Below are 71,280 nucleotides of genomic sequence, written 5' to 3'. Positions count from 1 at the left end.
AATTAACGACCTTTCGAATAGTGAAGGGGATGATTTTACCCGGCGCCTCTTTGGACTCCAGCGGTGTCCGCGCCCTTAAAGCGATAAAAGTAAAGTAAAAGTATGCTAACCGCTTCCTTTTAAAATGTCCGAATATCGAAAAGAGACATAAAATACAAAGCGGATCGAAAAAGGCGATAACACCATAAAATAACTTATTCATATAAAAGATAGTATCCTGATATCTCTATTGCCCGTGTGATTCAATTCTACCGAAACCTTTGACAATTTCACGATAACATGTAAATTAAGATACTTACCTAGTAAGACGGTGTGATATTAGAAACAATATATATAATCGCTCAGTTATTCAAATGAGAAAGGGACCGACCGAACTCGAATGGAAACGAAATTCTACTCGACCACCTCCATCGGCCATTTCCAACAAGTCCCGATAAATCGCCTTTGCTCACGTAACGAAATGTCAAGCTGACTATTTCTTTTTAACGAGTAGCTACTCCATGGCCGCCAGTCCTCGATTTTAAGAAGATCATACAACCTGACTATAAGCGATATAATAGCGCGATAAGCGAATACGACAGATCTCGAAGCAATGAAGAATATATATATTTATATTGATATATATACATATAATGAAGGCATTTATTATTATTATTTTATTTTTTGTGCTTTGTTCCTTATCATCACGCATCTCACTCAAACGCAACAAAAGAGATGCGGTTCTGAAGCTTGTCTGTCAAGATATGTCAAAGGGAAGACTCGTCCTCGAAAACTTCACTGACTGAGTAACATACCAAAAATCGAGATGATTTCGAGTTGTCCGATATTCACGCGCTAAAAATCAGCAATCCTATCGCGGTGCCTCGCGAATTCCATACTCGGAGTGAAAAAGCCTCGCTAATAATTCACAGACCGAGCTATGAAGATATCACTTGGCAGCTGAGCGGAATATTTTAAACGTGTCGAGAGTTGGCCGCCTCGGCCTAAAGACGAAAGACGTAAAAGCCAGGATAGTCTATGGAGTGAGGAGAAATAGAGAGAGAGAGAGAGAGAGAGAGAGAGAAAGAGAAAGAGAGAGTATACGAGAGTAATAAGAAGCGAAAGAAGGTCTATGGAGTGAGGAGAAATAGGAGCGGAATATTTTAAACGTGTCGAGAGTTGGCCGCCTCGGCCTAAAGACGAAAGACGTAAAAGCCAGGATAGTCTATGGAGTGAGGAGAAATAGAGAGAGAGAGAGAGAGAGAGAGAGAGAAAGAGAAAGAGAGAGTATACGAGAGTAATAAGAAGCGAAAGAAGGACAAGGCGGATACACGAGAGGAGAAACAGAAAGAGAAAGAGAGACACGAAGAGAAACGTGTCATTCGACAGCATGGAGGCAGTAATGTCGCCCGCAGAGCTATTCCAAAGCGATTCGTATGTACAAACGCGCAACGTATTTACAATTACTAATTACCGGCAATTCACCGCTAATTTGTAACTAAACCGACGAATGAATCATAACACGTAACACTGCACGGAAATTACAGCAGTAAACATTATAATATACCGCAAGAAACTGCAGCTGTCTCATTTCTTGGACACAAGAATCGAAGAAAATTACTGCTACGCCACTTCCGTGCGGAGAACTCTACACTCCACTCATTCTGCACGAGAAATAACGTGCAAATAAATAAAGTGCATCCTCAATAGTTTGTAATTCGCCATACGATAACACTAACGACCAAACAGTAGAGAAACGTCAAAAAGATGTACAAGGGTGTCAAAAATGTGAGTGAGAAATTTTCGATAGTTGCACGATTACTTCCTTATTCAAAGTATAATAAGGATATTGTGAATTAATGTAATAAAGCCTTGGAATATTTTTTGCCATTTGGGCGCAATTATTTATAAAATAAGAAAGGACACGTGTACGTATACGTGCCCTACACTGATTCGACTGAATTAAATTCATTATGTGTGCGCATCTACTGTACAGTAGACTCGACAAGAGATTCATTGACAGATGAAAAAAGATTCTCAGACCATAAACAAAAAAACTGGCAAAATTTCCACGCTTTTGAAAACAGCAACTATCGTACGAGCAATGTCGAAAATAATGCACGTACAATAATTCCCCGAGACTCACTATCGATGTTTGGCTTCGACTGATTTATGCTTGACCAAAGCTTGAGCAGGTTCGAGTCGCCCGTTAAATCCTACGAGATTACGGAATGATCTATAAGCTCATGACGGTGAACTTTTTCGAGCAAAAACTCAGGACTCTCGGGATCACGTTTACGTCCCCTTTTATTTTCTTTCTACAATTCCCTTCTGCGTCCTTCTCCATCTCACGAAGCGTCACGACCATTCCCGAGACGCTTGTGTATCTTTCGTGTATCCCCGTGAAGCTTTGTAGAATAATTTGTGATTTTTTATTCATGAAAAATTAATTTTTTAAAACGGCTAACACAGGCGAGGGCACGCTAAATCGCTTGTACTGTACAGTGGTACACGTGAGTTTGGTAGCGTGTTGCGCGCCAAGCGACGTTCCTGGCAAATATGGCTGACGTTCCAGACTAAGAGAGCAAGGGAGCGGGAGAGCGTTCATTACTCTCTGATTGATGTCGACATTTGGAAAACATTGCGATATATGCTGGTTCCGCCATGTGCTTTCGCCGAGCCGCGTCGCGTCGCGACGCACCTCCATCTCGTAATGTTTTGTATTTCGAATTTTAGGGCAACCGTACCTCTGCGCGTCGCAAGATCCATTTCTTATAGAGATAAACAGTGCGGAGCATAAATTTATAAATGATAGATAAACGCGGGAACTCGTACGTATCCAAATCAAATATTATATCACGTTGCTAAACGAGACTTGCATGAATGAAATAGAGTGAATTATTAAAAAAAAGACAGAAGCGATATGCTCGTCACATTCTAACGCCACGATGTGACTACGTTTTTTTTTTTCTTTTAAAACATATGTAATGTACATTTTTCATAAAGATATATAACGTTTTAATAATTCACACAAGTCGCTAACAACCAGTCCCCGGTGCTGATAGTATGCCAAAGCATTACACATGTAGCGAAATGATTTGTCAGTCAAATTATTCATAACGCTGACCACTGACACTAACATTTAGTGATACAATCAAATATTTAGTACAAAAAAGTATATATATAATTTAAAAAAAAATTGTTTCCAATATCAATGCGAATGTTAAACGCGGAGCGTGGAATACATTGGAATACTGGAACGTTTATGAGCATCCGAATCGACAGGCGACGGGAGACAAGAAATCTTCTCGAAGACGAGAGAGTCGTTTATCTCTGGAATAGTAGAGAAGATCGAAAGTGATTCCGCGAAATGGTCGATTGACGAGTAACGGACTGTCAATCCCGGCAGGACGGACATTTAAAGAAGCTAATGGACGATTTCATGAAATTCAAGAGAGATCATGACTTTTGGCCGACGCACGGTGCACTACTTACGATACAGGAGAGACACGCAACTGCTACAGTCTTTTCTATGAATAAATTCTAATTTGTATCTAATACCATCTACGTATAGTATCAACTAACGAACACTGTCAACGTACGCGACCCTTTCGCGGAGCACTTTGTAGCCTTCCGAACGACCATTGCCATTCCGCAATGTAAATATTCCCGCGCGGAATCTTATCCGGAGATGCGTAGTTACTGCGAAAATAACGTTTCACTGAGAGAACACGGAAGATCGTGTGAGAACGCGACGGCGAGTGACTAACGATTAGGATTTTCTAATGACACGGTACGTCCGTAGTAAACATCTAATAAAAAATTGTTTTCCTCGTGGGATTTAAAACTGCCAGTAATATTTAGATACGTTCTACGCCCTATTCTACGCTCTACTATATAAATATAAAGTCCTGCTCTCCATTCCAAATTTCTGACACACGCATTTGCGCACTATTCAATATTTTTCATTGCCCGTTACAGTTAATGCTATTTGTCACGGCAAAAATTCTACGCTGCCCCGAAATGTTTTACTCGCTGTTCACCAGTGCCGAACGCCGTTCAATAAGTCCGTAAACAGAAGACACTCGCACGACGTCACAAATCCAGTTTTACTTGGAAGAAGACAGAGCTCGTGCTCTGCACCAAGTAAATCCTAATCACAGTACGAACCTGACAATGGGCAACTAATAATAAAAACGTACCCTTGGCTGCGCCATGAACGCCCTGGCCGCGCCGGGGAACTCTGCGTGCTGAGCCACCGTAGCGGCTGTTTTTCCCCAGAGTAGCGACGAAGCCTCACTTCACTTTTTCCACAATATTCAAACCTTTCTAATGTGACTCACTGTGTTTCTTCAAATGGCAATAGTAGTCCGATTAAGCACTGTTACGTCTTACACAAAAAAACGGTCGAAAACTCAACCCGCGGTCCGCGTGTTTTATTTCCAAGCACTGTTGTAGACACCTTATGAGCACAGTATTCGCGTGGACGTTGGTCGTGGTCGTCGTCGTCGTCGACCTACGACCTTCGTGTCACTCCAAGTCCGAGCAGAGCGAGCACGTATCGTCCTTAAAATTAAAATCGTGATGGGGTAGGGTGTGACGTCAGCAGAGCGCGGTCCGCGAAGGGATGCTCTCGTGTTTCCTCATCTTTGCACCTTTTGCAATTCGATTACGACTATTCCTTGTGTCAGTCTTGCAGCATCACAACAGGAGTCGAACTCGCGCGAGCACGTGGTTCCACAGGGGTGTCAGACACTTCCTCTCGTAGCTGCTTCAGTAATAAAGATGACTCTGGCTGTTTGCAATGCCAGTATAACAGATCTTGATCTATATTAAGATCCCAAGTGGAGAGAGAGAGTACACTGCAGGAAACAACCCCCGGGAGGCTCGATGATAAAACACGCACCGATACGCGAAAAATGCCTATAAGCGGAAAACGTAGGAAAATCGCGACGAGGGATAAAGGTGGGTATCACACGCGATAAAAGAGATAAACGGAAAACATTACACGGGGTGGGTGAACGCGAAGATAAACGGACGGACGACGCGATGGGTGGCTGTCCGCACTGTCACTCTAGCTGTCAACCGTATTAAGAGCGTATTAAATAGAACGCGATTAGTTGGAATAAGAACGACGAGAATCTCACTCATTAACACTGAGAATGGGGGTAGTATACGTTGATACAAGGGATGTCACTGTGCACGATACATCCTCCAATGAAATACATTAAGCACCGGAGGTATTTTCACCACGCGATCATTTACGGCGACGGCGACCAAACGCTCCAGCTCCACGTATATTAAAATCCCGCGCGTTTCTAGACCGACGTTGTCCACCTCGTGTTGCCTGCCTGCCTTACTCTATCCGCGCCGGTTATCCAAGCGCGATGATCAATGACGAGTGTCCCGTGCTCGCACGTCTGCAGGTAAACTTCCCAGATCCCCTAGTACTTGGGATATTACATGTGGCGAATGGCAGGACACAGAGCCTCAGAGGGCTACTCGCGCTCTTCTCGATCGAGAAACAGACGGCGCGCTGCGTTTCACGACCGGACGATCCGCGCGACACGCCGTATCGTCACACGCGGGACGTTCGAAAGTAGATCCGGCCACGAACGTCTCTGGAATATTCAGCCGAGATAAGTGAGTAAACCACGAGGATACGCAACCCAGGCGGCGGTAGCTTTGCGTATACTGTGTTGAATGTGTGATGTGGCGCGCCCTGGCTGCCAGGCACGATGCGTTGGTTCTTCGAAAGCACACGGAGCGAGCGAGCGACCGAGCGCCGAGCAACCGAAGGAGCGAGCGAGCGTGAAGCGCCTAGCGTTTAGATCCTGCGCCGTCCGCAGTCGTTCGCCAACTGTCAATCACCGCGGTGCAACGTCGTGGAGTGGGAGGCGCGAGACCACGCCCCCTGAACGCGACCAATGCGTCGAGGCCCCACCTATCGACGCTGGCGCCACGGCGGCGAGCCCACGAATCACAACGCTCCGCCATCGCTACACCAATACCAACGCGACGTGGCCCGGGCCTACACACGATACACTCTCGCTTCTGCCGGCGACCGTCGCGGCGACTCACTCGCTCGCTTCGACGCTTTCCCGCAAGAGCGGGACGCCTTGTCGACGCTGACGACAGCGACGCCACCGTCGTCGTCTACCCTGGCTGCTACGCTATACGCACTTTACGCTGCTCTCTATACCCCCTGTCTCTTTTGCACAGCCTTTTACATACTCTTCTCGAGGAAGACCCTTTTGCAATTATGCAAGTTACGGATTATGATTACTGTCGGGAAACGTGCTACAGTTAACAACAACGTTCTCTCAACTACGGAACTACTGTCACTTGAACATGGGATCTGTGAAGTGGATGAAAAGTAACAAAAATGAGGAAACAGTGAGAGTTGACATTATTTGTACTACAGTTACAGTGACGAATATGCTTCCACATTATATTCCTCTCTCGTGCTGAATTTATGCTTTACGATCCTTATACAACCAAACATTTACGTTTTATATATGCGGCAACAGTGCGAATTACCAATTATCAGCTGATTGTTGTCGAGTCCAATGCTTAGTCAAAACAAAGGGTATACGTCGCCGTCCCGTGAGCAGTGTTATTCAATGTAAAATAAGACATTATACATGTACTAGAACTAATTAATTTTGCCGAATATCCATTGGCCGCTCGATCGACGTTTCAATGGACCAACAGCTGACTATGCAGAGGAATTGGGTCGAGAACGTGTGGTGGTTTCGAACTTTGAATGGTATTCGCTGCTCAGTGAGTAATAGCGCGAGGGGGTCGAACGAAGCGGCTGTCACCGGCATCACTCGGTGTCTCCCTCCTGCGCTACGCTCCGTTCGATTTTATGACTGTCCGTCTATCCGGTTCCGCGTAACATCACAAATTGGGACATGTTTAAGAGTAGTAAAAGGGAAAAGGGTTGACCGGCAAGAACGGTCGGGCAGACGGGCTAGACGGATAGACTAGAGTGAAAGACTGACCGTCAGGGCACCCGTTTCTAAACACTACTTACCCGGTTAATTTGTAGGTGTCTCCGGCCATTGTCGTCCACTTAGCGGAACCTTACCTGTCCTGACTCAACGAACCTGTTATTTTCTAATAAATCACATCGCCAGATATATACGCACAGCGTCGTATATACGTCAATCATGATGCCGGTGTCCTTCGCGCGATTTGGACGTTCCGACGCGCAAACAACTTTTCCCCATTAACGTCGCCACCTTCCCCAATACACGTATTTCATCCAGTATACGTGACTCTTGCATCGGCGGCGTTTACTAATTTTTTAATATAGCTAACCCCTTTCGTTTCGCTATTTTATTTACCATCCGTATACGGTACGGTAGCGTACGTACAGTTCGTTTAAAAAATATTTTTTTCCTGTAAACGTGGAAGCTTGATCAGTATTTTACGAAATTTTCTGAACTTTCTTCACTTTGTATATTTGCTTGTAAACTTCTCGTATCCGATTCATTGATTTATATTATCTATATGACAAGCGATAGAAATACGTTAATCCATTTTAGATTTTTTATATTTTTTTATATATATACATATCCTATAGCGTTTTTTCAATCTATCAGTGAATAATCGTATAAAATGGGATATATGCACGGATAGTAGGAAATTTTTTTAATATTTTTTTTAAATATCAGACAAACCAAATAGACACGTTACACTGTTCTTTCAGGATCGTCCGACCTCAATATTCCTGGCGGTTGAAATTATGCGGCTACGTATAACAGGGCTACGATTCGATCCTGATACATCCCGCACTGCTATCACGATCCTTGGCCTCTCGAAACGCAACCCCGATCCGATTAGGGGCGTCGAGTTACCGATTCCCAGATCCTTTTTTCCATAGCGTCGAGCATCGGCATAGCATCCAAGCCCTTTAAAACTTTCGTGTCCCACTCAAGCACTGTTTATAGATTTGTTGATCGATAACCAAACAGAGTATCTCAAGATAATACATCTCTTCTGGATCTCGTGAGAAAAAATAATTTATAATAACCATTATCTGCATATATCTCAAAATGAATTTTTTTTTTACGCTATACTGTTAATATTTCGCAGCACCAATCATTGTGTGATCACAAAGAATAATTATATCACAAAATTTATGATAAATATTATCTTTAATATTTTCCTCGTAAAAGAATAACTTTACGTAGACCTAATTCGTAAATTTCATATTTGCACTATACCATTGGTATTTCATACATCGAGATGGGATTCCTGCACCAGTTTCAAACTTCAATGTCTTCAAGATCGACCTTGATGTCAATGGCGTCTATAATACACCAAGTGGAAAGTACATGGGGGTGCTGGAGTCACGGAGTTACGAGTACGGCAGGCAGGTTATGTATATGGGTATATGGGGTGGCGTATTATAACAGACTAAGGGTGGATACCCCGTGATCGATCACCCTGCTGAATGCGACACCCCCACGTGCACACATCCGCGCCCCATTAAACGGGCCGGACGGTTCGGCATATCTAACGTAAAATGGAGGCCGGCCGTTAAAATCAGCTGAGACCGCCGTATGGATTATTATAACCTCCCTTTTGGAATTTCCATGCAACTTGCCGACGGTGGAACTATAGTATACCCAGTACACGCCTGGAAGCTTTCTGGCATCCGTCGGCCTGTTCATATGAGTACCGACGTCGCGACGCGTATCACCTTATGCCTGGTTCACCAAAATATTTCCCCGTGGCACATGAAAATCTGACCTGAACTCCTCGTGCGCCCTAGAAATTCCCAAAAGTGCTTTCACGTTGGCAGCACGTTCCAGATGTTCTCGGGTTTTGGTCGGACGGACATATTGCACAGGAAAATTCAGTTGGTCTATGCCGACGTTTCGGCACAAGCAGAGCGTCTACTATTTCTGACGCAGGCTGGCACCACTGTTACGTGTGTATATTATTGGCACTCGAAAGAATGAATAATATTTAAATGTCGTGTAGTGAATTCCTACCGCATCAGAAGGAATCCATGTGGCCTAGGAATGCACCCCGATCGAAAATCCTTAAAGAAATTCCGGTGTGACTAAACCGTGGATGACTGGCAGGCCGGTTGCATACGGTATGGAGTGAGGGTTAGGGTCGCGAGGGTATCGCCATCGGAAGATCTCTCTTCTCTCTGCACTCCTTCTTACCCATCAGAACCACCGCCACAACCACCGCCATCTCCTCCTCTCTTACGAAGAGATACCGAAGTAGAGATGATGCATCGTGGCTGCCTTTCCTATGTACCAACCATCAAGGTCCCGCAGCGGCTATGGTCCTTATGCACGCCTGTGTGTATATAGGTATACAGAGACACGGACATTCTTAAAACATGACTATAGAGACGGTAGAAACCGAAATTCTATATCCAAGAAGTTACTTTGCATTTCTTTAGTTTCGTGCTGCTTGACAACTCTGTTATCGCGCCGTTGTCTTTCCCAAGGCCTTAGTCGAGGATCAAGAAGAGAGGCTAGAAGAATAAGAGGCGCGCTCCATCCTAGGTCGTTAGGCTTGGTGAAACGTCCTTGTAGGAAGGGAGAGTGGCACGGCTAGAAAAGTCCAGGCTACTCTCAGTTTCTTGTGACGGTAATGTTCCCATAGAGGTCTACTTTATCTCGCGAAGCCAAGTCTCAAACCAGTTGGGTGCATTCCGTGTGAGGCCCATATGTTTCCTAAAAAGGCCGAATTACCTGGCGGGTTGTCGGGTCCTGTAACGTTTCGTTACTTAACTTCCTTTTTCTCACTTTGAAACGAGCCAGTTTAGACTCCTGTACTTTAAAAGCGTCTCTGCCGTCTCGTTTCGTCATATCTCGTGTCACGGTCTTCAAGGGGGAACTATCTCGTTGGAGTATAGATTTCGCGAATGGACCCTCTCTATCCATTCGACCGCTCATCCGGTCACGTGTAACTTGGACTTTTCCGTCTTCGGGCTTTCGTACGCACACGCACCGCACCTTTCGAAGATATATAGTTTTCAATTTGGAAATGCTCAACCTGTGTTCGCCTACCACTTAGCGCTCCCTTCAAAGCTCCAAGTAGTTTAAACGTGCAGAGTCATCGAACAGGCCGCGCTGCGCCTCCCCGATGCTTACCGGGCAAAATCATCTCGAGACACCCGACGCGGCCTGTCCAAATTCATGGGTTATAGGTCCTCTGCATAGTCCGACTAGACTATTCCACCTCCTGTAGGAGCTCTCGATCCTTGGAACGATTCTATCTTCGGTGATTCCTCGTTACGAGAGTTATTAATTATCCTTGCCATGTGGCCGGGCCGTTCCCGTTCACTGATCTCGAGGTTGTTTACTAACCAACCGAGTCCAACGCGTGTCCGAGGTATAGACAGTCAATAGGTTCTACACTCCTCAAGTAATTCAAACTTCACTCCTAAGGGTTGAAAAAGCCCCATGGAGTGTTGGATGACGTTTGGCAGTAGCCCGGGGAACGTTTCCACCCTTATGGCTAACCTACGAGGTAGTCGAGGCTGATGGCCACTACTGAACGCCAGTCATCGCCGAGGTCAGCCTATCCTATCGCTGGCTTGAGATGTTATTTCAGTTATTTACGAGATGTCTTGAGACAGGTGACAAGCACCCTCCTCGGTGGTAGATAGACTCTCGGGATAAACGCCCGGAACATGGGGAGTCGAGGCAGGGAAAGGGCTAGAGACAGCGATATAGGTACCCCATAATTATATGAGGGTGAATTATGGCAGATTGCGCAATTCACCTTCAAGATAGGTACATACACGCAGCACGCGTATTTCTAAACTCGAGAGTCAGAGAGAGAGAGAGAGAGAAGACGGTCCGCGCTCGAGTACCCGTCTTCTGCTGTATGTGATCTTTGAGGATTCTACAGACGGCAGGATTTCCTGTTTGCCATCTAGAAAGTGGTATCACCAACCAAGTACCCAACCGAACCTACAAGACAGTCCCTACCTACGTTTTACAGGGCTCGGAGCGATGCTTTGTTTTGACACGGAGTGACGGGTGAGTTATCTGCGGCGAAAGGCCGATCGTTCTTCCCGGACACCGACACGTTGAGGAAGTCCTCTCGAAAAAGATCCTCGGACGGTGTAAACAGCCTCGATAAAACAACGAGTCCTCTTAAACCGGCGAAGAATGATGCCCCCCTGAAAACCATTCTTTAAAAGCGTCGTCCTTTTCTACGCGGGCACCTCGACGCCGTAAAAACATACGGAGGATTCCCCCGTATGCCTTCCGTAACCTGGGGATCACATCAGGGTCAGGACACGTCTACTACCTATACATATATAGCTACCTACCGAGTCTCTCCTGTCCTGTGAATCGCTCTGGATCGAATGGTTCCCGTCCGTTTTCGGAAGGACTCGCGGAAGTGATGTCAGATCATGACTCTTGTGGGGATGATGTTTTGTGTCGGCGAGCTATGGGGTGTCAGGGTCGACATCAGTCAGTCAGTCGGTCAGGTTGGTACGGTTTCTTTTGGCTGGCGGTTCAGTCACACAAGGCGAGACATTATCGCATTAAATATCGACAGCCGCTTTCAACACAAACTACGGGAAAATCGAGAGAAAAATGCTTGAATCCGTTCACTGGCAGCATGGTCCACCCACACCCGCTGCGTCCATAATAGGCTCTTCTCGGCTAAGCCTCTCTAATTCCTCTCTTCTCTTGGGCCCTCCGCAGTCCTCCAGTTCCATAGTGCCTTTGAGCGGGGTTCCCATAGATTATTATTAGAATGCGCCTTGCCTGGTCGCGGGCAGGTAGATGGACAGTGCTCCGCCCCAAAACCTATGCAGCCTGCACTCGTCCCCCTCCGACCTATCTCTACCTGAAGGATTCCACCCTGGACAGGCTGTCCAGCCTTGATTTCGTCTATCTCTAAGAATAAGGACGTATCTCGTATCGGGGAGAGTGGATTGCTCCGAGCTGAGCGAATACACATTTTCTAGTTATCTGCACCCTTCATCAGCCTACCGAGAAGAACGCGTGTCTCTTCGCAAAACCAGCGATAGTAGTTTGACTAGATGTCATAAGGATGAGAGACAGTCCCTGCACGTACAGAGTTGTGTTTACTGGGTGCCAGGATACGTAAGGATTTTCCTAGGTAGGAACTTTCGACCTTTCGCAGTCGAGGATCGAGTCCGGCGGGTCGAGTTCGTGGAAGGGAGCGATCCGTTCCGCGTGGTCCGGCAATTAGCATTACGTCGGATTAGCGTCCGTTCGTAATTCCTTGGAGAAGTTTACCGCGAGGATAGCACGACGCGAATACCATCATGAAGAACGAGTCAGAAGGAGAGAGAGAGAGAGAGAGAGAGAGAGATGGAAGTGAAAAAAGATATAAAAAAAGGAAAAGTAAAAAAGAAAACGAAAGGTCGAGGACTCGACTGGATACGAAGCAACGTGCCCGTTGGTCACGAGAATTGCCGCCAGCTGGCAGCACTGCGCGGCTCGGGTTCTTCCACCCTTTGCGGCTGACAGCCAGCAATATTTTTCGGTACACTTTTCTTTCTCGCCCGTGCCCGCTGCCAATTCAGCCACTGGCGCAGAAAAGATAAATCGTTTGTTTTGAGCCGACCCGAGTCATTACTACAACCGGCTCACGCTCTGCCAAGGTGATGTTGCTAAGAAAAATGTATTCGAGCAATCGGGAAAAATCACCCTCTCGTAAACGCAGCCCCCACGATTACCCGCGAGTCCAGGAAATATTTTCGACGACTCGTCGTCTCGATGGTAATAGAGCGTGAGAAATATTCCCTGGGCTTTACTTCGAAAGTCAAGGTACCGTCGAACACTTTATAGCTACCTAACTACCCCTTTTTGTTGATCCTTTTTCATTCCCTGCTTTTCCTTTTTTTTTTCTTTTTTTTTTGAAAAATGTCAATCCTGCACGTCGCCGTGGCAGGCTTTGTTCATAGGGCTTAGCGCGAGCGACTGTATATTTGCGTTTATAATCCGTAGCATTTGACAGACAGGCGATTCAACAGCAGATCCGGCCAATAGCTGATCGTACAGAAAATTTAATTAAATGTATTTGGTACAGACCGACTATAGAGCGCGACACCAGTTCGTGTGTGAAGCGTGGCAAACGATAAGAGAGCGCGTATTTAATTGCGCGTACACCCGCCTTGCTATTGTTTCACGTAATCCGTAAGCTATATCGATATTTATTTCCTCTTCTTTTTTCGTCTCACACGCTGAATTTTGATTTCGTCCCGAACAAATTAATTTCCAATGAGCCAAGTTTAACACGACGTGCGTCCTCCGCGGTTCTGCTTTATTATACAAAATCAATAACGTGGCTGTTTGCTGGAATTCGGAATCAGTTTTCATTTTTACTTGTTTCACGTTATTTTTGCTAACATTTAAAATAATACTTATACGATAAACGAGCAGTGAACATCGTGTCAATGTTAAACGTTACGACAGCCACTTTGCTTACCATTTCGTAATATTTAACGAGAGAGATTCATAAATCATCCGACTACCTTGATCGTTAGCATTTTTTCTCATACCCGTAAGAATGCCGTCCACTAAATTTGCTATGGGCAAACGAGAACGCAGTCGCGATTCCGCAAACGAATGGAAATTTACGAAATAATAGGTTACTTTACGGCCGTGATAATGAAATTCTGAAACTATCGGTAATCGGAACATTGATCGGTGGCAGTCACGGCTGCCCCATAAGTCAACCAGGTGGCGGGTACGGTTTTAAAGGCACGCGGTTTTGTGTCAAATAGACGGAATGCCATTGGAAATTGAGAATTTTCCACCGGCTTGTCAGAGAATTCGTGCGAAATTTCTTTTACAACGACCAGCCGTGTTTCCATCACGTTAATTTAACGAATTGATTCAAAAAAACATGTAGAATTGCAACTTTGACGACTCTAACGATCTTACATCGAACCGTACTTGTTTTACAAAAATATACACAGAAGAGTGCTTAATCACGATGCCGACTGGTTTGATGTCTCAGCCAGTTTTCCATCTGTCCTGATTTACGTACCCTTCAGCAAGATATCAAACTGTAACGCCCTCTATTAAACGTAAAATACGAGACTGGGGATGCTGCTGGAAAGTAAACAGGGGTGCCATCCGGTGGCGAGAAAAGAAACTAAGCGCGCTACGTCGGTACAAGGCTCCTCGGTGAGTTAGTCTTATCATTCTGGCAGTTTCCAGCTAACTTATCCCCGCGAGCTTGAATCGACTGGAGAATCAGGAAGAATCTTGCGAATCTTTTCAGCCAACTGCAGAAACGCACGCTCTACCGCCAGAGCCGGCGTTAACTTAACGCACAGAGGATTATCTCTTAGATGACTTATAGAGAATCGGACATGCAAGTCCAATAAATTCTAGTAACTCTGAAGGACACAATGACAAATGTATATATAGATAAATGAAAATTTAAATAATATATAGATATTAGGTAGTAAACATAAATATATCTGTGTACGTGTGTATATATATATATATAGAAAGACAGAGAGGTAAATAGAAATTTGAAATTTCTACTATAAATCATAGATTTTCCAAATGTCGTTCGTTTCATGCATAGTCATTCGACGTGACCGTGTCACGGTAAAATTTCGCATTTTCAATGGAAGGTACGAGATAGGTACGTAAAATATTCATAAGCTTTACGAAACCCGTCAATATGCAAATGAAATGCTAATCGCGCGCGACTCGCCGTTGATGAAGACTACCGGTCTATTAACGCTGCCATCCAGAAAAGCCCCGCTTTTCTCACGAGCAGTGAACGTCATTGAGAGAGGAGTTGGGTATGAAAAAAAAAAATTGTTTTTCACGGAGAAAAAAAAATTACCAATTCCCAGTAAACGGGGAGAGCATAATTAAACGTATCCCAGCATCCCGTCGGATTACGTCGGGTAAAGGTTTCGAAGTAGAACACGTGAAGGGATCGTAGACAGGATTTTTGAGTAGCCACGATTCTCCACGGAATTCGCTCTTCCGTCATTCTGTACTAGCTGCCCAGAATCCCCGTTTTCCCTCTTTCATCCTCACTCTTCATCACTCCCTTCCAGCTGGTTTAATTAAATATCTCGCTTCGTGCGAGCGTCCAGGAGCTCGACTGAAATTCGGCAAAAAAAGCTGGGGCTTTGCTGGGTCCTCTTGTTGCCGGCGGATTCCACGCGCCGTATTGCGAGAAACGAAGGGAACGCGTCACCCGGCAGAACAGTGGGTGGTTGGATGTGACACCAACAATTGCAAAAAAGTTCACTGCCTACCCAGTCGATATATTTATCGGTTGACGCGGCAGCGGAGTCAAAAAACCGACGGCACGTTTGTTAAAAACAAGTAACGAGACGAACAGCAGGTAAACTGGTATAGACGGATCGAAGGTAGGAGTATTGCTACGACTAAATGAAATCCAGGTTATAAGCGCGTGGAAAAGTTGTACAAGACTCGATTTACAGCAAGTGCCGCCGTATCCAGTCCCTCGCCAGGCAATGAAACCGAATCTCATTACTACAGACTGCGTTGTCGTAAATGTCCTATATGCAAGATCTTTGCCAGTCAATCCGATCGCAGCTTGATAAAATATATTCACTGAGGTAAGTCGGTGGATTCTGAAATGGTAAAAGTAATGCGAGTTTATTGATCTCCGTTACTACTATAAAAAAGATGCGGTTAGAAATTCATCGTCGACCGTAAGAAATGCTGAGACACAATGGTGACTAAGAAACGACGATATAAATAACAAGGAGGTTTTAGAACGTTTAATCCGAGACATTTGTATCAGTGACGGGATTGGGATCGGGAGCGGTAACGGCTTCCAAAAAGTACACCGAAAATAAAGAAATCTACGTCCTTCCTCGGGAAGCCGCAAAATTCTCGACGCTCCACCACCCTTAGTCTCTTTAATCGCACCAGGAATAATTAGCCAATGGCGATTAGAGTGATTAACGGCGGGCAATCAGCCTTTTGCAATTAGCTAATCACTTAGAAGGAACACCACTTATCCGACTTTTCTTGCACTGTACCTCGATGAAAAAGAAAGTGGCTGATATACCTAGGTCCGTTGCGAGGAACGGAGGCACGTGCAATGCTTTGAAAATCAATCCCCATTTCTATGTACCTACTTCTTCGTTAACGTATTATCCTTTCTATAATACATTCTCCTGGCCAAGTATTCGCGAAGTTTAGAGATTCTCTACGTTCTGGCGCAAAAGCTCCGTCGCCCCCCTTTCGTTCTGGAATGGCAAATGCCGTAGAAACGCCGAGAACTCGTGCATCTTAGCTACTCCCGGTACTCGGAGTCGCGGAGACCTCTTTGGCGACAGAGGTTCTTGCTCATCTGCATAAACATCTCCTCGGTAGCCTCCGCGGACTTCAGGGGCAGGACCATCCTATACCTACCTACTCCCGATACCACGCTTGGGCCCTGCTTATGCCCATCTACATAAACTGCGACTAGCCAATGTTCGGACCGAAGAGCGGCACATTCTTCACCAGGACGCGCAAAAGATCGTTAAGTTTTCAAGCCGCGACGTTCTCCCCCACTCTTCGGTCTTTGTATATACGTTACTTCGCGGTTCTCCTTTTTCCTCTGCAGCATCCCTTTCGTCTGCTTCTGTAGCACAATTCGCAGCGATTGATCATTGAGAGTTCCTCTCGAAGGAACGAATCGTCACTCCTCAGGTACCGCTTATTGCAGATACGCTTTCTTACGTAATCATAAAAATGTTTATTCTCTTTAAAAACACAAAAATTTCCAGGACCGTATTTTTCACTGATAAGCTATAATATGGGTCTTGGACGATGCTGAAATCGAGATCATTTCATGAAAATACTCATATCTAATAATGCCGTTACCCCTGAAGCGCAAGGGATTCGTATGCTAGATCAGATCCAAACAAACCGCCTAAGTGATGCGTTCTTGGAAAATGGCCCAGCACCAAGGATAACTGGAACAAAACGGATAAACGATCCACTTTCATCTCCGCTGCCGAATACAAAATTCCGTGTGATTCTTACAACCATAGACATCTACATTTTTATAAACGATACCGCCATTACGTTTCTTTAGATATTTCCTCAATCACATACTCGCGTACTCTAATTTTCTTCCACCTCTTCCTCTACTCACTCTGGATGGCTCCAACTACGTTCACATGAGCGAGTAAAGATAATGGGGCACGGTAGCATGGCAAGAGATTAGGCTTGTTTTACAACCCGCGGTAAAACTGTCGCGCGTACCTGTCGTATTTAAAAATGATTTCCGTTGTATGAGAACAGCGACAGAGCTACCGACTAACGGGGTAGGCAGGTGTAGGTACGCCAGCGCCTCTGATGTTTTATGCTTCGCAGGGACCTGATCCGGTAGCGTCCCGCCTCGCGATAATATGATAATATACCAACACTGTAAAAATATAATTAAGCTATTTGAGATACGTAACACCGGAGGCGCCGAGTCTATACGCGCAGGCACTGATAGACAAGCGTAAAAAGAGTTCCACCAACCAGCGTTGTGTTCGTCGGATTTTAGCGTTTCGGTAGATATGGGATGGCAGACGTGTCTCCAGAGGAAGATCATCAGTGGTAACATCGTCGGTTCGATGGTTGTGCCATGATTTCTATACTGCTGGCTGGGTTTACTATCCATGTAAACAAGGCGATGTACGATGTTTGAAAACCACTCGTAAGTTCAGATCCGTTGGATGAATCATAGATGTGAATAAATGTAACGTAGGATTTCATGGGTTTGGGACGAACCGGGACTATCTTGAGAGTTTAATGAAATGAGTCTCGGTGGCCGATTAAAGGATTCGGAGGGTTATGCTGGATATCATGGGTATACGGATAAGGAGCCAGACCCACGCCAGATGACAGGTGCGGGCGACACCTGCCAGGATTTACAATCCACACCCACCCATCTACCCTGCAGCATCCACCTACACGTATACTCTGGATCCCTTTTTTAACCCCCTTTCTATGCTTATTCCATGCGCACGGGTTGACGCGCCAGAATGTGTTGGTGCAAAATGGTCACGATTATGACTATAGGCACTGTTCACTAATACCGATACAGACGGGAACGCTTTAACCTTCCTCATCCTACGTGGACACCCCTTCACGAGTGATATATGTGAGACAGGACCGCCTCGCGGGATAATTCTGAATTATGTTTCTCCTCTTCTTCCCTTGATACTTTTACACGGTGACCAACCTTTGTCAGAAGCTCGCGAGGGACGCTCTTTGCGACATTTTATTTTACTACGGTATTAAAGTTTATTCTCTTTTTGATACAAGTACCATAGCGCCGGTCGTAGAATGTATGGATATCATGCATACATGGATATATAAATAGGGAGAAATAAGGTTTTCTCTGATTTTTACGTCGATACTAATTAGATAATGATAAGATCGGATGAATCGTGATTTAGGGATACGATATTTATTGTCTATCATTGACGTCCCGCTGGGATCGCGAGCCACCATGGATTCCTCGCGCTAACAATGTCCCTCTTGGGGACGGGGTTAGTGCAGCGATGCATCTCCCGATTGGAGTCTGCGGTCTGCATCCCGTCTTCCACGTAGTCGACTGGACAATTATTTAAAAGAGAGCCGAAATCCAAAGCTAAACGAACGGCAGAGGCAAAACGAAAAGTTCCCTCTGACTGGCACTGGCCAGGAGGCGGAGGCGCTGCTGATGGTGATGCTGGTTCTGGGGGATGAGAGGCTAAAAGGGGGAGGATGAAGGAAAGAGGAACGAGAAAAAAAGGAAGGAGGGGGATCGGTCTGGACCAAGAGGGATAAGAGGGAGAGTAAAGAAGGAAAAAAAAAAGAAAAAAGTTCACCACCCGCTGGGCTGGACGAGACGCATGCGTGCGATCCCATACCATAGGATTCCCTTCTATTCCATCCCGACAACGTCCCCCTTGGCTTTCGTTTCCATTCTCTTGTTCTCGGTAACGAAATCTGTGAATTTCTGGACCTCTCTGGAATTCCATGAACTTCGGCCGCGACAGCCATGACCCGGACCGAAAAAGGGATCGCGGGGAGAAAGTCTCTGTAACCCTCGACACGACGTAGCCTCTTTAACTACAGGCTCCCTCGGAACTCGACATGGAGATACGTATGAGGTTTGGAACAAACAGGGTGGCCCAAAAGCACATACCCGTCACGAATGTTCCCCATGCAAATTCTTCATATTTAGTGGAGACGTCGTTGATCCGTCGTGGATCGGAGCGTCTTCTACCCCACTTTTATTTACAGTCCTTATAAAAGAGTAGTGACGTCGCTGATACTCTGGTCTCTTTATATTGAATAGGACGCATTATGTCAATTATAAATATTCCAGGGTCATAGAAAACTATCCGGCTCCGAAGGAATGACCATGCGATAATTTATGGTCGTCCCAATAGCGTGACAAATAGTGTATGCAAACATAGTGGTAGGGGAACGAATTATAGTAAAAACAGTACCTCTTGGTCAGTCCTTGAAAAGTAATAAAACTTAACTGCATTAGCTCTTCAAGCAATGTCATTTTTTTCGCCAACAAACCATCCGCTTGACAGCTGAGACCACGTCACGGGTACCTATTCTCAAGAGTCATAAAGCCTGGAAACCCAAAAATAGGGGTATTATGTGACAAGGCAAGTTGTAAACACTACGATATTTCTTTCTTCCTTCCTTCCTTCCTCTCCTTCCACCGAGGAAAATACTTTCTCTACGTCTTGCAAAAAAAGAAAATGGTTCCATCCGTTCCACGAAGACTAAAGAACCGGTCTTGGGATGAATATCAAAAGGGTACTTAAATGAGTGTATCAAACTCGATAAGATGAACGAGCAGTCAATTGACCGGAACAAGCAGGAGCGTAACTACGAATGTGTCCCTATCGATGGAATCTTTCTGGGATCCATATATCTTATGAATTTCGCAAGGTGGACGTCGATGACACAGCGTCGCGACGTGTCCACCTTCGTGTGCAGTACACTTGCCCATATACCTAGATACCATCGATACGAAGTCGATGACCGAAAAGGACACGTGACTGGCCAAGCGAAGCGTCTCGGCCTTCTGAATTATTTATGGACGCCACTCGCCAGCTTTTATTGGGCATCCAAGACCGAAGAAAAGGAAAACTATAAAGATCAGACCAACTATATGGCAAGGGAAAGAGAGAAGGAGAGAGTTAGGAAAAGGAACAGAACGTGCCCTGACGTCGAACCTAATTATTATCGCGCCATTAGAGATACACCTGTAATTCCCGTCTGTTATACCCGTAGCACCCCCGCCCGACTTTTTTGTCAAGCACGACCACTGCCTCGTGTCGCACGAGTGTTCCCAGGACCTAATATACAACAAGCCAACCCCTTTTCTTTCTGAAGCAACACCTACCTCCATGAAAATCCACCTACATCATTTTGTATTGGTAGCCACCTTCCCATGGAAATTTGGTTACGCGTAGCAGGACATCCGGGAATAGCGATTACGAAGTACACTACAAACGAAGGTAGTACCAAATCAAACTATGCCCGCCGTATAGCGATCGTTAGTATCTTCAGGTAGTTGCATGGATGCTGACTATAATCAACATTACAAACGAAAGAGTTACCGAGACGACTGTCGGCGAGTACCTTCGGAGATGGCAGATGGCATTAGAATTGCACGAATAGTACCTACAGGTAAACGAGACAGTGGAATGATTACTTATGACATTGCTCTATATTCAGTTTGGTATAGAATCGTTAAATTCGTTTCTCAATGTAGTTCATGTTTAAATGAAAGAACGACAGTCATCGCGTACCGGAGCAGAAGGTATATCTGACAAAACAGAAGCGATCCTCTATATATTCATACAGGTTTAAAATCGGTATAAGAGAAAAAGTGTCTTGAACCAATAGAGATTCTAGATTATTCATGATGCGAGGCCCGATGTTCGCCCCCCTGTTACCGTACAGTTCCATGTATATACGCATACATATATGTATACCATAACAACCCCATGTGTTTGCGCTCCTAGGAAAGCCCCAAGCGACGGAGAGACCCGAGCCCTTGCGATAACGCTCTCTCTCCTGTCCCTGGTACTATTAATCAAAGGGATCGTCCCGAGTCGACTCGCGAGTCAAGTCGAGTCGCCAGACTCGAGTCAAACTCCCTCGCCCTTCGCACCAGCATCGAATCGGGTGTACGCAGCTGGCGCCTCTCTCCATGCTTGATTACCAAAACCATTAGTAGGCGCACTTCGATCCCTGTGTGTCTGGTGTAATCCCTCGTTCTTCGACCAGCCGCGAACTCGATACCATCACCATTTATACATATGTATATACACAGGCAGAACCACTGGTTTATCCTGCGCACATGGTACTCTTGCAAATATCCCTTCTGAAAATCCCAAACGAAATGACCCGTTGGTATACGACTCTGTATCTTCTACACATGGGGCGGCCGATAGACACAAGTCCTATAGGGGTATATAGTTGGGTGTATACACGTGTGGCGACAGAGCCAGGATACTCCGTACCGTATCTTGTGTTCTGTCTAAGGAAAAACTTACGAGCTCTCTGACTTATCGCTCCTGTCGAATTCATTGTCGCCTTCTTTCCCAGGACACGCAGTGCCACACACGACCATCCATGTTATCCAGTCCGTAGGCACGATTGTACATAACATTGAGATTTAGGTTCGGATTGAGAAATGAAAACTGTGAGTATTCAAGGACTAAGACTGTAGTTACTATAGATTGAAATGGTGCATGCATAGTCAACTAGATTCAACTAGGTAGGCAGCTTCTGCTGTCTCGCATTTCTCACGCACGCTCCTCCCGGCAATCGTTTGATTAATTGTTCTCGTATCTGGGGTCACGAACCTTGTGCCGTGAGGGCCGGTCCTGTCCCCGATCTCTACTTGTCTGCGCTAGGGGTTGGTTACTTTTTTACCGAACAAACCCCTCTGCGAGCCCTTCTCCTCTCCTCGTACTCACCCTCTGATACAGAAGACTTTCAATTCGGTCCATATTTCACGCGTGCAATATTTTAAAACAGAACCGAAAATGACTAATGGTTCTTCGCCTCTTTTACGGTCCCTTTAACGCGCCACGGCTTTTCTAGCTTCTATATATTTTGCACCGGGTATATACTTTATTATGAATACAAATTTTCCCGTGTCGGAATAATCGAATTAACTAACAGTTGTAAGTCTACCCAAATGTCTTATTCAGCAGTGAAAGTTTTAACGTCAAGAGTTAAGGGTGCACAGTGTATAAGAAATTGAGTAATGGGGATTGCGGAAAACTGACTAATTTTCCTATCATTGTATACACGAACGAATTAACGACAGTAGGCTAAACATCGGTAGGTCTATAAATGCGAAATGGGTTAAAGGCTTAGGTGAACAAGAAGCAGCTACTGTTCTACATTTCACGAGTAGCTACGTACGATCCCTTTGAAAGTGCGACTTTATAATGGGATTAGAAGGGTTGCAATAGAGACTATAAATTGGATTTTCGCAGACCGTTAAACGCTATTACTGTACCACTATACCTATATGGCATGAATTTCGTTATATTTCTATGACGTACACTGAATAACATTGGAGCTCTTCGTCGTGCGGTCTTCGCGAAGTAGAACAGCCGTATTTATGCAAGAGAATACATCGTCGCCTTGGAAACGTTCACGATTCACCAATTTCATACGACGCAACGTAATGCTTGTAGAACCGCGAGCGACGTTGCGTAATATGTAAATGGTGAGAAAATTTGAAAGATCTAAAAGCCGCAAGAAAATATCCAAAATCTCGGTGCGCCAAAGGGCTGACAATTAATTTCTTTTAAAGACTCGTGAGAATCTTGACTGTTTTTCTTGGACGAGTTCATAATGGTTGGGGCATCGTGCCAACGCGTTGAATTTCTAGACACTGTGGCGGCGGCGCTGATTTCCAACAGGTGTCCCCCGTCCAATATACGAGCACGAAATTATGAAGTTCCCCGTGTAATCGGTAATTATAGGGCTTCGTAGAATGAAAGGAAAATTCTGGGTTACCGCCGCGCCGTAAATTACCGTTACACGGCCTGTCTCTCGTGAGTCAACCCTCTCCAACTTTGATTTTCAACATGAAAACCAAAACTCATGTTCTTCGTGCAGAATACGACGGGTCAGAAAGAAATACCCAATAAGCGTTTAATCAGATCGATGACTTCGGTTCGTATCTATATAATGTTAAATAATTTAATCTAGAACTGCGTTTTAAAAAGTGCAATCTAGGGTATTACGAGTGCAGATCTTATATTGGCTATTTTCACAATTCTTTTACGGCAGAATAGTACCAACTGTATGTCAAAAAAAAATGATCCGTGAAGTCGGGCAACTTTTGCCAATGTAAGAGAACCGGGAGCGAGGGGAAAGCTGTAAGAGGAGCTCGTAGAGAAAGCAGGGTTAAGGGATCACCCGCGGGGTTGAATAATGCACGGCAAACTGCGGCGGACCACCCTTTGCCACTCTTTTTAGCCTGCGAGAGGTCAGGATTTGAGAATGGCCGCCGTAGGCTAACCCACAGCCGTCAAATATGGGCGGGCGGCGCACATTTCACCTGCTGTCAGGCTTACCTACCCTCATCCCTTAAATTTCACTAATTCTTCGGCCGAACCTCTCGCTGGTACAGAATGCGGAACAGATTCTAAACCCAGTCTTTCACCGGTCTATTATAAGAATTCGGGTAAGGTCAAAGGTGCCATTTCATCCGTTTTCTCATTCCCATATTTAAATTTAACGAAAAGTAACCAAACTGGAGTGCATCTTAGAATGGACATTGCCTGGAACAATGTATGAGTGTATTTTTCAGGGTCGAAAAACATTTCAATTTTGAAAATTATTTTGTAAAGTTCATGTGAACAATTCTCTATTCTTAGAGTTATCCCATTAGGAAGTAGAGCATATAATACCTCTGCGACATAGGTATCCCGGCCACGAGTGCAAAGAGTTCTTCTAACGGATCGTAAACAATGTAATTTCTAGTAAATCACACGTAACTTTTCATAAAATTACTGAAATATGAATGCTAAAATAGAAATATCGGAACAAACGAATTTGACTCGAAACACGACTGTTTGAATAGTACGGTAATATCTTATGCATTTATCAATGCCATTTGGCGATACAACGGTATCTGCAACCGTTGAGAAACTTTTGTGCAAGGAAACAAGTGCTCGATATTTTTAAATATTGCGGCTTCATTTAAATGATCATGAACTTGATTCAATACTTAACCCGATTAGGTAAGCGGTATATGCAGTAATTTACTTAGTCACATACGACACTAAGTTTTTGGATTTTTGCGCATGCGCCCCTTTGAGACTGGAAGCAGTAGAGACATAGAAATATTCTTGTTCCATCTATTTTGGGAGCTTAATTTATTATGTGACAAAATGAAATAAAGATTATTCCGGACTTTGTAAGAGTGCTGTATCGAGACCAAGTACTGGATGACTGTAAATATTGCTATTCGATTTATATCTGAAATTTGATAATCGCTGAATATGTTAAACCGATTGGTTCGGCAGTTCATTTGGAATTTTGTCTACAGAAAATTGTTCTAGCAAGTCAGAAGTAGCAAGATAATCTCAATTTGGCGCATTCACTAGATCAAAACCGGAAATACTGGACACCTACAAATGCTACTGTTCAATCTATATGCGGAACTTGATATTCCCTATGAAATCCTGATTAGTTTAGACGTTTGTTCGGAATGTTGTTCATAAAATGATGCATACGCATTGATATAGTCAAGCCGCGACATTAGTTTCATTTTAAGAGGCCATCTCCTTACGAACCGAAACGTAAATAAGTCCCCTCAAAGTGGAACTGATGTCTCGGCCCGACTATAAGCACATCCCTTCATTTTAGATGGCGAATGCATAAAACACTACACGTGTGCGGTGATTCTTTAAGATATATTACATTGCAGTGTAAAATCACGCACATGTGTATACTTTAGAATAAAGATATTATGCGAAGCCACGTGATGCCAACTAGATATTTCATTGTTGCCTATCTGTCAATAGAAAAGCACATTTTCACAGCCTCCCTCTTAAAGCCTATGTCATCGGCTTTTCGTCACACGTAAACAACTCCATCCGGCGGTATTTCGCAAAAAGCGCAAAGTTCCAATTTGCATAGAAAGCATACGACACCTATAACCGATACCTAACGAGAAAACAGGATGCTGCGTGTGTTCGGATTAAGTCACTTTTATAAATCGTCTTATTATTGCGAGAAGAGTAGGTAGGCAGCCACTGTCCTGTCGGCGGTAATTATTGATAATAAAGTATGGTAACGTATTAATTGGCCAGCTGCAGCGCCGCACCGATTACCATTAAACGCATACGCATGCAGAATCGAATGTAACTCGGAACAAAAGAGAGAACCGTCTTATTCAGCATGGCTCGTTAAGACCTAAGGGTAGTCCACAGTGCATTTTCGCAATCGATCCAACTTCGTTAAGCTCGAAAATGATCTCCATTAGCATACTACAAGCGCAACGCGTATGTCGTAATTTCGCTTTAAGGCCATCAGCCATAACGGGTGCGACAGTGTCATAATTCGCGATTGAAATCGCCATCTTGGCACGTTCGCTGTACACCTATCCGATGCGAAAGCACGATGTGCCATTTATAGGAGAGGGAGTAACTCATCCGAGAAAAAAAAAGAATGACATCACGAAAGTATTATCGTGCAGTGATTTTAATTAATAACATAATATTTCTGTAATAATCGTGTTAACCTTTCAACCCTGTCCTAGGAGCACCGTACTACGGATGCACAATCACCATTTGAACTCATTCTTTCCTGACCTCTATTGCTGTCGTAGGTACATACCGTCGCGCCGTCTCATCGCATCTCCATATTATTATGATAAAATATTTTTTCGACCATAAATAACCGACGAAGATCCGAGACCCCCGCCGAGCGGCCACCCAACACACCCACGTGATAAACGCACGCATGTGCGTATGTTCCTCTCGGCTCTCTACGCCTCTGACTTATACGCACGTACGTTATTTCTTACCGATGAGACGGGCGCCTTGACTACCTTTAACCCGACAGCAAACCACGATTAAAGGAACTTATACCGACGTTTAACAGGGTGCTATGGTAAATCGAAATTAGTTACATATGGTGGTGGCGTTCCTCGTCGAAAAATCTCGTAGGCTCTTATCTCTTGTACATGACGTATTCTTATCTTCAGGGCGGTACAACGGCGTCTTCCGTAATGTTAAGAAATTGTAAGTTTTAGTATCAGGTAAAAAAAATAGATATAGATACGCTTACGTGTGTTTCGCATTATCAGAAAAATAGAGTGGTGGATTTAAAGAAAGCTATTATTAATATCAGTGCTAGACGGGTGAATGTAAATTAGAAGTTTGCGGGTTTGCTTGGGAATTTTTGAAATCTTAAAAGAGCTATGCTAAGATAAATATGATTTTAGATTATAAACTCCAATATATGCCAGAGCGTGTTTTGTGAATACGACTGACATACGTATCGGTGGATGTTTGATTGCGCAATGGACGAAGCAATTAAGAAAGAACCTTGAGTAATTTCTCAGGCAAAGTAACAGTGCTCTAAAGTATGAAGTGAGTGAACTCCCGAATTCCTGCCATTATGATAGACGAAGGAATAATAATTCACGTGTAAACGACTTGGTCAAATTATTTGGTGTTTGAATGCTGGAAGGTTCGTCATTTCTGGCCAATTAAAAATATACAAATCGTACCGGGATGCGTTTATTTTTTTTTCTACTAGAAATTTCGCTTCGACCATGTCGACGCCGAGCGCCGCGGCGGAGCTTTTGTTTGCCGGACGAGAAAGAACTGTGGCCTGAGTACAGTGTTAAAATTAAACCAGACGTACTGAATGTTGATAAAAAAAACGTCACTCTCAAGATAATTTTTATTGAGGGTTTAATTTTCTTTTTCTTGTTTTTCTTTTTTTTTTCATAGCTCTATCACACAGGCTGTATCGCACGCTACGATCGGACGTTTGGCTAACGAGGTAACGAGATTTTTTTTAATGACTGCAATAATTAAACTTGAATTTTGCATTTAGGTAATTTAGATGAGTTTTATTAATTACTCTGCAATACAGGACTGTGCTCATATACAATTTTCTAGAATCTTTATAAGCAATTCCGGAATTCCATGTTTGGCGTCAATTTTGTTGCACCTGATGACTGTGATTTTTTTTGTGCACTTAACATCGAAGATTGTCCATCGGTCAATTATCTTTGGAGTGGAGGAACATATGTTATTCTTGTTCAACATCTACACAACATCTACTTATTTTAAGTGATTTATCAACATTTCTCGTCGGATAGTGGTACGCGTGCTTTTCGAACGTCAAGAGGGACATTTAAATGGACAACAAATATTGTTTTTCTTTTTTTAGAAAAGCGAATACACGATAAGAGCCATATGTCAGGCAAACACGGGCGCGTGTCCTCTTAAGGTGATGTTTGTCGAACTTTTAACACGGAAAATTAAAACTCTTGTACAAGGACCTTCTGAATCTCTGTGCACTTACTCGGAGTGTATCTTGTCAGTGGTACCATTGTAAAAAAGAAATATTAAAAAGAGTCAAAAATGATATAGAAACGGCTCAAACTAATATTCGTTCAAGACGTAATTAGAATTTACAAGAAAATTTCTAATTTCATCCCAAATCGAATAATCCTCTATCATCCGCAATATATCTTTCCACGAAGATCCAGAATTCATATAACTTTTGTACTGTTCGTATCCTCCATTCATCATACCCCATAAATCTGACGCCAATTCTCAACTCTATCCTTTCTCGTATACTGATTGTCATTCGGAGGATAAGAATCTTGTCAGTGGACCACACACGCAACCCTGACCCGAGCAACGCCATAGCTCCGAACGAACCTTTAGTTTGACGTCAGGAAGACTTTGAGGATCACGCAATAATCCAAATATTGAATCAAAGATGCATTGGTTTATTTCCTGGAACATATTTTCATAGTCCGGTGTATAAAGTTCAGGGAAGAAACTAGTCATAGACACCAGTGACTCTGGTACAATAGTACCAATGAGTCCCGCGAATACCGTATAAGGTAGTCCAAAGCCCTTTACATAGGGATAGACGGATTTCGTAAACCATATTCGTGGGCGGGTCGGTTCCCATAAATACACCCGATGTAAACACGACTCTCCAATGTTTGGCAGAGTTTGGCTATGCAACAGATTCATCGCGTAAACCGTTTGGTAAAATAAACTTGAAAGACGCGCGCAACGCTGCTACTCATAATTATGATTCAGGGATGATAAGCGGCGCCTATATTGCCCGAGCTTGTGGCTCCTGTAAATTAATAAGTTTTTAATCGCTGTACAAACAGCGACATAACTCTCACACGTGGGGTCTACATTCAGCTCAGACCAGCGCCATACTACACGAACTCGGTCCAAATGTCTATCCTATGTAGAAATCAAAATTACATTTTTTCAAATATCCGCCACCTTGTTTTCTTCAAATAAACTGACGTTGCCTGTTCTTTTGGATCCCATTGTCCTCTGAGGTTGTCCCGAGTCCCTTACAAGGATTCATGAGTAATATAGTATACGACTAGAAATTGTATACGAATAGAAAACAGAATGCAGTCGGCTTCTTGACTTCCTCTTTAAATTTTCTCTTTTCTCTTTCTGGGGTAAACAGTTCTTTTTTCGAGGTTTACGTACACGTGCTGCTTTGTGGTTACTTACGTCCTCCCGGCGCACTTGCGGTTCAATGGTTCTACATTAATTCTTCACTTCACATTTACTCTTAATTATTATAATAGATTACTTTCAGTGCAATTAGGACTTACTTCTGACGACGGCATTGGTCTATGTTAATTATTACTTAAGAGGATACGTCTCTTTTAGATAATTAATTGCAAATCTATATGAATCATATATTATACGTACCGTTTGACAAAAAGGCTCAATTATAAAAGACTTGGATCCCTGTCTCGTGCCACCTATGCGATTCCGTCTTATCTGTACTATTTCGAAAGACAAATAAAACTGGAATAAATCATACGTAGCTGCAAACAGGTAGAGTATCAGATGCGACACTTGAATAACAGATAATGTAAATCTAATTGTACCAAACAGTTCTTAGTATCGCGTGACGATTCCTGCAATGAAATTTTAGTCACGCCACAAAATGTATTTGCGCCACGTAGGTAAATTCGATTATATTTACGACTCTCGTCACTATTACGTATGACTGTCAAACACAACGAAAGATAAACCATCTATCGTTGCCAGAGTCAGATTTATCCCATTAAAAAAAGTACTGAAACTTGCCGGACTCTAATGACTCAGGTTCGATCTCTTAATCGGCAGCTTCTGACCGCTTAAAGGAATAATCGTGTACAGCCAAATGATACCGTCAAGGCGTCGATAAATCGTCTTCGGTCCTGGGAAGGGAGTCCCAGTGGAGAACATATAAGACGTATGCGTATATCTGCCCTGACATAGTGGTAACATTAGTGCAACACGATGTCCGTCGTTTGACGGTACCGTGCCGAAAGTCAAAGATTTATTAGCTCCTGGATTAGCGGTGAATTCGTTTCGAGGGTAAAGATCCTTAAGGCGCGAGATCGACAAATTAGCCACGCTGTTAATTGGAAGGAATAGATCCTGCCTGTCCTCGAATTCCTATCCCGTACCCATACATGAAAGGAACAGCGAGAGCCGATTGACATTAGTTCTCAGTTTTTACTATAAATAATTTACAGTGCTTCATTAAATATTAAAAAACAATATTAACCTATATGGTGGACATGCAAAACCCATGGGAACTGGACTACCGAGTTTCCTTCATGTCCAGACCAAACGCACTTGCATTATATTCGCATGCGAACAGAATCAATATCTGACATGGAGCTCTAGTAAGAACCACTTAATTAACATATCATTCTAACGTGCAGTTACGATACCAGGTCGTTATATGGAATTATTGCTATTAACCAATACGGAAAGAAAGTCCTATAGTGACGCTTGACGAGTTCCTTCGAATAAATAGCCGTAATTGTATACAGGCGGAAAACTCGTTTAGCCAGATAGTCTACCATCAGGCGTAATCTCGCACAGTGACACGCGACGTAGAGAATTAGGATGCTGGGGCAAGGGGAAAATCTCTCAAGAGGGAAACCCGTATTTTACAGTGACTGATTTTAAAAATACAGCAACAGTATGAAATCATCCGCAATGCTATCTTTATATGTACAATTATTGGCTAAGATCAATACAAATTATTAATGATCGATTCGTGTTATCTAATGTATTTTTGCGATCGCTGGATCCAGATAATCAAGCGACGTAAATGGAATTTGTAATAACAGGGATGATTCGTTGGTTCGGTTTACTTTATCAGCACGTCCACGTGTCAATACAAGGCCTATTGAGTTTTATGATTTTGAAGCAGTGATGATCTCTCAAAATATGTCTTCGGGGATCAGGAAATATTCTATTTTCAAGTGGTTCCTCGGTAGGTAAATCTTTTAGTAGTTTCGGAAACTCTGTGGGAATCAATTTCCATGGTAAGCATTCAATAGAATTGTCTTGTTCGTTAACCTGATTTTTTGTCGCGTCTAGATCCTTCGGGCTCGTTAGTGTTGTTTGTTTTCGAGTGTACGGTTTATCTAATTGTCTGAATAATTTACATAATTGAACTTTGCTACCACTTCGTTTAGGCATAAGTCTGTACTCACTCAGGTCTTGTGTTCCTAGTATACTTAAATTTCCTTCGGTATGCGATTGAATCTCAATTACATCGTTTGAGGTGAATGAACAGTCTTATCCAAGTCCGATTTTAAATTAATGATTCGGTAGGCTAAGGTAGAAGCCCTATACTCGGCTTCAGTTCTATCTTTTTGGTAATAGTAGGGATGGATAGAAACCCCATACAACGGCTTCAGTTCTATCCAAGAAGGTTTCGAGTAAATTGCGAATACCCTGATTTTGGCATCTTGGATAAGTTTTAGAGGTTCTTGGTATATTTAGTATGTCAGTTTTGACTTCACTCACGATTTTAATTGGAACTTTAATTTTAACTTCAATTGTACAATTTAACACGCTCGACAACTCTGATGTTCTCTCAATCCCTTAACCCACATCCTCCGAATGTGACTTCTGACTCCCTTTTTGTAACAGTAAAACTACTTCTGATTGGTGAATATAACTCCCGTTCCTCAAAATGACAAACATATCGATTGATAACTAACCTTTTTTTCAATAATCTATATACCAAGTCGTACTCTGTAATTTGAATCTCCTTGAATGTTATCCGATAAGATTCAGGCTTATCCTTTTATTTATATCTACATTGTTCGCAATTAACAAAATATAATACAGTCTTTAATATCATCAATGTGTCATAATAATGTGTTATTTTTGGATTACATGATATTAAATGATAATATGAATATGATTTGATTATTTGACTATTAACAATTATAAGGTGTGAAACGTAACGGTATGTTTATCATACCATTTGTTTCCAAATCAATAATTTCTCGAGACTATTTTTTTTTTTCATCTGGCAAAGCTAACACAACGTCAGTGGTCACAGGTGCAACTTGCAGTCGAATGCTGTCGTGTTCGCAAGTGTAATAAAAGAAAAAGAGACAGAAGGTGTCGGTTGGTAAAAGAGAGGAGGCGACTGGGATTAGTATGAGTAAAGGAGCGAGTGTAAAAGAGCGTGGATGAGAGGTTTTAGAGTGGAGGCAGATATCGTAGGAGAGCAGAAGACGTGCCGTAGGAGTGCGAGCGCTCCGCCCCGGGAATGAGGCAACATGGCCGCTGAGGGACGGATTGGCGGAGGCCAGCCACGACGCCGACGTCGTCGTGACGCCCGTGCTTCACTCAGCGTTCAAACTCTGTTCACTTCGCTTCTCGGCCCTACGGCACTCCGCCCGCCAGTCCGGTTGCCGCCCATCCTCACGCATACGGATACGCACACGCACTGAACGGAGACGAATCACTTTCCTTGAGAACACATGGAATCACAAGAAGCTGAAGAAGCTTCCTTCGATTGATCGAAAAAAACGATGATTTACCCACCTCGGGAAGTAGCGAGGGACCTAACTGTAAGACCAAGGTGCAAATCTTATCTGAGGTCAACTGCGAGACCAAGAGCAGTAGTGTGCCGTAGATTGGACTAGGTCAAAGCTAAGCCTTGTACCATTGTAATACGAACTGTCGTCCTTCATGTGGATGCTGGATGGATTTGGAAAGTAGAGGGACTTGAGATTCGCTACGGTTCTCACTTGTCAGGTAGACACGGATGATATGTAGGTAGTACAGCGAGTAATTTCAGGTAGAGGTGCACGAGGTCGTTGGTACTGATGTAGCTTCACTACGGGATACTGTTGGAGTACCGGTAAGCTTGAATTTTTAACTAGTTATATTTAGATGAGATTAGACGGAAGGCAGAAGGGATCCTGGGATAAATAAATGGTACCGGTGAGGAATATGTATTCTATGAAGTGTCGAGCCACAAGCGCCACCTGTTGAGCTCTACTGACTCGGCGTTACATTTACGTATACCTAAAGGATCCTGTGCCCGATGCCTGAAGGAGACAGTCTTCCTGGTTTAATCTACGTGCTGCCTGCCTTCCTGCCTATCCGTCGCATCGCTCAGAAGGGATCTGACACCGGGACGTCCTCTCCCGTTCCCAAGTACTGCCTCCTTGTCTCGTCCATCTTCCTATCTGCAGTCTCGCGCCCTGGACGGATCCAGAGAAGATCAAACAGATAGGTTCAAAGTTTGCTTCGATGCCGACAGCCTGGGTACTTGGGGTATCGGTGGTGGCAATGCTGATGGTTCATCTCCCCTTTTTTGGAGCAGTACGCGGTTAGGGTAGGTCGAGTACCGATAAAATCGGCAGTTCGTAAAAATCGTTGGAGAACCCTCAGGAGATTGATTATATGTTTCTTGTAGGGAATCTTTATATTCTATCTTTATTTTGCGTATGATTCTTGTTTTCAAGTGGCTAAGATGATCATTTGGCGTCTTGAATTTGATTTTGGCGCCACTTCCAGAGGAATTGACAAAGAAATCTGCGAAAGGTAAAAAGCGGAAGTAACATGTAAGTTTGAAATGATGATTGAAATGGATCATGTGCATTCACTTTAAGAGTTTGTATTTAATAAGAATGACGTGTAAATATAGGGTGTTAAATATGATATTTTTTCCCTTTAGACCTATTGATGTCTGAGGCTCAAGCTATTTGGACCATTTAAAGGGGAAGCGAGAGAAGCATGGGGTTCACCAAGATTGGTTATTTCTGGATTGGTGTATGGAAGAATAGTCGAGCAGGGATTGAGGGGTGTATATATTGCTAGTACGTTGAGTCTTTTCGTTTGTAGTCCCTTATTTACCCTCGTAACTCGCGGAGCTGGTGTTAATTCTTCACTTCCGCTTTTCGACAAAAATTCGAAACCGCATTCATCCAACGTCGTAGGCGTGGGTCACGAGTGACTCCCCTGTTTTTCTCTAATCTTTGGAAATGCCTTTGGGGACGCATCTGTTTCCTGGGCGTGCGAAAGCTGTTCTCTCTTTTTGGGGGACTGTCTTCGATTATAGCTGGTATAGATAGCATCGCGGCTATTTCTAGATGCATTAAGGATATAGGCACTTTCAGGGCTTTTAGCTTTGGTTCGTATCAGAAGGGTATAACTGGAAACATTTCATGAAATATTTACTAGGTTATTTTTATTGACAACGAACAATTCTGATCGGTTGTGAACATTAATTGGCACGAATCGTATGCATTCTTTGAATTTTATATCCTTTTTTGTAGATGTTACCTCAAGCTTATTGACTATAGAGTGCATCACTTTGCAATTTCAGAGTTGTAGCCATCTATACGATATAAGGCGAACTGTATATACTTGCTATAGGGAATCGTGAAGTCCGTTTTCTTTACCGACAAATAATATAAATGTTTACATAAAAAGTTATTTATGTTTAATAATCGCGTTATGCCAGATGAATTTATTTTTAAACTGAGAGTGATGGTGAAATGAAATTTTGATTTCAATGAAAAAGAAGAAGATACAGATGTTTCCTTCATTACCAATCCACGATAAAGGTAATGCATATCGACAATAAAAAATGCATAGTGCACGTATTACCTAAATGTGATATTACAGTGTTTTCAATTAACTTGACTTATTGTACTGTATGTAAGGTGTAAAATATCGTGTTAGACTGGCAAGATCGTTATGCTCATATACAATTTTTTACGTTCAATCCCAATTTTCGGTGTGCACTGAATTCCACTCGACTGCGATTGGACTAGTAGGTGTCAACTATGAACCGAAAAACTGTGCACCAATAAATATAATATTCGGATAACTGTGCACGAGATGTTTCATGCAACGACCTCTGCACAATAAACGGTGCACTACTTATTTTGACCGACCTGAAGCTAGGTAAAGAAATTGTGCACCAGAAACTTTGCACCATTCAATTGTGCTTAATAACTAATAATAACGGCCTAATAACTGTGCATAAAATATCTTTACGCGAAACATTGTGCACACATCTTTTGAAACATTTATGCGCACTTCAATCAATTCTAACCCATTACAACATTTAAATTCTAATCTAACGTAATTATTTACAAACCTATGACAATAATACATTATGGTGTTGATATTTTTATAATTGAAACACCATCAGGTTTAGTAATAATATAGACAAATAACTATTTTTCTAGTTATTTAAGAAATAGTCACTTTGTTAAAGATTTCATAAGAGTTTAACGTAAAACTTAAGCATTAAAATTGTACGTTTTTATGCTTTAACATTTAATAAAAAATGATCAATTACGTAATTATAAATAGCATCCAAGGAACGACATTTCTGCATAAAAAACAAATGTTTACTTCTCAGCGCCAGCCTCTCGGCGGCTCGCATTTTTGCTATTGCGTGCACAGTTATTAAAGCAGTTGAACGCTGCACAGAATTCTGGTGTAATAATCTCTCGTGCATATTTTCAGGTCGGTAAAAACAAATTGTGCACAGTTGCCCCGTGCACAGTTGGGGCTACCCTACCATTTAGTGTTCGGGCTACTTTGCCACTTAGTGAAACTATGTGAGTAATTTCGTACAGTTGGAGTATCTTAGATAGATCGATGCCATGATATGGCTTATGTAGTCCTTTATGATTTGGTCTATTTTTGGACTAGAGTTGAGTAATCGGAGTAGCAATTCCAGTTCTATTTTGTTTAATTGCGATTCGCGAAAGTTAAAGACCTTGTTTTTGTTTCTTTTCTTGTCCATGAGACGGCATTTAGAGTTTTCTTGCGATTATTTTGATTTCCTTTTTTTACTGTTGGCCTTTTCTTTTTTTCCTTGTCCTTTTTTGTGTTGAATACTGAAAGACTGAGTATTAACGCACATGTTGAGTACCTCTTCCCCCCTGCCCCTGCCAGCCCTATCATCACCGTCAGTGCCCTTTTCCCTTTTTTCGCTCCCCCTTATGAATGACCGCTCAAGTGAAATTAGAATGGTACTTTCGTTTAAGCGGGGGGGAGTTTGTAACAAAAATGTTACTACAGACTTTTCCCCGCCTCCGGCTCGAGGGCACTATCTCGAAACCATCGAAGATCATTTCTTTAGACCAACAACAATCCCTGGAAGTATCGAGAGAGTGGCTACGTTGCCTAGGCAGCGGGATGCGAGGAAGGCATGGGCAGGAAGACAGGAATAGCTGATCGAGACACGTGAGGATGATGCCCGCCACCCAGCCACCCTCACCACAGAAATGCAACCCCGGTGCTGTCCACAGCAGTGGGGCCCTCTTTCTTCAATACCGTGGACGTGCACGGGAGCATAATACAAATAGACAAGGTATAGCCACCAGCAATTCTGCGCATTTAGACGGTGACGTCATCGGACCCTCTCTACTCTGATTGGCTACTAGCCCGCGCCACCACTGCACCACCCTGCAGCAAGGCCCTGGCAGGCCCGTCAGGACCGTGGTAACCAACGGCGACGGAGCCCTGCTATGCCCAAACTACGGACCAATGCCGAAGCACGTAGCTCTCTCAGTCTAGCGATCCAGCCAATCCCCGAGGCCTTGGAGGCCCATGGACGAAAACAGCGAGGACCGGAAATCCCGAAGATTTCACCACTTCGAGCCAGGATTTTTGGAGCGACGGTTATGCAAGTGAGTGCCTTTTGAGTAGTTGCGTTCCTTTCTACCCTTTTCCCTGTACTCTCTTTCTTTTGCGCTTTTAGTATTTCGTAGATCCCTTCTGGATATTAGCGAGCCGTCCAACGTGAAATGGCATTTAGGATTTTTAGTAGTTCTTTTTCAATTCACACCCTTTTGCGTATCGAAAACCCGAGGTAATTGTTAAGTAGCCATTTACGTTCGGGAAACTTCTTCATTTCGAGTAAAGTAAACATTCGAGGACCTCCAAAGGTCACTTGTTTTCTTTTTTTTTCTTGTGTATTTGTTTTTCTCATCCGGTGATAATCAAGACTATTTATTTGACACCTTTATTTAGTAACAGTGAGATAACAACATTTTTGAATAATCGTAACTTCTGTTTATATCTACTTAAAAAATAAAATATAACGATCTAGAAATAACAGAAGCCTCCTGCTATCACCAAGATTAGAACATAGGCTATTCATTCTCACGCCATTACCAATGCTGAATCGTTAGCAATGTAATAAATATGAATGAAACACATTATTCAACTGCCACTCAAAGATTATTGAAAATGACAAACGCATTAAGGATATATAGCTTCTAAATAAATAACGTACAAAATATCACGTAAAATATGTTTAACTATTCTTTTATTATCTTAATGGAATGAATTGTGGATGCACAGTACAACAAGGACAAGGTAATACTCATAAGTATTATTCAATTTCTTATTTATTAATTATTAATAAAGAGATGTCCATGAAAAAAGAATCAATTTTCACGTTCATTAAATACATATTCTTTATAGGAGCGTTCAAAAATACGAGCAGATCCAAAAGATTGGTCTCAAGCACACATGAAGCATTGGCTCCAGTGGGCAGCCGGAAAATTCAATTTATTGTTAGTCTCCTTGCGACTGGAAGACTGGAATATCACTAGTGCTCAGTTATGTAATTCAACGCTCGAAGAACTTAGTTCGAAAATACATGTTAATCCAGGTGACATTTTCTTCGCATAACTAAAAGTGCTACAAGACTCCAAATTTTTGGGTAGGTTAATTTTTTACAAATACAAAATAACTTTTATGATGTCCAAATAAATTCCACTACTCTCCTGTGGATTATGCAACTTCTGTATATGCTAAAGGATATATTCTTTGTTCACAGCTATGTATAAAAAGGTCCACCTGCAGGAGCCAAGCACATTGTCAAAGAGAACGAGCCCACTAAAATCCCCAACCAGAAATCACCAAAGGCTTTAAATATCAGTCAGCAGCCAAGACTCGTTAGTGAACCACTAATTGAGGTTGAATCCTCCCAAATCTCGATAGCTACCTCCAATAGAACAGCGAACAGTGGGCAGTTAAAGTTGTGACAGTTCTTACTGGAATTGCTGGCCGATGCTGAACACAGGACTGCTATTCAGTAGGTTGGAACTGAGGGTGAGTTCAAGTTTAATCAACCGGAAGCTGTGGCGCAACTTTGGGGCGCGCGTAAGAGCAACCCTTCGAAGACGTATGGTAAATTTAGTAGATCGTTTCGGTACTATTACGATAAAGAAATAATTTCGAAAGTTCACGGAGAAAGATCGGTATATAAATTCGTTTGCGATTTAAAACAGCTATGGGGATATTCAACTGTGGAATTGAGTTATTTATTCGAGGAGGGTTAAACATATTTCCTCACCCTCAGAGACAGGTCAGAGAGAAATAGGAATAAAGAAACAAATATAGGCCGCTTCTCTGACAATCCTTTCCTACAATACCGACGTTCATATCAGACGATTGTAACTGACGCACATTGAAACTGTTGTACCTGTCACAGATAATTTAAGAAATTTTTGTTATTTTATTTTACCATTTAATCCTGCGTCGCCTAAGTTCTTCAAGACACCAGCCCCTAGCACTTACCTACATCCCATTTCGTACACTCATAAGGAGCGTACAAAATTGCAATATCGACAAATGTTACAGTATATCATCATCAATATACACATAGTATGTATATTGATGAGTGTCTTGGCGGATGAATTATATTGCATGATGTTTAAATAGTCAAAACGAATAAATTCACTTACAATTAATTATTATTCGAGTCTGAGGATGTAGATCGACTTTCCCTTTGTTTGATTATCTGTTGAGAGGTTTTAGTATCATTACATCTTGTACTGCATTATTTGCATTTACCATATGCGGTTAACTTTTGATATTGCGTATACGTTTATGAATTACGATCTAAAGTATAGTAACCAAGTGATACCTTACTAAAAATTTATAAATCATGGTAGTAATACAATTATTTATATAAAGTTTTAAATTGTTTGTATAAAGACAATACAATGAAATTTATTTTGTTTATGCATGATTTATGCATGTAATTGAAATACCAATAGATACTTGTCAGTAAGATGATATAGTTAAGATAAATATGTCGTAAAGAAATGTTAATACCAGAGATGAGTAGTGTTACTATATATGTATACTCGACCAATCAAAAACGTGGAACTGCTTCGAGGTCTCTCCGCTAAGGTGGCGCACCGAAACCATAAAAAAGTGAGGCCAGGAAAACTAGACTCATTGTCAACCTTCCTACTTATCTCTGACTTTTAGTTTCCACCGTGCAAAGTTTAAACAGAGTTAACCAATCACGTATAGCAATTAAATGGATTTGACCAATGAGGATGCTTAACTCTGCACGGTGTAAACTAAGCCTCTGGTACAAGTTCTATGCAGCTTACTGAACTCTAACCATACTGGAATCCTTTCCTTATGGTTGTATCCCCGATAGGGGCATACTGGAATCCGTACGCTTGTATTGAGAGGTAACCCGGCGAGCACGCAGCTATCTCACTTACTTCGTGGATGAGGTCGTCCTTTTCGAATTGAACTGCGCATGTACCAGCCCTGCAAAAATGTTGTCCCGCCAACATAGTGCCAGCCGTGGTGCAATAGAAAGAGCAATGAAAAACAAGTACATATAAATCCTATCTAGGCTCCAGGATATAAATATAAGGCCTTATAAAAACGACAAAAAAAGTATTCAGCAGTCTTCGAAATAAAATATACGTGACACTATTTCAGATTATGTTATATTGGCTTAGTCCTCCCCGTGCGCACTGCTTTATCCCAACTTAAACTTTTTCAGAGACTGTACAGTGTGTGATAGAGACAAGCTGCTACACGGACCCGTGTCCTTGTTTTCTTTCTCTGCACGGCCCTTACTACTGCCGTACGGATTCAATATGATTAGAGTTCAGTGATGCAGCTATTGCTTGCTGCTGCCACCTGGTGAGTTATATTAAATCGTAATCAGCTGACCCTCTCTTCCAAGCATCAAATGCGTATTTATAAATATCGCATCTGTCGGAGAGTTGTACTTCAATTTAATTGTTCGACAAATAAGCGATAAAATGGTGGACATTAAGAACAATGTCAATTTTGCGTGCCAGCGGTGTTTGCAGCCTCTTCGATTGGATCCAAGCTTCAATCATCTTGGAGAACACACGTTAGCTGAACTCTCACGTAGGTAAATTCAGTTTAGAACTATACGACCTGATAAATTTGTTGTTTCCACAATTTAACAGTATATTGTTTTATATTTACATCTGACGAAAAAAGTTTAAGGATCTTGGCATATGATGAATCAATCAGTATTAATACACATTTCAACATTATATCTAGTATTTCCAGATCTAAATAGAATCTTCGTTCTTTGTAATCTGATCATGATGTCATGGAATAATTAAAGATGATTAATGGGAAAATCTGCTATTGAAACTGATATAGGAATTCATTATTGAAAAGATTATTAATTTTGTTGCATGATTTCTCCTAAAGAGGGTTGGAGTTTCTTATACAGAATATGGTCCTGAATAGCTCTGTTCTCTAAGTATGTTTTGTTGGTACGAATAAAAATTAAATTGTATCTTAAAGCTTTCTAAACTTCATATTAAATGATTATTGTATAGACTGTAATGTAATTTTATGCTTCTCTAATGACAGTACCGATACAACAACAAATTGTGGGAGATTTAGAACCTCACAGTGGCAGCTTAGAACAATTAGTGCCACCATTCAGATTAACAGAATCAGCAAATGGTACCAATGGATTTATGCTTGTGGGTGATTCTGGAGAAACTGAAAGTGTTAGTCATCTCTTAAGGGTAAGCTTTTACTCTCAGTAATGTTACTCTTAAGCTAAAATATACTGATTGGCACGTAACTAATTAACTTTACACCTTCCAAATGCAGGTACGAGCAACATTATTTGATATACTGAGCAGTAGTAGCTCAGCAGATCACCCATTATGCGACGAATGTACAGACAGTCTACTAATGCTAATGGATCAACAATTAAGAATGACAGAAGGAGAGTGGTCAGACTATAACGAATATTTAAAACGGCTAGAAATCGAACAACAAGACCATCGTCACGAAGATGTCGAGATGGAAGCGTTAACAAAGGAATTACAGGATGTTAAGGCTGAGGAGGAAAGAATGATTAGCGAGTTGGAAGCGCTAAGAAAAGAGGAGACAGCAACCAGAAATGCAATAGCTCAGCAGGAAAGGGAACGGGAAAGACTACAAAGTGAAGAGGAGCGATATTGGAGAGAGTATTCTAGACACAGAAGGGATCTCATACTAGCAGAAGACGAGTGTCGAAGGTAATTTCAGAAGATATAAATATTGTATTTATTTGCGATATTAAATGTATTTCAATGACTGATCGGTCCGTTAAAATTTCTATTTACAGCCTAGAATGTCAATTGGCTTACGCTGCTTCACAACTCGAAAGACTAAAAAAAACAAACGTTTTCAATGCTACTTTTCACATTTGGCATTCCGGCCATTTTGGAACAATAAATTCGTTTCGATTAGGCCGACTACCGAGTGCGCCTGTGGATTGGAGTGAAATAAATGCGGCATGGGGTCAAACGACACTTTTATTAACGGCACTTGCACGAAAAATGAACCTCACATTTCAACGTTTCCGATTAGTGCCATTCGGTAATCACAGTTATATTGAGGTTTTAGATCAACATAGAGAATTACCACTTTATGGAAGTGGAGGATTCAAGTTTCTGTGGGATACAAAATTTGACGCTGCAATGGTCGCCTTTCTTGATTGTTTGCAACAGTTCAAGGAACAGGTGGAAAAAGGCGACAGCGGATTCTGCTTCCCTTACAGAATGGATAGGGGGAAAATTGAAGACTCGGCAACAGGGAATTCCTACTCTATAAAGTAAAGCATCGTTATTTACATTTAACTTATCATATAATTTATATGTACACATTGAAATAATTGTACAATTTTAATCATAACTAGAACCAAAATAATTTTTCTGTTTCCAGAATTCAATTCAATTCAGAGGAACAATGGACCAAGGCCTTGAAGTTTTTGTTGACAAATTTAAAGTGGGGTCTTGCCTGGGTCAGCTCACAGTTTACGAAAGATGAGGCTGAACATTAAACGTCTTGTTCACCCAATTGAAATTACACTACACAGCTATCTCACTCATTGTGTATATACACACTATTTGTAAATAAACTTGAAGATACAATAACACTTTTTTTTAAATTTGGGCTACTTCAGAATTTGTAAATTTAGCTTTAATACATTTCCTTTATTTGGTGCAACTGCTAAATGGAAGACTAAATACTAAGAGTAATGGTCAAGTTTATGTGCCAGGAACCAGGATACCCCAAACAGAAAGTCTGGAGGACTCTGAACTTCATCTGAATTGATGTATGCCTTTGCCTCTGGAATGCTCATTTCAACCACTTCGATCAGTTCACCTTCTGCTTCAGCACCCCCTCCTATTAATTTTATGTTCACATTTGATTTTGCACTTATTCTTTGTACTCTGTTAGTCCTGTTCAAGGATTATCATAGATTTCTATTCAAAATTCAATAACACAAAAAATATGAAGTCTCTTTACCTGGATGAATGTGCATGTCATCTGTAACTTCAACATAGAAAACAGTTTGCTTAGCTGCAGTCGGTCCCTGGGATCTGTAAGAATGTAACGATCCTAATAATGCAGTGAATCGGCATTGCCTCTAACTGTGAATTAATGTTTATTGTTACAATCACAGAGGGCAATGATGCCTTGACAAAGTAAAAAGACATTACAAAAATCTTGGTATAACAATACAAAACTTAAAGTACAAAATAACTGATATAAACGAGAGTTAAACAAATCTTTTTAAATCACTTTAGTTTTTACAAAAGTAAACAGTTTTGCCCTTTTTATATTATTATTCATAATAAGTAAAGCTACTAGAACTTCAATTGCAAGTAAAAGACACACCTGTAAGTCAGAACCTTAGTGAACGCCGAAGTTGGCGCCTCATACCCACACTCTTCTCTCAATTCATCTCTCGCAATTTCAACGACAGGTTTATCCTTGTCAACGATACCGTCACAGAGTTCCAAACTCAGGCCTAAGCTCGGTGGATATTGATTCAAGTCCACCACGTCCTTCCTCTCCGGCAGGCAAGAGTAATATGTAGCAGGACGGAATTGTCTGACAAAAACAAGCTTCTTCCGACTTATATTGAAGACAATGATACTCACGCTATCGTGAGCTCTCATAAGATCCCACACTTTCGACTGACCATCTTGCAGGTAATGCATTCGTACAGGTCTAACCCACGGGGAATCCGTAGGCATTGGACCTATACATATTTCCTGAAGATCGAGCATCCTTCTCCTCATAGACTGGTTTCTTTCCTCAATTGTTTTGTTCATCTTTCATGTAAAACACGCTGTCAATAATCACTATAAAACTGTTAGCTGCTGTCAAGCTGAACCACCGTCAACCATAGGACGCCGTGCCAATAAACAGGCTGTAACTAGTCTCAGATGCGCATGACATTCGCAACGCGCGCAAACTCAAACTCACTCCCACGGATTTGCGATCGTGAGATAAATTAGCAGCGATCACTGCGTCACTTGATTCGCTCATTCACGCTGATGTCCCAGCGATAACTGCATGTCCTTCAGTCACATCACATAGGCATACCGTTCGCTGATTCCGCGTTAGCGATACAAGATAAATACACGACGGCAACGTGCCGCTGCTGTATCATCGAGAAGTCAGATTGACCGTTTAGGATGCCACTTCGTTAACCTCTTCTCTATATGCGATGGATATGCGTAGTAAATGTGTTTGCAACCTTCGCTCGTTACCAACTAGCAATTACCAACAGTTATACAGGCGATGCTCTTAGTAGTCAGAATAGAAAATACACCTCTCAGGATTGCGAAGAGACTCGCAGAAATGCGAAGTGCCCATCGTCGGATCACTTCTTTCCCTTCTTCGACTTCTTTTCCTTCTTCTTTGCGCTGTCGGGAGGCTTGAACGCATCGAGTATCTCCTGCTGTTTGACTTGCGTGTCGACGTGAATCACGTTGGGTTTCTTGCGGTACCGGTTAACGGCAGCCGGTGGTGAGAACTCGATCTCCATGTCGGATGCCGAAGAGCTCGATGCTACGGAGGCATCATCCTTATTCTTTGGGATCTTAAATTGAAGGGGTTTCATAGGCTCTTCGAGCTGCGGTACTTCCATCGACTCCTGCTTTATTGGATACATGGTCACGTAGTACGTGCCATCTTTTCTGTGTATATGAAGCGTCGGAGGTGGTTCGACATCTTCCTCTTCGCCATCTTTCTTCTTTGGTACAGACTTCTTAGACAAGAAACTCTTGCTCTTCTGCATCTTACGTTTTCTGCTCTTAGACACTGCAGCCCTAGATCTGGACCTGGGCATGTGTACTACACCGACTTTTGCTTCCTTTAGAATCTCATTGACACTGTGCGCAATAGCCCCAGGCTTCCAACCTTTACGAGGTTTTAATCTACCCATCATGGTGTTTGTATTCCATAACCAACCCATGTTACCTGGTACTCTAGGTCGTGGATCGATACAATTCTTGTGACCGTAATTGATTCCAGGATAAGTGGCTGCAACCGCATAAACAAATTTCATGATTCTTCGACCGACCTTCATATGAGATTTGCCAGTAGCATTGCGATCGCCACCGGGTCCTGGATATCTTGTTTTATTTTTGTGTTGTTTAGTGTTCACCTTCCCGATTAATTTTGCGGTTCCGGCACCGGCAGATTGTGCCGTCTGCGAGGTGGTTTTTTTTACGATTGTCGTTGTTGCTTCTAACATTGACGAATCAAGAGTTCTCGTTCGCTTTCTCGACCTGCACCTTGGTTCCCCGCAAGGTCCTAACTCGGTTTCCGGAGGTGGAAAGATCGTCTCAAGCTCTTTCTGCTTATCCAGCTTCTCATCCTTCCTTTTCTGCTTGGTAAACACAATGGAGCCCGCTTCCGGTATAACTGGGATTGCCTCACGCACGACTCCGGAACGCCCTGGTACCGCAATCGTGAAAGGAGTTGCCGATGGAAAGGATGCCATGACACTGTTCACACCCACGATCCCTTGTCTGGTGTTGAGTGTGTTGCAAGGACCAGAGTACTGCATTTGCTGTGGAGGAAGGAGTCCTTTCTTCGATGCACTCATATCCATAGTTTGATTCTGTTCTTTGTCCCTACCGAAGTAAGGACTCTCTGATGGAGACATTAAGCCTAGTCCTGCCAAACCTGGCACCGTGCCCAAGGAATCGACAAAGTCTTGAGCATTTTTGAATGCTCGAATCAGACAGTCTACTCCTATACATGGCTTCTTTATGGTTGCCGAAACACCCCTGCGTCTTAATGAAGCGTCCAAAGCTTCTTTAGCTGGACAGCCACATCCAGACTTCGGGTTGGACGTTGATTGAGGTTTATAGGCGTCAAATGTAACTTCATTAGATGACGCTAAGTGATCGTCAATATGACGTACTGGAGTAGATTCGAATCCTGTTTGAGTTACTGATCTGTGATTATTGAATTCCTCGAAATCATTCGTTACAGGATATTCAGTACTGTGGAGCTCTCTTCTAGGTTGAAATTGACTATAATTTGTTGTAGTCTCGATTCTCTGATTGGTCACAGGTTGTGGATATTGTTCGTTATGGCAAATGGATTCTTGCCGAAATCCAGTAATTTCGGGATTTCCTAGTCCACATCCGCCGCCCCTCATTCTCGAAGTACAGCTAGTACCAGAGTCGTAAATAATGCTAGTTTGTGGATTTCTGACACAATAGCTGGGAATAAAGCACGGCACCTTGTCATTGTTAGCATTGTCTCGTTGCAACGCTAGACTGGGTTGCCTCATACTTGAACAACAACGACCGAGACAACCAGAAGGGCACGCGGAAGACGTGCTCGAAAAGATCGGATGGTTATCGACCGGAGTACAAGCGCAGGTCGGTTCGTTTGGGTAAGCTCGATAAACATGGCCACGATATTGTCTGTCGTTCAATTTCTCAGCGTTAGTTAGTTTCTCGAAGCCTGGCTCACCCATGGATATCTTAGGCGGTGAGGTTGGTACACATAGTGAAGCTCCTACGTTGCCAGCAGTTTCATCCCCTCTACGTGCTTCCCGAGGTAGACGAGACGATTCAGTCGTTTCACCTGATTCCTGGACAGACTGTAAATTCCCCATTTTTATTTCAGATGCATCCCTGTTTTCATTATCTTTTACCGGCTGTAACGCATCGTTCATCTGCGAACTTCTAGGGGCTGAGAATTTTTCCTGAAACGCAAAATGCGTCACGATGGATTTGCCAAAACAGGATAGCCTCAAAGACAGGGCGATGCTTCCTGAGATTTTATTCTGGTCATCGATCAAGTCATAAACATTAGTCAGAGTGTACGCTTTAGGTGGATGACTCCTCTCGTTGCTAGTCGTAGATACTTGGTCACAGAGACATCCGGATAACGGTACGCGCGCCTCGCAGATGGGAAACGGTTCGCCTACAACCCCGCAGACGGCTCGTGCAGCGATTTTGTAAACTCCGACCTTTAGAGGTCGCGAGTGCATAGCTCGCACGAGCTCACACGGCGGTTTTGCGAAGAGGCACGATTTCCCGGCGTTCAGCTTCACGGATCTGTCCCCGACCTTAGACTCCACTTCTAGAACCTCTTCTGGTATCCTCTCGCATGTCTTTCTCACCATGGTCAATTCCTCAGGGCCGATTTCGAAAGTCGGTATGTCGATGAACTTTATGCGAACGCATAGCGTGTTGGTATTCGGATCCTCGATCTTGTCAGGACACAAGCTGAGACCTTTAACTAGGATCTCCAGCATGTACAGCTGTTCCTCCTCAGATCTTACACATTCTTCTATATTCATGATGATTTATTTCGCTGATGACTCTCACAAAAAAGCAACGAATCACCTGCTTACCGCTGACTCGAGAATTTGGCAATGAATTTTGAAGGGATCATAAATTATTAGGATTACTTTGACCACGCCATTAATTTAGCTCATCTCACCACGCTAAGTCCCGAAATTTTATTCCTGCGCTCGTATTTTTGACAGCTTGGTCGATGCCTGACTGATTGATTAACCAATGATTGACAGCTGGTTACCATGGTAATAAACAGACGATCTATTATCACAATAATCACCTTTTGATTGATACTAATTCTATGAATACTTGTCATTTACGATAGGAGTATGAACTTCAGGAGATGATGATCATTCTGTTCTAGGTATTTCCGTAGTTCTCACTTGGTCGAACTTTCAATTTTTTCCTACTTAACGTAACCTGCCCTTATTTAGAAGTCCGCTGTGGTCGTTTCTCTTCGTCAAAGGATTCTGGAAGAATGCTATCGGGACACTTCATCTCTTCCAATTCCACCACGTCGCCAGGAACTCCTGTCGTTATCACAGGTTTCACGCAGAACTCACTCTCGTCTTTATCGTTTTTGAATAGAAAAGACGTGCTGTCAAGTTGATACTGTGTACTGATAGACTTCCCCAGGCAGACTAACCGTATATCCAGATCAATAGTACCCGACGGATTCTCTCCAGGATCCACCAGGTGAAAACCACCCTTAAGTGAATAAGGCTTAGGTGCATGATCTGGATCATTCTGAGCCATGGCCACTTGATCACAAAGACAGCCAGAAAATGGTATTTTACATTCTGCAATAGGATAGGTGTCACCCTCGCAAAAGACACCAAGGTTTAACGCTACCTTCTTTAATTCTTCCACAAGGACTTTAGGTTTTCGAACAAAGAGGCAGGACTCGCCTGAGGAAAGGTTAATGACGCCATTCTCATCCGGCATCGATGATATCATAGTACCAGTAAAATCATTAGTCGATATTGCAAATATAGGGAAATCCAAAAACCTGATCTTAACCACAAGCTTCGACTTGCCGACATCTTTTATCTTGTCTAGCGTGAGTTTGAGTTTGTCAACCATTAGCTCTATGAGGTAGAGCTGCTCGTCGTGCCCTCCGAAGCAAGACATGCCCCGATCACTTTCTCATTCCAATGTCCAGGCTTTTCATGTCAAATATACACGAGGAATTTGAGGAACGTATACGTCTCAATAGTACCACAGACTGTTCGAAAATGACAATCGAATTTTACGATCATCGCGCCTCGAGTATCTGGGTCATTTCTGTGAACGTACCTATAGTATATACATATAGTATATACTGTTGTATACATACGTATAGGTATGATCCTCACTCGTGAGACAAAAAATTAATTCGAATGCACTCGGTCAAACGAGTAGAAACCAAACGTGGACCCATGAGTATCGTCGTAAGCGTTCGATCACCCACCGGGATTAACGATATATTTTTTTTCTTTTCATTTTTATCCGGTGCGTAGATCGGATCTCCAGGATCTCCCGTAGAAAAAATCACCGCAGCCGTGTAGATCCTATCGGTCATAAGCGACTGCTGTCTCTTTCATTGACGTTTATAACTGCTTCGACCAACGTAGACCCCCCATCAGGGTTAGGGAGGACCAGTTACCGATAGAAGCTGATGTTTTCACCAAGACTTTTCGTGCATCGGAAACATCTCGGTCCAGTATTTGGGTATGCTAAATTGGTAACCTTGAAAAATACAACGATCCCTCGAGGTGCGGTTTTAGTGGATACAACCGAAGATCGAAGACACGGTGGTTCCTTCAAGGTTCCAACACCGACCTGAAGTATGCACTAATTGGTGCGGGCACACGCATACAAGGAGACCCGAAGCATGGACACCATAGAGTGGCAGGGAAGCTGGTCAGCCGAAGTAAAATTCCGAGCCAGGCGACACGGCGGCTCGTTAAAATGCTTCTGGGGGTTTCGGGCACGGGACGCTCGGTTAATTGGTGATTAGCGATTAAAACGAACCGATCCTTCGTCCCCCGGTCATCCGGTCTCTTCTTTACCAAAAGGGACACAAAGCTACAATGCTTATAATATTATCGTCAGACATAGAATAGCAGCTGGAGGTGATCCGTGCCGAAAGGAAGTATTATATACTCCACTCTGTCTTCGGAGAATCTATAAGAATGTGTATCTGTATATGCTTTTATGTATCTACATGCACATAAGTAAAGAACATAGACTGCCGAAGAGGATCGGTACGGCACGCATACGGCACGCGTAGCCTTTTTGATCCTGACCCAAATATTCTCAAGACGTCAGGTCCATTTTCTCCCGTCTTTCCATCAATGCAGCGCGCGTGCACTATGGACTATGGAGAAACCTTGATCGTGCGCAAACCGATCCCACGACATTATTTCCTACACGAGTTATTCAACGCTCTGCTTCTATAAGTTCCTACCTGCCCGCATTCAAGAGGAACTCTCGCCAGGGGTCTTCCTCGATTTGAATAATCCTAAGGCCCCGGCTATACCCCATACCTCGAATTCGCCATATATGCCTTTAACCCATCTCGACATTGCTATCTCGTGGAAGATTCCGGTATTTCCGATGTGTCCAGAAGAACGGAGGTCTGGCAGGCATCGAGTCTCAGCTTTGAAATTCCACGTGTGCCTCTCCGGATTGCTCACCCGGCGTCGGGAGTCCTCGGTTATTTTCGATGATCTAGATCTGGGTAGCACCAGGAAGCCGTGGCCGAACGCAAAATTACCGGTACCAGTGGAAGAGGCCTCGTTCGCTCGCTCCAAGAGGTCAGAGGGCGATAGCGGTACCTCTTCTGCCGAGGAAGGCCTCATCCTCCATCCTACCGTGTTGCACTAGTGTAGAGTGCACACCGTATACAAACGTAAGGAGTCTCACACTCTCGTGATCCCTGTAAGCTTGTGTTGAGACGTTCGAGCGTTCGTGCAACGAATACCTAAGGATGGCCGGCGGCAGCGTCGGCGTCGGCGGCGACTACGAGGCATCCCGAGCGGTCTCTCCGACAGAAGAGAAACGAAGAATGAGAGAACGGCAGAGAGAGAATTAGAAGAGGACCGGCACCCTCCCGCAGCGCTAGACCAAATTTGTTAAACAACCGGCGCATCCCAATTTGTTCCCGTGTGGCTTTGTGACGTATATCATGACGGGCTCCGTGTGTACGCGCGCCTGCATTATGAAAGGCAAGTGTATATGCGTCTGCGCGAGGGATGAGGCGGCACGCTGAGTTTACGCGAGTTCGAATTTACCGTTGCATCTGAAAAATGAAATTATCGTCACGCCGCGTCATTTAGAAAGGAAACAAGCTCCTATACGACGCGTACGAATAATATCAACGAGTTTCTTCACTAACGAAGTAACAGCCTGTAGCGGCGCTGTTTATCGTGTCCACCATTCCGATTGCCTTACTGGAATGTCAGCGTCGATGAGTATTCACCTTCGTTATAAAAATTCCTTCGATCGAAACTTCTATCCAGAATACTACAGGAATATGATGAGAAACGAGGAAGAAAGCTGCGCATAATAGAATATCACAAGTACGAGTGAATGCTACCCGTTTACCTGGTCTCGCTCTATACGGTAGAAGGTGCTGCTGCACTTCCCCGTGTCTGACGCCACTACCAGACCGTTTACGTGTTCCCGTCAGAGATAATCCGTTAGCTAGGAGTCGCTTGCGACGTTTTCCGCGTAGGTCGAGTCACGCGTGACTTTCCCTGCAGATCTCGTGATCAGGCACACGAGGATGTGCACGGATATACTTAGGTATACTAACAATAAGTATCGTATACGAATAGAGTGGGTAGTATAGCTACGTAAGCGTAGCATCAAGCCGTTCCGATCGGAAAAGGTCGTCGTCGTCGTCGTCGTTGTAGACATTGTCGGTGGTAAGCATGAGCTGCGATATCGCGTCACGAGACGATGAGACGAGCCTGTAAGAACCGGGTTATAGGCTGCTGTAAGTGTAACGAGGATCTAGCTGTGGTAGGGATAAGGACGAGGTAGGCAGAGTAAGGAGATCGGAGGGATGGGAAGTGAGGGAAGGTTGGGTTAGGTAAAATGGAGGTAGAAAAAATAAAAAGCAAGAGGGAGTGGACCGCGGTGAGGTCGCGACCCGCAGCCCGCAGGCCCCAGTGAAAGGCCCAACGGCGATCCGCATCCGCGGGGCCCATGGAGCCCCGAGCGGGGCCCACTGTGAGTCCCGAGAGCTGTTTCTTAAGATCGCGTTCTTCTTGGCGGCCTCACTACCATTATGCTGCACTTAAAGTGGCAATCGTGTGGAAGGCAGCGCAATAGCCGCGTTGCGCAACCTTTGTGACCCCACCCTAGAACCCAGGCGCAATGGCAAACGGCTAAACTGCGGCAGCAAATAGCTCGTTCGAGCTACCCCTTGGATTCATGGCGCACGGGCACCGCCGTCAAGGGATACGGCTCTGATCGAACGATAATTGGATAGATTACGCGGAACCTCCTCCAACCCTGATACCATCGCGTTTATGTCCATTTTATGTGTTATACCGAGCCCCCCGTATACCGTGCATACAGCCATCAGGTTGTATGCCAGGTCCACTTTACGAGCGTGCAAGTGTTTGCATAGCGTGGGGAGTTCGCAAAACGCTCTTAAAGTTCTTTTACACGCGTTGTCCAGGTGTCGATCACCTGAGCTGCATCATCAGCCACTAAAGAAATCCCAGCGTGAGACAATCCTGCAAAATTCCTGTGAAACTTCGAAAAGCAGAATGACGTTACAAAGTGGTAATGGGGTTCGAGACAGTTTCAGAGCAATTCAAGTCAATAGCACCGGCGAGGCAACCAACACTGTGGGAAAACGGGGAATTGTAACAAAAGAGGCTAGCCTTTTAAATAAAAAGCGTAAAACTGCTGATTAGACGCGGGGTCGCGCATGCTCTTGCTGGTGTCTGTCTACCCGCCTGACAGCCTCTTGTCTTTACCGATTCTCTCACAGCATTTTCAAGAAGCGACGCCTTCTTTTGCTCCTGGGTTTCGGGATACTTGTTCAATGGTCCATTTCGTGAGATGACGACGGTTCGCAATAGAAGATTCTACTAAATGCCCACGAGTGATGCCGTTTCCGGTCGAGTCGACGTGGGGCCGAACCGCTGCGAATTCAGCTGCGATCGAATGGACAATTCACCGCGACCGCACGAGACGCTGAGAAACACGTGGAATGAAAAACTGACGAGAAGAAAGGATTAAAAGAGGGATTCAAAGCAACGGCTCGCGTCTAGCCGCAAAATCAATTATTTCCAGTTCGTCAAGATCGGCGGCATGGCGGGATGCACCGTCGCGTCGCCAGTGTCGCAAGATGAGGGCAACCGCTCTACAGGGCACTTCATCCACGACAAGCAATTAAATCAGCCTGTTCGAAAACAATGCTCGTCCAGCGACACGGCCCGCCGGGATCCTCGAGGGTTTCTCTGGTAGAATTTATTACGGGGTAAGACTATAGAGCCGCACTCTCGGGTCCCTCGTGAAGCTAAACCTCCAAGCACACGCTCACCGAACGCGTGACAAATTCATCGAGTCACGCCGCCTCACGTGCTTTGAAGAGTGAGGACCACCCCATAACGATATAACACGGACGCAATCATCATGGTACTGCCAACAGAGACGGGGCGATAAATTAAAACTAGGAGAAACAGGGCTATTAGCGTGCCATTAGCGAGACTGACCATGCGTGACTCGGGTGGTTCGTGTTTCAAATCGCACGAGACGCACTACAGGACTATGCCAATTTTATACACAGGAAACCATCTATGCCGGTTTGGTTGTCTACCTAAATACTTTGACAACCCAATTGGATAGTTGGCAAAGCTCCGTAACCGCGAAGGATCAGAATTTCGAGAATTCTATCAAGGAGCACCAGAGAAAGAAGCATTGATATCTTTAGCGTAAAATGGCAAGTGGAATCGCAAGAACCGATCGCACGGTCAAAGGATATAGCTGTACCTATAGGCAAGGTATGTACTATGGATGGAATCGGAGCTCTGCGATCAGCCTGGTTTCCGGCCGAGCGAGAAAAAACCTTTGGGAACCGTGATTGTAGCGCAGTGGCTTTCGTAACACGCCTCCGGTGTTAGGATTGGTGTGCACCGACAACCGTAGGAATTAAGTGAGCAGTTAGGTGGTAGTAGTAGTATACTTCGAGCAAGGGGGTAAGCACTAAGCAGGCAGGGGCGTACAGGATCGATACATCATGGGTCCCAGCGGGGGGCCCAGATACCATCTTAGTTAGTATCCTCGAATAGACGTGTAGGTACCTCAACCGAACAAGCCAGCCTCGTCATTATACCCATATCTACCTATCTATATCAGTCCAATATCTACGAAGCGTTTGGAACGTGTGTGATCGGCAGAATATCGTGTGCGAGTTGGTACGCGCTGGTCTGCTCTCTTCTCTTTCGTATCGGTGGAGGCAGCACTTACTTCCTAACGTAACGTGCGTGACTGCAATCCCTTGAGTTTGCCCCCTATTAATATCTCTCGAGTATTTATCAAAATTTATCTCGCGGTCGGAAGTGTGTCGAGGACGACGTTCCAGAAAGGGTACCACGTATATACCTACCATCTCACTATTTAGCCTTACGAGCTCTTCCCGGATCAGTTACCCGTGTAGGTACATTTGAGACGCAGTGCCCAGACATATAGCGCTTAGGTACATTACGGCATATTATGTATATAGCATGAAAATTCTTAAGTATTTTCCTGCATCTTTCATTTAGTGTCAGAGAATCTCCATTCGCGGTTGCTCCCTTTCGCATGCCTCACCGCGCATCTTACAGCATTGAAAGATCGTCCATTCCGTTCATCCAGGCAACTGGTAACATGTCGTAAATTTGCCATCATCAAAATTCCTCGGCTATAGACTCTTACTAAAGGACTCAAAAAAGGTTCACGCTGGAATATTAGTACGACCTCTTTACTTCGCTCCTAACGTCACTCCCGACTCTCATCTTCTCCGTGACTATGTTGTGTATATCTAGTCAAGGTATATCTACCTACCAACTTGGCTACTCTCTTCGTCTAGCATCTTGCCGTAATCCTCATGGCGGCTCGCTGTAAGATGTGCTTCATTACCCGGGGTCTTCTCGCTTTTATTGTTCATTATAATAATGAGCGAGGCTTGTATTTCGGATTACACCGATCAATTAGTGAGAGAAGCTCGGTTCGACGTAGTCGAACGCTATCGCTCGATTTTGGGAATGCGAAACACGTGTATTAATTCCTCGGACGTGCTCGTAAAACGAGCCTTTATGATTCTAGTACAGATATAGCGTTAGGAGTATAACAGGCTGAGGTAGACAGGTACCTAAGTATATCGCAAGAGAGGAGAACCATACGGGAGACGTAGCTCTTCGAAGAGACTCACCAAGAGAGAGAGAGACAGAGAGAGGAGTGAGCAAAAGATAGTCAGAGGAACAAGGAAAGAGTGCAGCAGCTAACTATGAGGAGAGAAGAGGAGAGCCGTAGGGACATTGAAGTGGAGGTTGGCCAGAGGAGAGACGCATAGAAGGAGAGATGTATAGCAAGAGCATGGATGAATCTCGAGAAGAGTCGAGACTCGGTGAGATAATTCGTGCCGACGAGAGAAGACTCTCCTCCTTGCTGGTTTCTCGCTGCGATGTACACTCGTTATTATAATGTACAGGGTGCCTTAAATTTGAGTGAAACTCTTAACGCGTCAGCTCTTAATTACCCGAAGGCACTCCTGTCGCTAGCAACGGTCACGGCCAGGGACCAACGAACGTCTCGAACGTGTGACCCTCGTTTCCTTTGACTGTATATAAGTAAGTGGAAGGCGTGTTATATTAAAGAGGAGGCGGCGCAAACCATTGCGGATACCACGAAATCGCACAAAAGCGCAAGGACACGGAACTAGCATGTTTTATTATTCCCATCGTCTATATCATCGTCGTCGTCACCTCCTTCGGTTTCACGGAACATTTTGCACATCGTTTTACGAGGCCAATTACGGTACGCCGCCGCGCTTACGAGATGCCTCAGGCCCCGGCTTTCTGACGTTCCGTTACGCAGAGCCAATCTTCGGTACGGCTATTGATGGGATTTCAAATTGAATTGAATCGAAGAAACATTGAAATAGAGAGACCGCGACCTTCTTCGTGGCGACTGGATGTAGGTATCCAACTAGATAGATAGTAGCTTGTGGGCCGTTAATGTCGAGCTTATTCTAATATTCTCTACCAAGAAGAGAAAAAAGGGGGAGAATGGATCCCAAATGACGTCCGTGACGCGTACCGCCTTTATACCAGAAGCCACTTTTAGGCTTGGTAAAGAGGTGTTGGAATCCGAGTATCACATGCCTGTAAACACGCATCGTTCGTATCCACGAATATCACGAGGGCATAAAACGTTCGAATAATTAGGGCCCCGATCGAACTCGTAAAAGTTTCCAATGGTACCCGTCTCAGCGGTGATCTGGGGGCCCGAAACACTTTTTACGCCGACCCGGACCGACCCCGACGTTCCTTAGCTCTGGCCACACCTCGACTGTTCGCCTACCTACCATGCCCAATAAATGCAATTAATGATCTATCTCATTGGAAACTGACTTATTAATTATCTCGCTCACCATTCTGCGATGAGCCTATAAAAGGCCACGAATCCATTTTTCGATAGCCGAGATATAGCCGGGGGTCTCTCAGTGGCGCAATTGATGTACTACATGCCAGAGTACTTGCCGCAACAAACAAGGACCTTGATATTTCTCATAACTTCCGAACTCAAGGCACGCCCTCTGACGCCGGAATAGCTCCAGCACCCATAATACATCCTGACGTGCCTATTACCAAAGAGCGCCGAGTCGAATGTGTGAAATCGCACAAAGGCGCGAGGAAAGCACACTCTTCTGGCTCAAAGAGGCCACTCGTGTGGGGTACGTGGCATCTAGACTTCGAAGTACAATTTGCGTCCGTCTTGACAGGGTCTTTTGGACCCCACCGTCAGGCTACAAGTTCAACGTACTCGTATAATGACCACAAACAAACGTGTAGCAAGACGTCGTGTAGTTGAACGTAGAGCGACCGGACAGTCACGTAGATTATGGCAGGATGGTGGGAAACGGTCGATCCAGAGAGAGAGGAAATCGTGAAAAAGTCCGTCTCGAAATAGAAGACTAGAAGAGCGACGGATCGATCACTGAGTAATTATGAATCCTGCGTGAAGGAGCTGTGACCGAAGAGCTCGTGCCGACAGGCGTGACCCTCAACCACATCTCGTCCCTTTTTCTCCTTTCCCGTCTTCTTCTTCGTCTCCTTCTTGTTCATCTTTCTCATTCTTCTCATCTTCTCTTCTGCAGCCGCCATCTCGTTCTTGCTTACTCAATCTCTCGTTTCGTCGACGGTGCAACTTGGACTCTGCATTCTCTATACTCCAGCTCCAGTACCCATTTCATTCCTCTGAAAGATAGTCTCCCAATAACCGTAACACCTCCCTTGGAGAATTCCGAGGCGATTCAGTGAGACGCGGAGCATGCACCAAGTCCAGCATGGATCCTGCGCCATATATACCAGGAAGATCAAAAAGGAGGTTCTCCATGCAACGCAGACAGAAGTTGCACGTGCACTGTGTGCTAGAAGAAGGACGCCATGAGCAACGAGGAGACGGTCTTTAAAAGAATTTAAAGCACGTTGTTTATCATATTACTAGCCGCTGACCAGCCGACCAATCAAGATAATAGGAGGGTGAACGAATGGAATAAATACTAGCGGTCATGCCGCTCAGTGGCAAAGTTCAGAAGTATACTTTGTGCCTTCTTCTGGAGTACTATCTAAAACTTTCGAGTACCTTTGATCTCCTTTCTCCAAGATTCTTCTCGAGCCAAGAGACAGTTTCTACGACTTCGTTAGAACGCCGTTCAACAACACTTGACGTCAGAGATTTTAATAAGTGTTTCTCAAGAGTCGCAATACTCACTAACAATTGCATCTCCGTAAAGCAGGTCGAGGATACACCTCTACTTCTCCGACGAGATGATCAAAGATGAAATTCACGCTCGGGAATCCGCAACTCTTATAAGTACGCTCCTCCTATAAAACTGTTCGATCCTGTTTAACGAATGATCTCTCCTGGGAATATACCGGATGGGCGTAGAGAGATATATAGATGGAACCTATAGGTATATAGAATCAAGTTCGCCAAGCTGGGAATTGCATTGCAACACTGCGGGATCCTTCATGATTCGATAGCAGTGACCGTTCGCGATTCGCGGGACGAAACCCGCAAATATAGAGAACTGTCAGCGAGTGGAGTATAGGCAGGCGAGGAGAAGTTCCGTGTAGCGGCGTGCCGGACCGAAAGGATGAGAGGCGAGCCGAGAGGTGAAGAAGAAGGAGAGGACGTAGAGGAGCGAGAAAAGGGTAGAAAAAGGATTGGAGTGAGTGAGTGAGATGAGAGGAGAGAAGCAGCGAAGAAGAGAAGAGAACCGAAGAGAGACTGCAGGAGCTGGACATGCCGGAGCTCTCTTCCTCGGAGAGTGGATGCTGGAGAGGCCCGATGGACCACCTACCGTCGCTGATCTGATCTCTGTACGCTGGTTCGTGCGTCCGTCCACCCGTCCGTCCGTCTGTCTCTTCACGTTCGTCCATTCGGTGCCCCGACCTCCTGTTCCCATCAATAACGCTTATAATATCTAATTAATCACAAATTATCTAGATCTTCGCCTAAACCAGAGAAAGGGATAACATAGACATGTGTGCACGTCCACGCTCGCGCGCGGAATACGCCGGGTTCGTTGGGCATCACGGATTTTCGTTGAGGTCAGGACTTTGGGCTCTGTATATCCTGAGGTATCCCTACAGATCCTTCCCAAACCCCACCGGAGGAGTATTTCGTCGAGGATGATGGAAGTGGCTATTATTTTGTAGTTACGCCAGAGACTTGATTAGGGGCCCCAGATATCTGGCTGGGGGATATCGACACGAGTCCTCCTGACTCTTGGATCGAAGTAGAACACTGCTTGAAGAAATTAAAGGGTGTCAGTCTCTGAAGCTACAATCTGTATAGTATAATACATAGCGAGTTTCAAAAGTCTACTTTTATTATTAATCCCAGTACTCGAAGATGTAGAACTACCTTCTAGAATGTATCCCAGGAAGTTCTAGAAGCTCGACAAAAGAGGCGTCAACCCGTTTTAATTTAAACTCCAGTGGATCGTAGATGGTATGGTGGATAGTGATATTTTTTTAAAACGTCAGTGGGCGCAGAGGGTACGTTTGGCGCCTAGGCGACAGATAATTTTTATCAATTTGGTACAATGGAGGATACCAATTAGTGCTATCGCTCATTCGTTCGGTGTAACATGTCGCTATCGTGATTTGTCAGTGGACGAGTACCCCTCTCACACATTCGTCGCGTCTCGCTCGTTATCTCTCGGATACCGAAAGAGTTCGCTTTGGGAGTAGCGAGTGTCTCTCTGTTGATCTCTGAAGCATCCGGACCTTCCTCGACGGCATGTAACAAATAACACGTAAACTCTAATCTCTCTATGTCGACAGTTCGGAACGCCAGAACCTGAGCCTAATCTTCTTCCGGGACTTCTTTCCACAGTGCTCATGGTCGCAGCGGTCAGCACACAAGAGCCATGCTAACCACGGCGCGTTTCATCTTTCGTCATGAAAAGAAATCGTCTCCGTGTCCTCGACCGGCTCTGTCACGATCGCATACCTACAGGATCCTTAACAGGACCTCCGTGCTCCAATAAAACGCGTATAGGAGCATCACGGTACGGCGATACACTCATTCTAAACATCATCGTGTTCTTACTTATTGTCTCATTGCGGTTGTATCATAAAAGATGCAGACTTTTTCACGAGTATCCATATATATACGTTGTCTATTTACAAAGTATACTCTATACTTCAAGGGAACGCAAAAGCTAATCGCCAAATGGGCTACCGCACCCAAAGTTCATCGTGAACCATAAACCGATCCGACGTGATTAATCCGAAGGCACACTGGAAAATGAGAGTACTTCTTGAAATGGACAAACGAGGCTAAGAGCGAAGTGAAGGAACGAACTGAGATAGACTGGGCGTCGCGGGTCTTTCGTGTACTCCTATATCGTCATTGGGATCTGGGAGTCCAATTAAATGTATAGCATGTACGGTGTATAGAATTTTTTGTGACCTGGAGGACGCGACGTAGCCGCGGTGGGCGGGCTCAGGACTGTGCCCGTGCCTAACGCCCTGGAACCGTGGCACAACGGAGCGGACGATAGGCTCCGTGGAGGCCCGATTCGGCAACCGGACAAAAAATGTAGAAATAAGAAGAAGTAGTTAATCGAATAAATGACACGCTCGTGGTAGGTATCTAACGTGGTGTTGAAGGCGAGCGTAGCGAATCGCACGAACCAAGAAGTCCATTCGTAATCGACTCCGCTCTGTGCTTCTATACCTGCTTCGATCCCGATCCCGATCCCATCTAGAATCGAACGATTCCACGATCTCTGAAGTTAGATCGCTCCATCGCTCACTCGGTCAATCACTTGGACGCCTATTGGATGCAGTCCTGCGCTATTCAGCATCTCCTGGATTATTTGAGAAAAATTCTTGAGTACTCATACAAGGAGATCGTATGAGTATATAAATGCACTGCAGGGATCCACGCAATTTATTTCTTCATTGAGACTGTACTTATACGTCCTATAGTGTCTGCATACTTGTACATCTTCGAGGATATTTCCGCGATGAGTAGAATCGCGAGAAATATTGCCGGAAATTTCCCCACGGTGGTTACGGTCCACGGAGGCAAAGACGAAGATCAGGGGCTTGTGCGCTTGTATATACTAGCGTAATGATGGTTTATGGCAAGCAGCGTAGCGCGTACCGGCCGTGTTGGACATGCGGTAAACCGCAGAACGCAACGCGGCAAAACCTTCACGGACCACGAACGCGAATTGCCGGTGGCTTACGAGCCGGTGCACGTTAAGCTTAATTACCTTATCTCACACCCCACGGGGTAGGAGCAGCCGACGAGACACAAAATTTTCAATTTTTACTTAAAGATCATCTCTTCTGTACAGACTGCAGTCGATAGTCGAGTGTGCCCATGGACCGCGAAATTGTTTTACATCCTGCCATTATGAATTTTACTGCTACATAAATTGCTCAAAATCTTGTAGGAAACGCCATGGGATTTACGAGATTTTTATGGTAGATCCATTTGGACTTTTAATCGCTATAATTTTATTAACATTCTCCGTCTATCATGTCGTGTCAACATTTTTAGAAATTTAAAAAAAATTTACTGTCATTCCAAAAGGACGAACTGAGTCTGGTTAAGGTGGGGTATTCCCTGCAAAAAATTAGATCGTTCGCAAGTCTCGTTGGGAATGATTCCGGGGACACGATGTACGGTACCCTGGATGAGAGACAAATAGAATGAGAAAACAAAGTATCCTACTAAAGTGACTTTCGGATCGAGCAGCAATAACCGATTCGTCCATTTATCGTGACGCAGACATCATCGTACGAAGTTAAGAGGAATGGCGGGGATCGGAACCCGGCCGTTTGATCGAATGCCGCAGTGATTGCCTCGACTGATATCTGCTCCCACATCTCCGGCTAATGATTATTAGCTATAAGCTCTCCTTACCTTCACATCCCACCACTAACCTTTGCCGTCCATCCCTCATATTCTCATATCCTCGGGACGCACCGTGTGCGTTTCGTTCCTTACAGTAACTCTTTCTCGGTATCTATACGTTAAGATGCTCTCGAAGCAATCGGGCCTTCTAGTCATCGAACGCACTCACATATTCACGCACTCACGTATCCACGTGCTCACCAAGGACTCGCATGACTTTTAATTCTCCATATAAATTAGGGAAGTAGGATACCTATGTGTATATACATATATATATGCCAGCAGAAGATATCCAATTGAGAAGAGATCATTTTACATATAGATTCATTTTGATTTCAAATATATCTATATATATATATATATATATATATATAATATATATACAGATATAATTATATAACCAAAATTTTCATATCAGCATAGAAATAATCAGACTCCTTATGGATGATATACGTATGGTAGACTTCTACGGTGGCAGCCAGATAAGAACTCCGGGGCGGCAAAATCAATGACTGGTTAACTTATTGACGATGTCGTCAAAATCAACGTCCTGCATTAATGTAATGAGGCGAGGAATGGTATCTGAGCTCATTGTCAGCGCTGCTTCTATCCGTATGAGATACGTAGTCGCGTTGCCATACGAATGCCCATGAACAAAGGGAGATATGCCCACGTAACACGGGATAACGATAATTAATAACTTTCAAGGTGGATATCGACGGAGCTGTCGAGGCGATGATCTTTTCTTTTTTTCTCTAGGGAGTCTTCCGTTCCGTATACGTAGAAGCAACGTAGTGCCTACCTATCTGTATCGTTCTAGATATACACCATCTATATCCAATACCGATCCGAATGTGAGACCGACAGACAAATGATGGATTTCAAGTTCTATATCGTAGGAAACCTGGCTGAGATAGAAATTAATGATCAAGAATCGATGCTCTGACTCTCCGCGATCGTCCGAGAAGAATCATCGACAGCCGGCGTACCGTTACCGGTAGTTTTCCTGTCCGCGCATCGTTACACGATCGATCGGTTCTTCGACACGATCGGCCGGGTCAAACCGTGTAAAGTTTAACTGACCTGAAGTGTACCAGCATCTACATAGGTACGTACATGGAGCGATATATAAATTTTAGAAGCAAATACTTTTCCGTACAATTTTCATGTGGATTGGCAGTTTTGTGTTCTAAGCTATACGGGAGTTTATATGTCTCTTGTGTAAGGGGAGCCGTAATATGGCCACAGGGGTAGGTCCGATATAAAAAATGAATGGGCTCATATGGGAAGGCGACAAGTGCTGGATTATAATACGACCCTATTTTTTCTTTACTGTCATTCACGTTAGCCATATACGCGTTAACCGTATGGGGTAGTTTATATTGTGTACGACCCTTTAGAAGTATAGTTCCACTGAACTACATTTTCCATTCTATCCGAGATAGGGTGGTTTTCTAAGGGTGCTTAGGAGGCAAGTTTCATCCCTGTTACGCCGATCGTCGAGTATTCGGTTCTACTCGAGAAACAAAGGGGTCTCTCCTGTCCTCTTAAGTGAAGGACGACAGCCTTTTTTTAACGCTCCTTCCAGCCACAACAGCTTCCCTCTACTTTTAGGAGCGGCTCGATCTTTGACTGTGTGGATAGAAATATCCGCCGAGGTAAACGTGTCATTGGAGTCAGATGGCGCAATAGGGGATTCTTTGAATTTTTTAAAAGATCTTTAAAAAAAGAAACGCGCCTGGAATGACATCCAAGTAGCAGGTTATTCGGAATCTGTGCCTCGAACGAGGAAGTTGCGAGCACGTGCGGGATCACATGTGTCACATCTCCCCACGCCGGACGTACGCTTCATCAACCCCTACCCTATTTAAATCCCTCGCGTGCTGACAATGCCACGGCGATTGCGACAGATGTGATGGTCGTCTGTGCGTGCCTCGTGTCCCTTTTAAAACATTTCGCACCCCTCAGTGCCAGGATGCTTCAAGCGTGCTCCCCCCTGCGGGGACCCATTCACCGTGGAATTGTACAGGTGCGCTCTTGGGGCCCCATTGATCTGTCCTCCAGATGGGTCCACCTACTATTCTGCGAGGAAAACAGCACGAGCTTCCCTTTGCTGACATTGGCAAATGGAACCTGGCAGCCCCCTTGCACAGTTAAAATTCTCTTCACGGTGTTTTTATGGGTTTGGAGCGTTGAATGGCAACTGGCAACTGTTTCCGGAAACAAGCAGATATTCCCCTGAGAGTGTAGCCCGACTCTATTTCTGGATAGCCAAACCATGAAACCAAGATAAAGTATATTTATTAAAAGCGTAGAGTCAGAAAAGTGAGCGGTAGTTTTCTTCCCATGGGCAAGACACGCCCAAGAATGACCTGAAACTATCTCTAGATATATCATCGTTAAATCTATCGAAAGATATTATCTAGTCCACAGTAAATAAAATAAAGGGTAGTTAAATACCACCTCGAGGAGCACAGCATATAAAATCCAATGAAGAATCGGCCCAGAATATGTCAACACAAGGATCCATTAGAACTTTATTTATCCAATTTGTCGAGAGTCCTGAGTAAATAGTATTAAAAATAAAAGTATAGCTGCATTTTTCTGTCCCACGAGCGAGACTGCGGTCTTAGGAGAGGATAGCCAGGGGCCATATCGCAGGGATATATCAGCGTTCGACCAGTAGGAGCCTGCAGCTCGCAACGCTGACGTCACTCCACGTTTCCTCTCGAAATGACCAAGCCACCAACTTGTACGGTCACTTTCGAACCGCGTAGCTTGCAACGACGTACCTATAAGAGAGCCGGTGCAAGATTCCGCCTTCAGGAGTAGAGGAGCGCGTTCCCGTCGTACGTGTATAACGATACACGAGCGGTAACCTGATAATCGGCATATCCTCCGAGGGCCGGTGCACCTATTAAAACCCAATAACGATATGTAATAGCTCGTATGGGCTTCGGGCCCCAAGCACCCGAGTGTGAGAGCAAGGCTCATTGCGAAGCGTGACTAAGCTAAGAGACCCAGACCCGACAGCGTAGTCGTCGGGCCCCGGCTTTACGTACGGAATTTGAGCTTTTAAGACAACGGAGATCCAAATACCTACACCCTGGTCTCCGACGCTACGCACAGTAATCCAGAGAGACCCACCCTCAAATTATTGCAATGTCCCGCAATTACGAAGCGTGACCGTTCTATCCTCCTTGTGGTTTTCAAGGTGGCTCCAGCCCTCCTAGGTGTAAGAGAAATTGAAAGATTGCCGGGAAGCAACAGTCCCTGGGTCCGTACGCCCCAGTGCGACTACCTTGCTTCCTTTGTCTCCTATGGCGTGAGGATACCCTTCGCCTAACGAGGACCCCAAGATATCCTGAACAATTTGAATCCTTATTCTTATTCTCAATCCTGGGACCGTTATTAGTCTTCCGGCAGTCTGGTGAGAATTGCGGAACTTCTATCTTCGTATTGAGGATTCCTATAGGCGTTGTCATCGGTATGCCTATACATATTATACATATAATATGATGTCTGACGCTTAAGAATGACGCGACACAAGGTGATGCTCCCACATGTTAATTGAAGATAATCGCTTATGAATATGTTATCACGATAATTCGCGTACGGGAGGAGATTCGCGGCTTTGCTTTTCCTCGGCGTCTCTCCCACTGCTGTTCCTGAAACACGTAAAGAGATTACTGAATTAATCCGATCCGCTCCCACATACTAATTGCATGCAACCATGTGTGAATAAGTTATCTAAATGGCCTGCACTGGCGGATACGAGACGTACACGCTCCTCTTCTAGCCGTTAAACTTCCGTGGCGTTGCAGGTGTTAAAAATAACTTAATTAATGCTCAGGTCGAAGCCAATGCGATAATTGGGCGGAATGGAATGTAGGTAGGAACTATACGATTAACTCGGCATCCAATTAACTCGTATGGTATATATCCATGCTCTTCGCATCGTCGTTAAGCAAAACTTGAGGATTTCTGAGTTCCCCACGTGGATTCTCCAGTAATGGTTGTTGAACGATCCCGTATACCAACGCACTCTGCGAATGATCTATTGAATCCCAACGATCTCGTTATTCTTTATGAACCTGTCGGCGACGGAGCGACTGCTGCGCGGCAATGCATCGCGATTACGAAATTTCGAATCAATCATGATATCCGGACTACTTTCATAAAGGTTCTATGACCTTTTACCCATGGTATCTCTCGCCATTGCACCAGTATCTATCTAGTATACCGATATATGTATTACGTATATAGGTATCCTTATCCCTGGTGAACTCGTCCACAGTATGCCGAATGAATAATTCCATCCGTAAATCTCAACGGGTAGTCCAAGTCTGGTGGGTATCGCGCAAATAAAGACCCTATGGAAGGTCGCCAGCAAGGAGTCGATGCCACTCTGGTCTCGAGTCCAAGTCCCATTCACAAGTTCAGCGACTCGACTTGGCACCGACGACTTTTTAGTGACTCCAACCGCAGAGGGCGTCACCAAAGAAAATCCTCTCGTCCACTTCGACGTAAAAAATATTGATCGTGACCAATCGACTTACCAAAGCTTTGCTCGCGTTAGGCGCTACCGACTTTGGACTATGGGTCCTAATATCCACGAAAACGGAAGGATACCGTTTAAAGCGACTCTAATATTAGTCACTGTACCACGTGACCAAGACGAAACGCCATTCATTCACCTTATGGCCCGTCGCCCAAGTAATCGTTCCTAACCATCAGGCTTGTTCTTGGTGCAGGAGCGAGGTCTGGGAACAGAAGTGACGTTTTATTCTTTATGGAGTGTATTTGATTCGAGCTCCACGGGCAGGTGAATGAGACTGGTGGGGTGATAATCTGGCAGTTAGGATGCAGCAGGTACTGTTACTTAATGTTAATGCCAACCCATTGATCCTTCTATCGAGGCCCCGACCAAGAACAGATTCTTCTCGGTGGCATATTTTCTCGAGGGGTGGGTCGAAGAAGCCGACTCAGGAATGCTACGCGCCTCCGAGTACGAGTACAGTCGGATCGCTCTAACCTGTCCGGTCTCTAACAGCGGAGAGAGTTTCCAAGAGAACCACGAGGAGAGCGAACATCGCGAGGCATGCCAATGAAGGGAACCAGGATGAGAGAGCCCGAAGGAGAAGAAGAATGACGAGGGAGCAGAGAGACCAGAATGTGTGACAGGAAGAGGGAGAAGGAGACTGGGGGAAAGTTACCGCCTTCTCTATTTTGGTAATTCTTCGGAGGAGGAAATTTTTATGAGACTTACAAATGTTCATATATCTACCTGGACACTTTGGAATTTTTCAGCAGGACTCCGACGTACGAGTTTTGCCTCGTAGTGTAGTGTAATACTGGCTGGTAGCTGCTCCATATAGGTATATACTATATAATATATATTATATATTATACACGTATATATATGCAAAGAATACATGGTGTAATTCGGTAAGCTGTAGCACGCGCCTTTCGGCTCTCTTAGGCCTCTCTCTTTCGGGATGGCCCCGTATATTGGAGGACACAGGTGCAGTTTAAAGTATTTCACGGTGGTGGGTATGTTGCTCACTCGTTTCGGCAAAAGTTGGGCATAATAAAGGCGAGCCCGTAATTCGCAAAACCAAAAAAGGCTTTCAGAAGTGAGAATACGAGCGTGTAGACCATAAGTCGAGAAGGTTGGTGCGAGGGTAACGCCGTCGTTTTCGATCAGGAGGGTGTAACCGAAGGAGAGTTTGGTCCAAAATAATTGTACCAAACCGTATACGAGGTTACGTATACCGTACAGTAATGGGAGAGAAAGAGAAAGCAAGAGACGGAGAAGGATAAATTCATGAAAGAAGGAAAAGGAGAGAAAAGAAGAGAGGCCGACGGGGTAGGCCCGGAGAAGGATGGGACTTGTGGAAGAGAAGGAAGAAAAAAGAAAGCAAGACTCAAAGAAGGATGGACTACCGAAGACTCTCGAAGGATGGAACTATGGAAGCAAAAACAGAAACCAGTCTCACTGGCTCAAGGCTGCCTACCCGTGCGCCTGACTGCCTGACTGCTTTCCTACCTACGATGCCTGCCTGCCTGCCTGCCTGCCTGCGTGAGTACCTGCCTGCCTTTACCTCCGATTCTTGTTTGGGCTCCCCGTCCTGGTGTGCTACCACCTTTATCTCCCATCCAGTAATGCGGGTTCATTTCACGCGAATTCACAGCCGCCTTGGAGGTGTCTACTAGCCTCCTTCTCGAAGCCATGACCTGTTATCGGTATGAGACGTATATATGCTAGTAGCTTTAATTTCTCATCTGGCTTATTTTCGCCGATACAAGGTATAAGCTGGTCGCAGATTTGCTCCGTACTACCTGATGCTACTGTTGAAGGACTACACAGTAAAAAGTGTGCCTCCCGAGACATTTAAAAGCATTCCACCCCACGGTAGGTCCACGTCCAGCATCAGGGGAACCGTGGAGTGAAGTCAGTGCCAGCTGATCTAAAAAAAGTTCCTCCTTATTTCAAGCCGGTCCTCATATAGCGTGGGAGAGCGAGGACTAATCAGATCGTAGCCGACAGGCTTATCGCCTCTGACGTGTAGGTACCGCGACTTGCAATAATATCGCGATAGTCTCGGAGCCAGGGGATATGGCGCTACCAACACGTGTAAGATAACTATACATACGTGGATGCAATATGTGGATCGTGAAGTCTGCAAGAGTCAGGTAACCGTAGAAGAGTAAGAGAGGTATAGTACAGCATAGTAGCAAAGGCATGGTAGTCCGGCAGAGAGCCAGACTATGCAAGCAACGATGCAAGCACCGAGCAACCAAGCAACCAGGCAGGCAGGCAGTCGCCGGTCGCGTTGTAATCGCAGAATAATTGAATCCACGCTCACCACGCACACTATGCTCGCCCTTTATTTATAAGCGCCTCCAGCTACCGGCATAAATGCGTCGAGGACTGCATTCATAAAGCAGCGGGGCTCGATTTCCTAGCCTAGCTGCAATCGGCGACCCCGTTTACTTCTCCCGAGCGTCTATGGGGCCCGGAGGGCACCGGGCTCGCTACCTCGCTTACGAACGAACCAACTGCATCGGAGTCGACCCCCTTTTTGTTCTACGGGGCTACGATAGAGCGTAAGATAAATGCAGGTTCACGATGCATCCAGGACACCTAAAGGAGAGTCCTAAAGCTTCCGTTAATCGACTGTTATCGCTATGGTATTCCCTTACCTGGATAACCTGACGACCGTTTTCCTCATTCATCCTCTTCGTCGACTGTACGTGTACACAAATAACACCTATAACATCCTGTAGATGCAGTTGCAAGTGCAACGTATACAAAGTGACTCGAATTACGAGTTCCTTAAGATCCTTATGTCTCCTGGTGTCATGTTCGGTTTCTCGCACGCGCTACCGGGAGGCGGTTCGTTAACGGTTGGAAGATGCTGGCTGTAATTCGTGGTTCCGTGACGCAAACGAACATACAAATAAATCTAAGTGGCTGATCGATAAATAATTAAGTAACTTATAACGAAGGATGAGCTTGCGCGAAGCTAACCCCACCGTGGCACCCGGTCTTGTTCGTTACTTTATTTAAGAGCCCAGTGCCCAAGTGCTTTTGAATAGATCATAAGGCCCCGATAGCCCGAGGCACCAGCGCTCCTTTTAGCCGCTTTTGATCCGTGACGAAATATTAATTGACACAAAAAGTAGCAGCTAGCTTGGCGCTGACTGATGCTCTGCCTTACGAAACAGCTTTTAACTACGTATTTATAGGGTACTCTTATTATTAAGTACGTGTTAATCCTGTCTGCCCTCGTCGAAATGAGCTTCGCATTAGGCAAGTATTGTCATACGCTGTGCTCCCGATTACGATAATTGACAACTGGCTCCGGCTTTCCCCGGGTCATTTTTTTTTATTCCACTCGTTACTTCCTGCCTGACGCTCCCGGAGTCTTACCGAGCTGTCCGTAATTCATAAACGATCTTGTTTACCGGACCGGAAAATGATGGTCCTCCTTTTTAAAATAGATACGTAAATGACAAAAGATTATTGGAGAATTTTTATAACCACCTTTACGCCGTCTCACGCATTTCGTTGGTCGTCGTTACCACGAACGGATAATTGGCTCCGGAACATAAAGTTATACGGGGACGGATTAAATCAAGAATGTCTTCCTTTTTAGTTCGCGCCAACCGTAACAATACAAAGTCACTTCGGAGCGTCCGTGATTTCTCGAGGCCCATTGCAGCGAGTAGCCTGCTACCGAAGACTAAACTAAACTCGAAGGCTTAGACACGGTAGTGTAGCCTTATCGCCGCGAAGCATCTATCCTATGTACAAGACAACCGCATTGGGTCGCCTCTGCCGTACGATTTTCACAGGTACAGCAAACTTCAGAGAATTCGAAAGAGAGCGAGAAAGAACGAGAGAGAGAGAGAAAGAGAGAGTGAGAGAGAACAAGAGGAAAAAAAAAGATAATTAAAAGACCAAGCCAAATCTGTGGCTGGACTATTAATACCAGAACCCAGGATGGATCGAGAGGGCAAGGAAGGAAGGCGGTGAGGCGTGCTCGCGGAGCGCTGCGCCGATTAGCTCAGCTCGACGGGCCCAAGAGGCCCGCAAGGGCCTCCCTCGGGGCCCCCCGTGGGCCTCTAGCGATGCAAGGAGAAAGACGTGGCCCAGGGATTCTCGATCCTAGCGGGGGCGTAGAGCCAGAGGTGAGACGAAGACTATGCAATTTTTAACTCTTAATATTATATCCTGCCCCTACGGCGCTGGCTTACCTGGCTCCAACTTAAGGCCCGGTTCATTCGTTCACGGGAAGGAACTCGAATGCGTTTCTTTCAAAGATTTACATGCACGGATTTGCATGCAAATCGAGGGTAGCAACCGTGGAGTAAGCACGTCGTAGCCGTATGTACTCGCTCGACTTTTATTTCCAAGCATTTGTAAGATTCCTCGCCCCTTCACGCCCCTCCTATTCTCCCTGTCATCGTGCCACTCCGTGACGATAATCCGGATGCTCGTCACACGGTGTTACGTTTTGTATGACTACACTATATGCTTACCATGAGATATAAAGATTCAATGCTCAGTGACTCGCAACGGGTGTGAGATATATGGTTTGGTGAAGACTATCTTGGCTTTATAGGCGTCTGTAAACCTACTGACAGATTCTGGACAATATAATTAATTCTATATTACTCAGGTGAAATGACGTGTGTAAGTGTTTATATAAAATATGTATATGGGAGTAGAGATATGGGACATCGAAGAAAATCCTATAAATCGGCGATCCAAGTACTTTCAAAAGCTCTGCGTGGAAATGAACTGGCTCACTGACAAGTGAACGCGAGCAGTCGGTTGGCTTTGCAAGAAATTCTTGCAATTTAATGGGACTCTTTGATTGGTAGTTGATGCCAGTCCCTGTGACGGGGTAAGTACGCAAGGCACGTACCCTCTAGCATTTATAACAATCATAATTTCTGACTTGCTCGAGATTTAGGTATTTGAAAAATGTACCCTTCGACCTGCTAACGTAACCACCAGCTCTTTCACCTTGAGTATGTGTTGATCACGAGGTTACCATCCCTCTCTCTCTCTCTCTCTCTCTCTCTCTCTTGATAAGGCCTCGCGCTAATCGAGAGTAATTAGCCGCTTGCACGTAGCGTTTTGGCCGCATGTTACATGCGTGCACGGGGTCATCGTTCGCTAAGGTGAAAAGCATCGTATAAAAAATTGGGCACTGCGCCATGGGAATAATGTGTTCTAGATCGAGGCAACACTTTTTCTTACCACCCGTAAGATCGTTAACCGTTTTAAATTTTAACCAACAAACCAGCCAATAGACAGACACTCAATTTTCTGAACAGATAAAGATCTAGCGCGGGACAGGGGCGTCTCGTGTCCCCGTCTATAATTGACAGGTGACTCCGACTACCTTGTCAACCTAGCGGTTCGGACCCCCTTAAACCTGGAACCGCCGTCCAGGACCCTAATAACTGTGGGATCCTCGCTTCTTATAGACGCTAAACGGATTTCAATAAGTCTCCGGCGTACCGGGCCGCATAGTCGTATACGGCTATAGCAGGTAGGAGAGAGACACCTGTTAACTCGGGGTGTACCCAAAATGGCCCGGGGCATCTCTCCTCGTTAAAACCGACCGAGACCCGCTCCAATATATCACCGGTGATCTTCGGTGACATCTTGATGGTCCTCCAGAAAACTGGGATTTCTCCTAATGGGATTTTAACTAACGACCGCCACGAGAGACGCCTTCGCCGAGGAGGATGTCCAGGGGTCCAGGAGTCGGATGTTACTCTATGAACCGCCTGTATAAGGTTAACAGATTTCCATGGGGTCCATAGATGTGCCTTTTACTGTGTACACTTTGGGCGTATTTTAGGATTGCTATAAGAATTGTTCCCAAGTTCTTGATCGTTGACCATTTTCTAATGGGAAAGGGTTGAACCAGAGATAGGATACGGTACTACCCATTGCTCGAAGGACGAAATTCACGTCTTCGATTAGATACGAGTCGTCCTTACTCGAATTCTTACTCCGATCCTGCTAGGATTTAATGACCACGATATACGAGGGGGTACCAGTTTGGTATGACATTTTTACCCGTGTGGCTCTTGCATATCCCCCACGGTAACAGTATACCCACATACGAATCCTTTCATTCTTATCTTAACTTTTTTAACATTAATTAACTCGGCCGGGGCTTATCACGCAGGCTTCACTGATCCCGAGTTAAGCCCACCTTCCCCGTATACACACGCGAGATCACAAGTGTACACGGACGAGTCGCTCCGTCCACGTGTGGGTCCGATGACTTGCTAATGCAGAAAATTGAACAACCGTCCAATTCAGCTCGGCACGACCTAATCGGACGGCGTTGTCGTCTCTTTAGCGTGTCCTGCTGCCTGCGCGCTTCCTATCTCTCATTAGGAGCAGGTCGAGTAATTTTCGGAGAAAGTCCACGTGTCCGGAGAGGCAACACCAGAGGAAGATGCAAGATCCACAGTTAAATATGCCTCTAGGATTCCCTGAGATTAGTACGCTTATTAAGAAATAGCGGAACGCCAAGTGTCTCACGGTCAGGTGTCACGCTAAGGTAGCAATAACAGAGAGACAATGGAATCATCCAGAGTGCCTGACGTAGGTAGCACGTCTTCCTTACTGACCTGAACCTGGAATATTCGTCGGGTGGA

The 71,280-nt window shown here is 44.4% G+C and overlaps 6 protein-coding genes across 12 annotated transcripts in view; 2 read left to right on the top strand and 4 right to left on the bottom strand.

Annotated features, from left to right (window-relative positions):
- Positions 1–5,832, bottom strand: part of LOC107264938 (homeobox protein homothorax) — a 293,194-nt gene extending 287,362 nt beyond the window's left edge. For all 4 annotated transcript variants that reach the window (XM_015733762.2, XM_015733764.2, XM_015733763.2 and 1 more), the window contains exon 1: positions 4,182–5,832. In XM_015733762.2, coding sequence (XP_015589248.1) covers positions 4,182–4,196 — 15 coding nt within the window. In that variant the 5' untranslated portion in view covers positions 4,197–5,832. The remainder of the gene's footprint in view (positions 1–4,181) is intronic.
- A 31,027-nt stretch (positions 5,833–36,859) lies between these two features.
- Positions 36,860–38,271, top strand: LOC107264889 (DNA-binding protein Ets97D-like; the record flags this gene model as incomplete). Its single annotated transcript, XM_015733668.2, is given in 3 exon segments — positions 36,860–36,889; positions 36,998–37,242; positions 37,356–38,271. Coding segments are annotated over 3 exon segments (780 nt in total), but the record flags the coding sequence as incomplete, so codon positions are not given.
- Positions 38,272–39,484: 1,213 nt separating this feature from the next.
- LOC107264961 (beclin-1-like protein) lies at positions 39,485–41,774 on the top strand. 3 transcript variants are annotated; one of them, XM_025082107.1, is made up of 6 exons: positions 39,593–39,709; positions 40,025–40,076; positions 40,190–40,350; positions 40,439–40,851; positions 40,941–41,429; positions 41,540–41,774. In XM_025082107.1, exons 3-6 carry the CDS (start codon positions 40,300–40,302, stop codon positions 41,655–41,657), a joined length of 1,071 nt encoding a protein of 356 aa, XP_024937875.1. In that variant the 5' UTR covers positions 39,593–39,709; positions 40,025–40,076; positions 40,190–40,299; the 3' UTR covers positions 41,658–41,774. The 3 variants fall into 3 exon arrangements, with proteins under 3 accessions (XP_015589297.1, XP_015589298.1, XP_024937875.1); XM_015733811.2 differs by lacking the exon at positions 40,025–40,076 and having other exon boundaries at positions 39,485–39,709; XM_015733812.2 differs by lacking the exon at positions 40,025–40,076 and having other exon boundaries at positions 39,510–39,713.
- A 16-nt stretch (positions 41,775–41,790) lies between these two features.
- Positions 41,791–42,939, bottom strand: LOC107264962 (uridine diphosphate glucose pyrophosphatase-like). Its single transcript, XM_015733815.2, has 3 exons — positions 42,500–42,939; positions 42,128–42,201; positions 41,791–42,004 (listed from the first exon to the last, which is right to left on the bottom strand). Exons 1-3 carry the CDS (start codon positions 42,937–42,939, stop codon positions 41,847–41,849), a joined length of 672 nt encoding a protein of 223 aa, XP_015589301.1. The 3' UTR covers positions 41,791–41,846.
- A 3-nt stretch (positions 42,940–42,942) lies between these two features.
- Positions 42,943–46,785, bottom strand: LOC107264888. Its single transcript, XM_015733667.2, has one exon. The coding sequence runs from the start codon at positions 46,437–46,439 to the stop codon at positions 43,494–43,496; it is 2,946 nt and encodes a 981-aa protein (XP_015589153.1). The 5' UTR covers positions 46,440–46,785; the 3' UTR covers positions 42,943–43,493.
- Positions 46,786–46,828: 43 nt separating this feature from the next.
- LOC107264887 lies at positions 46,829–47,654 on the bottom strand. Of its 2 annotated transcripts, XM_025082108.1 has the most exons (3): positions 47,290–47,654; positions 47,084–47,237; positions 46,829–47,006 (listed from the first exon to the last, which is right to left on the bottom strand). In XM_025082108.1, the coding sequence occupies exons 1-3, from the start codon at positions 47,566–47,568 to the stop codon at positions 46,864–46,866; spliced, it is 576 nt and encodes a 191-aa protein (XP_024937876.1). In that variant the 5' UTR covers positions 47,569–47,654; the 3' UTR covers positions 46,829–46,863. The 2 variants fall into 2 exon arrangements, with proteins under 2 accessions (XP_024937876.1, XP_024937877.1); XM_025082109.1 differs by having other exon boundaries at positions 46,829–47,345; positions 47,447–47,618.
- Positions 47,655–71,280: the final 23,626 nt, after the last annotated feature.

Source organism: Cephus cinctus, unplaced genomic scaffold (genome assembly GCF_000341935.2).
Source record: "Cephus cinctus unplaced genomic scaffold, Ccin1 Ccin1_scaffold0204, whole genome shotgun sequence".
In the NCBI taxonomy this organism is placed as follows: domain Eukaryota; kingdom Metazoa; phylum Arthropoda; class Insecta; order Hymenoptera; family Cephidae; genus Cephus; species Cephus cinctus.
Note: the sequence above shows the minus strand (reverse complement) of the source record. Positions and strands in the feature narration are given on the sequence as shown.

What these genes read in the sequence shown, in the direction of transcription:
- LOC107264888 (XM_015733667.2), bottom strand. Translation starts at nt 46,439, where the DNA reads ATGAATATAGAAGAATGTGTAAGATCTGAGGAGGAACAGCTGTACATG.
- LOC107264961 (XM_015733811.2), top strand. Translation starts at nt 39,598, where the DNA reads ATGGTGGACATTAAGAACAATGTCAATTTTGCGTGCCAGCGGTGTTTG. An exon ending in GCAGAAGACGAGTGTCGAAG is followed by an intron (nt 40,852 to 40,940) that starts GTAATTTCAGAA and finishes TTCTATTTACAG; the next exon opens with CCTAGAATGTCAATTGGCTT. An exon ending in GGGAATTCCTACTCTATAAA is followed by an intron (nt 41,430 to 41,539) that starts GTAAAGCATCGT and finishes TTCTGTTTCCAG; the next exon opens with AATTCAATTCAATTCAGAGG.
- LOC107264887 (XM_025082108.1), bottom strand. Translation starts at nt 47,568, where the DNA reads ATGTCTTGCTTCGGAGGGCACGACGAGCAGCTCTACCTCATAGAGCTA. An exon ending in TTGTGGAAGAATTAAAGAAG is followed by an intron (nt 47,238 to 47,289) that starts GTAGCGTTAAAC and finishes ATCCTATTGCAG; the next exon opens with AATGTAAAATACCATTTTCT. An exon ending in ACTATTGATCTGGATATACG is followed by an intron (nt 47,007 to 47,083) that starts GTTAGTCTGCCT and finishes AAAACGATAAAG; the next exon opens with ACGAGAGTGAGTTCTGCGTG.
- LOC107264962 (XM_015733815.2), bottom strand. Translation starts at nt 42,939, where the DNA reads ATGAACAAAACAATTGAGGAAAGAAACCAGTCTATGAGGAGAAGGATG. An exon ending in ACTAAGGTTCTGACTTACAG is followed by an intron (nt 42,202 to 42,499) that starts GTGTGTCTTTTA and finishes ACATTCTTACAG; the next exon opens with ATCCCAGGGACCGACTGCAG. An exon ending in TGACATGCACATTCATCCAG is followed by an intron (nt 42,005 to 42,127) that starts GTAAAGAGACTT and finishes TAAAATTAATAG; the next exon opens with GAGGGGGTGCTGAAGCAGAA.